General features: G+C 39.6%; 2 protein-coding genes across 5 annotated transcripts; one reads left to right on the forward strand and one right to left on the reverse strand.

Annotated features, from left to right (window-relative positions):
* Positions 1-12,048: 12,048 nt before the first annotated feature.
* On the forward strand, positions 12,049-14,383 carry LOC107819639 (uncharacterized). 4 transcript variants are annotated; one of them, XM_016645770.2, is made up of 6 exons: positions 12,049-12,320; positions 12,438-12,478; positions 12,558-12,747; positions 13,378-13,654; positions 13,763-13,848; positions 14,080-14,383. In XM_016645770.2, exons 3-6 carry the CDS (start codon positions 12,563-12,565, stop codon positions 14,093-14,095), a joined length of 564 nt encoding a protein of 187 aa, XP_016501256.1. In that variant the 5' UTR covers positions 12,049-12,320; positions 12,438-12,478; positions 12,558-12,562; the 3' UTR covers positions 14,096-14,383. The 4 variants fall into 4 exon arrangements, with proteins under 4 accessions (XP_016501256.1, XP_016501254.1, XP_075108382.1 ...); XM_016645768.1 differs by having other exon boundaries at positions 13,763-13,840; XM_075252281.1 differs by having other exon boundaries at positions 12,052-12,320; positions 12,562-12,747.
* A 5,029-nt stretch (positions 14,384-19,412) lies between these two features.
* LOC107819638 (non-canonical heme oxygenase HOZ, chloroplastic) lies at positions 19,413-29,890 on the reverse strand. Its single transcript, XM_016645767.2, has 12 exons — positions 29,535-29,890; positions 29,336-29,392; positions 29,164-29,250; positions 23,521-23,619; positions 23,087-23,182; positions 22,926-22,991; positions 22,736-22,826; positions 22,314-22,381; positions 22,158-22,223; positions 21,510-21,560; positions 21,138-21,202; positions 19,413-19,602 (listed from the first exon to the last, which is right to left on the reverse strand). The coding sequence occupies exons 1-12, from the start codon at positions 29,772-29,774 to the stop codon at positions 19,554-19,556; spliced, it is 1,035 nt and encodes a 344-aa protein (XP_016501253.2). The 5' UTR covers positions 29,775-29,890; the 3' UTR covers positions 19,413-19,553.
* Between the last annotated feature and the right edge of the window lie 42,199 nt (positions 29,891-72,089).

Consider the following 72,089-nt stretch of genomic DNA (forward strand, 5'->3'; position numbering starts at 1 on the left):
CTTGAGGTGTTCTCCTCAGTTCGAAGAGCTTCAGAGTCGGCCCCTTCTGATATACCCACCGATTGATGACTTCAGTGGGAGGCATCCTCGATCTCCAATGACTCGGGGACTTTTTCCGAGTCCTTCTTCGATATCCCCCCAATTCGAGATTGAGCCTCATCAACCGCCATCGACACTACACAAGGCCACAAAATGTGCAATCTGTGCACCAATACGCAACAATTCAAGTGTACTCAAACATAGAAAAAGACTCTAACGAGAGAACCATCATGCAACTTCAACAAGTACCACCACAACCGCAATGCTACAACCCATCATACATAGTAGAACCAAAACACACGAATCTAAAACAAAGGATCATATCCCAACGTATCCTAGTTGTAATGCGTGACCCCATCTAAACACTAGTCCATATGAAATACCTCCAGCTACCATGCTCAAAACCAACAACCGCGCGCAATTTGACATCAAGTACTCAAGGTGCATGACCATAACCACGGAGAAGTAAATAGCACAATATACCACAGTCCGGAGAGAACATAACCAAATGCGCAATCAATCATTCAACACCATAATATCCATCTTGCTCAAATTCCTCTATAAGGCCCAAAGAGGACCGCACTATATGTGCATATAACCAACAAATCGCGACCACTCGTAGCATAGAAGAGTAACTCATAGAATATATCAGAACACGAACAAGCTCAACTCTAACCGACTGACTCACCCCTCGACACTAACCGTGCTGAGTCAACAATCCCAACCAGGGCGAGTACCGCAATATCAATGAAGTATCCGTAAGTCAAAACATAGTGTACCTTCTAAAATGTACACTCTCCCCAGGCAGTACCGAATAGTTATAGCATTCATATAAACCTCGAAAACCGTCCATGCTGCCTAAGAATTCACAACCTCCCCTTCAAAACTGAACCGCAAACTTGCACATACAAATCTCGATCCTACACAACACACCACCGTTATCATGCCATCATATAAAAAGTACGAAAATCTCATAATCAACTCTGAGTCTAGCATAAATACATACTCAATTAGCGAGGAACCTTCTATTTGATCTCATCCAAGAGAAACTCACAACACGCAACACGCTCCCCACGCCAACAGGAACATATACCTCAAACGTGGTAGAAACCATTGAGAATACTTAGAAATCCATTTTCCCATAACCCATCCATTAGAACTAAGTCCCTCTAACTCAACCACGCCACGCAGGTCGCCAAAACCCATGAGCATTGCCACAAAACACCTGTAGAGACTCGTTGCATCATAAGTACCCAAAGAACTAATCATATCCTTTACCGTGCTGATCTAACCTACTACCAGACTATCCTATTTCCCCGAGTTCCTTCCTAATTACCCTCAAGTTGACACTTCTTCTTGCCAGAACACCACGATCCTTACCCAAAGCTCACCACCGAAGATCCTAGCATAAAACCACATTGTCATATGGCCCATAAGCCGTTGTATTCCCTCTCAAGCACTCCAATAGCCCTTTTTCACATCTCAAGCAACCCTTTTCATCACATTCAAACCATCCCAACACATCCCGCAGTCACATCATACTTATCATACAGCCATCCGGCTACTCATCGAGCTACAAATTCTACTCATAGGGACACTACCAGACATATAAGTCCAAAAGCATGTGCTCATCAATGATATGTAACATCCAAAAAATAAAGAAGCAAAATATTATTTTCATCGGGTATAATTGAAATTCGTTAAAAACACATAGACGGGGCAATACAAATGTTTAAGAAATATTGAAAGTGATTTGGGTTTATTTGGAGCCAAAACTCATAACTGAAATAAGTTTGAGAATTTTCTCGACGCCACATGTATTTCATATACAAGCATACGAGGATATACATAGATATTCAGGAAATACACATAGGATACACAGGGGATATACGAAAGATGCACTATGACTAAGGAATACATATCTCATCTTCTTCCATGAAAATCTTTTACTTCGAATTTGACTCAAATTTCAATTCAAATCACCTAACTAAATCATCCCAAATTAAAATTGAAACTCTTTAGATGTACTCAATCTATTCTACCAACACTCTATTTGAAATAAAATCTAATTTTAAAAACCCAAATTTTCAAATTTAGACTTAAGCGAGACTATATGGCTATAGAATTTTAACTCGTCTTCTTCACATATGAGCGTATTATTACTGAATAATGGCAAATTATAACCAAATAATTTGTATGCTATGATAAAGTTTATATGAGGTAACCAAACAATTTATATGTTATAATAGGATTTATACGAAGAGGTAATTCTCGAAATTTTATCAAACAACGGCTACATCTTTAGGGTCCAACTTGTGTTGATAGCAAAACTTGTAAAATGCACTTTATAGACACCATAAAAAATGGGAGTCCGGAACCAAAATGTGGTTCTTTTAGACTCAAAGGATCGAAATGTGTGGAAAAAAGAGATGGTAACCAAAATATATATAACACCTTAACGGGCGTGAATTTGAAAAGACGGGAGGTATAGCGCCCTTTATTACCGCGCTATAATATAGAGCCTTAATAAATGGAGCTATACCCACATAAAAAAATGGCCCCTTCCCTTCCCCACCAAACCATAACTCCCCCCATTAAAACAAAAATATTACAGCGGTCCCCGCCCCCCCCCCCCAATTGTCAACGAAAAAAGCTTGAGTGGAGCCCATCTGTCCCATAAAAAGTAAAGATTCTCGGTCCCACAACCTAGCTAAGGCGTTATCTCGTAGTGGATTGCTCGTTTCGGCTCCAAATCACCAAATCTTCAACTTTTCAAAAACCGTAAATCGAGGTATTCCGACTTAGTTTTTGTTAAAACTCGTATAAAAATGCATATTAGTTATTTTTAATGTGTTCTATGTTGTTTTATGATTGTTTTACGATTTAACTAATTTGTTATTTTTATCCGGACTAGGATATTAGTGTGCTAAAAAAATTAGTAAAAATAGAGAAATTATTATTAGTCATTAAAAAAATATTAATTAGTTACTTTTTACTGTGGTATATGTATTTTCGTGAATGTTTTGTGATTAAATTTATTTATTATTTTTATCCGGTTTAGATTATTTATTTGCTTAAAGACTAGTAAAATAGATAAATTGTTACTTTAGTTCCCTCTAATGGTATCTTGTGGCCTAATGTAGTGCTTGTACTTGTAATGTTGTTCCCTTTTAGCGTAGTAAAATGTAGTGCCCTTTAGCGTAGTGTTCTTGTAGTTATTGAAATTAATCATTTAAGTATCTCTTATATCCAAAAATACGTCAAAAAAGCTGATAGTTCAAACATAAACTCTGTCTAATTCTAGTCAACGATCGTAAGAAAATAATATGAGAAAACAACAATATTTTTCGGATGAAGTATTAGAAAACAACCATATTTTCAAGATACCTTGGTGCTACTGGGCCTCAAATATCGAGTCCGGAACCCATATGTAAATATTTAATAATTAAATCTTGTATAATTATAAAAATTAATTATTTAATTTTAGACGATATGTGGGGCTTTCTCAAGGACCACCCTCTCCATCCCCGTATAGTCAGACGCCTCCAGGATACGGGTTTTTATAGGATTGTGGAGATCGACCGGCTGCAGCTGGATTGGTCGTTGATCACGGCTCTGATAGAGCGGTGGCGACCGGAGACGCACACATTCCATTTGCCCAGTGGCGAGTCCACTATCATGCTTCAGGACGTGGAGGTCCTGTATGGGCTGCCCCGTTGATGGACACCATGTTTCTTTGACGAATTCCATTAGAGAGTATACGGGTTTGCACTACATGGAGATGCTGCAGCGGCTCACCGGTTTCCAGCCACGGATGAGACTGCATTGATTGGGGCTAGTCATTTGCAGTTGACGCCCGTCTGACAACATTTGGAGGCATTGCATGATGACATCACACATGATACACCGGAGCTTCATATTCACCGGTACTAATGAAAATACATGACACGAAAAATATAAAGATAAAATACTAACGTAGTTGGTTGGCACTATAGGTGTTTAAGTATGCAGCAACTTTTCATTGGTAGTGGCATAAATTCAACACCTCTTTCCATCAATAACGATGCAGCTCTAGCCTTTTCAACAAACCTCTCTATCATCTGCTTGAATGACATCTGCACTATGGTAGTGACAGGCAATCCTCGTGCAGACTTTAATAACCCGTTGAAAGACTCTGACACATTTGTAGTCAGAATTCCCCATCTTCTGCCACTATCCGCATGCAATGTCTACTTGTCAAGCTGATGTCGCATCAACCAACGATAGGCTCTCTCGTCTTCCTGCCTGATAGATTCCATGTGCCTCCTGAATTTACACTCTTAGTGTCCTGTTGCAGCCATCCACATTAAATCATGCAAATCTTTGTTGGGATATGCCTTCTGGAAATTGGCCTTCAGGTGCCTCACACAGTAACGGTGGTAGGCATATGGTTCTTTCCATGCAAGCAAATTCTCTACAAAACTTAAAATACCACCATGCCGATCAGATATTAGACAAATACCTGAATGATGTTTGACAACGTGCTCTTTCAAGTGGTTCACAAATAGTGTCTACGTCTCTTGGCTTTCATTGGCACAAATAGCAAAATTTAAGGAAAATATACTTCCATTAGCATCTACTGCAACGGCAATCAACAACTTAATATCATACTTTCCATAGATATGAGTGCTGTCTCTGGATATTATTGGCCGGCAATACAGAAAACCATCAATTGCTGGTTTAAATGCCTAGAACATATATTTGAATATATGTTCTGGTATTTTCGGACTCCGCTCAAGCTTCCATTCAACAACAGTCCCGGGGTTAAAATGTTACAATACAGCCATGTACTTGGGTAGAGATGCAAAGGATTTCAAACGCACGTTTGCGCCCGAGAAATGCCTTTCTTTTGGTAATGGTGACCCATATTCCTGGTGGACGGATGTTATACCCTATTTGCAATGTGTGGATTCAAGACAAGAGAAATCAAGTCAACATTCAAGTTAAAATGATTCCCGTTGAATGTGTCCATTTCACAATTGTGAGTGCCAATGTATTTACCCACAACCCACATATTTGTTTTCTTTTTCCTCGCACGCAGCATCCAATTACAACCCGTAAATAGTATACGACAAATAACCTTGTATATTTCTGGAGATGACTCGCGTACCGTGATCTCACGACACTCTTTTATGATGTACATTAGCACCGCCTTGGCTAAGCGCGCTTTATTGGGAAAAAGCATGCCCTTTGACAGCATCTTTGCTCTAGATTTATCCCATATTGCTGTCTGAATTTTATCAATATCCCTTGTGAGGGCATCCACATCTGGCATACTTGGCAAATGATCAAGGTAGGGAATCTCCCTTGAATGAAACGACACGTGGGACTCGCATACTCTTGGTCTAACGGGGGGTGGAGCATGCTCCCTCGTCAAATCAGGTCCAGCATTCTATTCCTCCTCATCATCACCCTCATCAGGGAAGGGTATATTATCTCCGGACTCATCGGCATTGTTGTCATAATCACTATTCTCTTCCTGACTCTGTGCATCTGTCAGATCCCGATTAAATATGTCATCTTCGGGCAATTGAGTCAGGACATGACGTTCAAGTTGCTCGTTTTCACTGCACATCCAACAAAATAATGAGTTACTTAAATTGATAAATACTTTACATATAGCTATATCACTTCACTTACAAATCGTAATATGTTGACATCCCGTGATGGACATTATCCTATTGGTGATGACTCCCGGATGGACCACCATGATCCAACACACCAGAACTACACATATTCCAACCGAGCATTGGTTCATAACTTGTAAAATTTATATCTGGCCGGTACCCCCTGTGGAATATATGAGTATTAATACAAATTCAATACAGCAAAAATAAACATCGTAACACAAAGAAAAATTGAAGCTTACCACTCGTCTTGTGGATTATGTAAAGTAGGAGAGAAATTATTTTTCCGCTCCTCATTCGCCCGTGGAGATAAGTTTAGATCAGGCCAAACTCTTTCATCCGGAATCTGTTCGGCTAAAACTGCTCGAAAATAACCATCGGATAACTGAGGAATATCCCTGATTTGCGCAACCTTATTATTGTGAACGTCTTCAACCTTGACATACATTTCCAATATTTGTATCACAAGAAATTTTCGGTATTCATCGGGAGTCCTCAAAATAAACTCTCAGAGTTTCATCGTCCTCGATGTTAAACTCAGCATAACAAGCAACCCCTTGCGAAGTGACAGAATACGGATATCTTCAGGTTACTTTAAGGTTCACCGAACGTTTGCTCATACTCATTTTTTTATATAACAACGATACCAACTTATCGTACTCCATTGTAAGTGGCAACTTAATATGACACTGTGGAGATAAACTAATTTATTCGCCACCACAATACCCTCCCCCCTATAATGAAACCCTTACTTTTCACTCTTTAGACATTATGACAAAATGCAAAACAACTTAACGAAGAAATATTTCAGAAGAATTGAGAATATTTATGAATGGATTTTTAGAAAATTCTTAACCTCCTTAAATAGGGAAAAAACCAGTCCGGGGGTACAATTGTTTTAGGTATAGCGCCTTAAATAAGGGCTCTATACCCAGTTGAATTATTATTATGTCAGTTAAGCCCAGAAGAATTATTGGTGGGCCCACAAAATATGTATAGCGCGGTAATAAAAGGTGCTATACCACCCGTCTTTTCAAATTCACATATAATGCCCTTTTAAATGGCGCTATACTTTAACGGGCAAACGACTGTTAAGGTATAGCGCCCTTTAAAAGGGCGTTATATATATTTTGGTTACCATCTTTTTTTCCACACATTACGGTCATTTGAGTCCAAAAGAGCCACATTTTGGTTCCGGACTCTAAAAAATGGCGACTAGATATTTCGCTATTTTGTTCGAAAATATTGACCATCAAATCAAACTGTCAGGAGTTGTTTTATGAGAGTTTTTACTGTATATACCATAAGACAAACTATTTTACCCCGTTTAACTGAAGTTTACTACTTATCAAAGCTAACTAGGATTTTTTTTCAATGTGTATATATTTTTCCCTTAAAAAGCTCTTAAACCTTGATTAGTGCCTTCAATTAAGAGATTCAGTTACACAATTTTTTCTTTTTCCTTTCTCTTTCTCCTCTCTCCCTGTTCCTCTGCACCTCCTATTCCCTAACCCCAGTCATCTTCTTCGCATAAAATCGACTTCAAAATTTCTGACTCAGGCCCTAACAACTCAGATTCAATCGCCTCCAAACTTCAAATTCAACTTTGAATTCGTGTTTCCAACAATAATTTATGTTACCTAGTTAATTTCTCACACAAATGTTAGATCTTGAATGAAATCAAATTTCTCAGTAGTGCGACGATGGCGCTTTCAATGGTGAAACTCAAAATTATTCCACCTCAAATATTTCAATTCCGATTAATATCCAAGTTTTCTGTTTAAAAAAACATGAATCAATGCAAATGAACCGATTTGAAATTCATTCTCTATTCTTCCTTCTTTAGCAAATAGAACAAGAAAAGAAGAATGTATTGTACAACAACGTACAAATTAAATATAAATTTCATAAAATTTTAATGCAATTTGGTACATATACAACAACACCATACAAATTTGATACATTTACAGTAACATACAAATTAAATATAAATTTCATATAATTAATCATATAGTATACAACTTATTTACAACATATATATAACTAATCATAAAATATGCTTACGACTTTAATACAACTACAATAAAATATAACTTAAATATAATTTTTATATATTTTTCATACAATATATCTATGTATGTATTTTGTACGTGATTTGTATATGGTGTGTTCTTCTTCCTCCTTAACTTTTGTTTAGCCTCAAAATCGGATAACAATTGAATTTGTACATGGTTTTAAGGATAAGTGATCTAATTTGATATAAAACGATAAATTAGATTGAATTTGAAATAAGAACTGGGAAAGTAAATGCAAACCATACAAGTTGAATACTCTTAGCCTTGGAAGATTAGCCACCAAGTTGAACAGTCTTAGCCTTGGAAGGTTAACCATCCTTGAGCCGAAAGAGTTTTTATCGATATCAGAATGGAATGACTAGAGACTAATAAGAACTAAAAATAACAATATATTGCTTTTGGATGCGTGTTACCATGCCCTTTACAAGTAATCAGACCCCCTTTATATAGTAGTGGAGTTCTATTTTAGGTACAATTCTATAAAAGGTAAAAATCTCCTGGTTTGCTGATTTGCTAGTTCCCTATCAATACGTGCCGAGATTTCCGCCGTGATATCTGACCGGTTACGGATATTTCGGCCTTCTGTTATTCCAGTCTTCTGTTGATTACATCGACAATATTTTCTTGAGCTTACTCAGGGTCAAGGTCGATTCCGGGATCATGGACTTAATGTTATTGAGGACGGACATTCTGACCTCGTGTTCTGGTTCGACAAGACTCAGGGTCGATCTTCAACCCTTCGTGTTCCGAGTCCGATATGTCATGTGATAATCGAACCCGATTTCGGCCGTATACAACTTTCAATCTGAATGCCAACTAAAACCAACTCTAGTTCATATGTCCTCTCCTCTCTCCCTCTTTCTTTGCTGCCTCCCTTCTATACTTCTAATTCTTTTTTCTATCGCCGACTTAAGCTATGGTGATTAAAGATTTTGGGCCGACTTTTTTAGAATTTGTTGCTGTTTTTTGAATGGTTTTAATGGTGGATTTTTTTATAATTTGGCATGAGATTTGGGGTTCACAGTAGGAAGAGAAGAAATAAGGAAACAAGTTTTTTAAAAAAAGAGAGAAGAAGAACAGAAATCATGTATATCGGAAAAATTGATAGTAAAAGAGGGAAAAGGCGTCGGCGTTGTCGTTGTGGTTGAGGTTGACGATAGGTTTTCTCAAAAAAGGATTTTGGGTCATTGGTTACGTTGGGGGATTGGGATAAGCTACCTATGTGGGGATAACTGATGCGTGTATCAGTTATTCCCTATTAAATGTCTAATATTAAGGTATTTTTATTTATAACTAATTTGTACATATTATTAGTAAATTATATATTAAATTATAATTAAGTTAAAACCTCTAGTGAGAGTAAATAAATTTATAATATAATATAATTAGGTAAAAATTCCTTATTATATTATGCAATTTTTTATGGCGGTGAAAAAACTAAAAGCTTAGCAACTTTATAATAAAAAAAATATTAAGAGCTAATATTTGTTGTATTTTATGAGTTCAGCTAATAGTAACAAAATGTTTTGGGACGCCAAACTGAGTAGTTTTGTCAAGATAATTATGGACAGCTGAAGCCAGTTTTAAAGTTTATTCAAGAATAATTGATCTAAATAGTCATCCACTCAATCATTCTAAATAAAAATAACTGACGATTATACATATACAAAAGATCTTTCTCTATTTCACACATCAAGATAACTGTTATTTCCTTAGTTTTCACACGTAATTAGTCATACGTAATAAGTGGAGAGGGATGAGATTTCATTGAACTATTGTGAAATTCAAATCAGATTCATATTAAATGAACAATAAATAACTTTTTATTTAATTTTCTTTTCTAATAAAATTTCTCACTTGATTTGGTATAAATGTGAATCTCTTACTGCAATGTTTCTTGATTTTATTATATATTCTTATTAAATCTGTTGTATACATATTTAATTTGACAATATATTGTACAGTTAAATTTGAGTTCTTATAAATGCATTTTTTTTGTTTTATGTGTAAATTTGATAGTAGACGGCTATGAACAATGAAACTTTATTTGATTTCTATAGCTACGCTAAATTTTGGTTATTAAATCTTTTTTATTTAAATATGTAGGATTCCTAATTTGCAACTACATTGTACCTTTAACTTATGACAACTTTATTGTTTCCTTATATTCATCTATACCTTTATGTTAAGTTTTATATAATGAAGTTAATTACTTTTTATGCAAGTCAAGGTCTCCTATTCATACTAAGTAGACGTTTGGACATAAGAATTGTAAAATTTTAAAATAGGGGAAAAAAATTTTCAAGTGAAAATGGTATTTGAAATTTAGGGTTATGTTTGGACATAAATATAATTTTGGGTTATTTTTGAAGTTTTGTGAGTGATTTGAGTGAAAATTTTGAAAAATAGTTTTTTGGAGTATTTAAAATTTTCGAAAATTTTCAAAATGCATCTTCAAATGAAAATTGAAAATTTTATGAACAAACGCTGATTTAGAAAAAAAATAAAAAATTTTTGAAAAAAAAAGAAAAATTTCTTATGTCCACACGGGCTCTAAGTTATCTTGCAAAGTAGAAAACCCATTATATGAAGGAGACCTGTTTTCGTTGGCATCGTTTTTTCACATTTCAATGAGTGAAGCCAAGGTAATTTGCTAGAAATTAATTCGTATTACGATCCATGCTACCATTTCATCACTTTCGTTCAACAAATTGTCATTGATATTGCACGTTGTACAACATATGTAGTACATAGTTTTATTCGTTTTCTATTTTTTTGTCTAATTTAATAACTATTTTAATTTTTTTGAACAAGATAAATCCTTAGATAACATAAAAGCAGAAGTGGTGCATGTCAGTTCAACAATAATCGCTAGCTTAATGTCATTACTACTATATACAAATTCTTCAACCATGTCCTATGTCAGTTGGGAATATCCTTTATCATGTTTGGAAAATATCCAAACACCATCGCTGCAAATTTATAAAAAAGTTCACTTTAGCCACATATATGAGCAACGTAACATTTGGTAATTTAAAATCCATTAAAATTTTAATTTTTATTTGAGTAATGTAATTTTATTTTTTCCATGTTATAGAAAAATATTTTACACTTGGGAGGAGTTAATATTAACTATTAAAAATGAATCAACAAAAAATTAAATTGGTTCTTTTAATGTTGAGAATAAATAATTAAATTCTTAAATTAATTATTTATTAATTATTAGCAAAAAACTCAATTCAATTATACTCCAAATTCATCAACTAAGTAAAAATATTTTCAAGTTGACAAAACTCATAAACTACATAAATTTATGTTGATAAGAATAATATGGCGGTAAAAGAAACTAGACAAAAGAGCGAGACTTGAAGCAGTAAGGATGAAACATTGGAAGATGACATATTAATTGTTATTTATTTTTTTCCTTTTCTGCATACATTTCATTATCGTCCACTATACAGAATTACACTGTGTATATTGTTATTATTGTTGTTGCATATATTCCAATGACATTTTCCTATATTTTTTTACATATTAATTTATTTATCTTAAACTATTAACTCAATAATATTAGTCATTTTTAAATCTTATATAGTCAATACTATATTCTCGAATCACTAAAAGACCAAGAAAAAATATTTTAATTTGTGTTATTTGATAAATCTTTGAAAAATTGTGATAATTTTTTTTTGTGACTTTTTACTTTTCTCATAGAAATACTTATAATTTTTATAAGATATTCCCACGGAAGTAGTGAGAATCACCGTATAACTTCTAAGAACTTTTGTAGGACATGATTTTATTCGTTATAGTGCTAGCTAAATGTGATTCATTATTTTCAAGCTTATACTTTTTAAAGTTTTTATTTTATAACTCAAACATATTTTTTAATATATTTTATTTAATTTTATAAAACTATGTATCAATTAATATGGGTACACATGTAAAGCGCGTACCTTAAGACTAGTATAGATATATAATTTATGTAAATTATATATATATTTATATATGATCAATGTCTTATTATCTATATATACTAGCTATGAAAGGTAAATGGTGAATTCGACTAGTTATTTGCGTAAAAATCCTTTTTCAACCAAAAAGAATGGGCTTTTGATGTGGTTTGATTCTGTTTAGGCCTATATCTATATGGGCCTGGAGGGTTTCCACAGTTAAAACTGAATCAAAGCCGTCCGCTAGAGAATCATACGGCTAAAATGCAATCTGCTGCGAGTGCGCTCTTTGGAGTATATATAAATGGAGATAGAGCAGAGAGAAGATGAGGAAAAAGAAGAAACCCCCACCCACTCCACCCTTTCCAATTTCATCATACTCAAAGACAGAGTTTTTTCTTAGAAAGAAACAGTCTCAGGAAAAAACACTTGTTCAAACTCAAGAACTGATCCGAACTTGATAGCCATATAGACCAAGAAAGAGAAGAATTTGGTGCTGGAATTTTCTGATTTTCATAAAAAAGTTTCACTTGTTGGGGAAACCCATTTTCAGATTTTATTTCTGATGAAAAATCTGCAAATTTGAGGTATATTTGTTTTCATCTTTTTCTTATCTTATACCATGTTCAACCCCCCCCCCCCCCCCCTCCAATTCTCTTTTATTTCAGCCCTCAAAACCTCATTTTGTGGTTTGTATTTTCAAGGATTTGGCGGAGGATTTCCTGTATCAAACAGAGATCTTGAGGTAACTAGATGTTTGTTCTGTATCTCTTCCCGTTTACTTTTTGTATCTGAAGAAAGTCTAAATAATGTTTTTTTGAAAGGGAGGATGGAGAAGGAAGAGAAGAATGAGGAAACAGAAGTATTCTGTTTGCAGTGGGGAAGTAGAAAGAGACTCCGATGTGTGAGAGTCAGAGGACCCCAACCTTGCAGATTTCGCCGCAAAATATCATCATCTCATTTCGCCACAACTAAAGACACCCTTTTCCCTCTTACCCCTCTTCGTCTTACCAGGTTTGTCAATTCTCTCTGAGAAAATCTGGAAACAGAGAGAAGGGAAGGGAAATCGTTTTTTTTCACTTTTGGGTACCGGAGAAAATGGAAACTGTTGGTGCCAAAATTTTGTCAACTGGGAAATACAGAAATGTTTCTTTTTTGTATCTATACCAATTGGGAACTCAATTTTAAATATCTGGAAAATTTTCTTCTTCAAGTTCGTAAATTTTCTGAAAATTTTCGAGAAACTGGAAAGAAAATCTATCTTCTCTCCTCATTTTTTCCTTTTGGTTACCCAAAAAGATATAAATATTTGGTGAAAAATTTTCAGTAAATTGGGAAATCTGCACAGTTTTTGCAACTTTTTTCTATCCCAATCTGGAAAATTTCCTGTTTCCTTCACATTTTACTGAAAAAAAACTCTCCGGAGAGAAAGCGCGTAGTACAAACATTTTCAATATTTTTCTTTCCTTATTTGGGTCCCGAGGAATTTTCAAAATCTTGCTGAAAAATGGTCAGTGCGGAATTAAGGAAAGTTTCCTTCTTTTTTAGATCCCAAATAGGAAAATAAAAAACTTTAAGCGGAGGTCTGCAAAATTTTTCGTTCATTTTCCTTAATAACTTTTTGGGATTGTGTTTTGGTAACAGGAATTCAGAATCGGCGATGCTTAGATCGGAGGCAAGAAAATCTTCTTCACCGGAGAAAGAGGAAAGGTGTTACACAACAAGAGGGTCAGCGGAGGAGAACGGCAAAATTCTGGTGGATAGCGCTGCAGTAAGTGGCGGCGAGAATAACATAGTTTGGCCAAAGTTGTATATAAGTTTGTCAAGCAAAGAGAAAGAAGAAGATTTCATGGCTATGAAAGGTTGTAAACTTCCTCAAAGACCTAAGAAGAGGGCTAAACTTATTCAAAGAACTTTACTTGTAAGTCCCCTTCTTTATGAGATTCTTTTTTTCCCTTTATTATATGGGTTGGGTAAAGACTGAATCTTATTGTTTCATCGTCGGCGCCGGCGCCGGAAAATGGAACAGTTGGTGAGTCCGGGAGCATGGTTGTCGGATATGTCTTTAGAGAGGTATGAAGTCAGAGAGAAGAAGACTTCCAAAAAGGTACCAAAGTAGGACTTCTTATTTTCTTCACTTTTGCTTTATCTTCTTCTTTTTTGTGTGTTTTGGGGTTTGCCTCAGTTTTTCCTCTTTTCTTTTCGGTGCTCTTTTACCTCTTTTATTGACGTTTAAAAAAAAAAAACTTTTCCCTTCATTTTGTTAAAACAATTTTTTTTTTTTTTTTTTTTGTGTGTGTGTATGTTTATTGGTATTGGTTTATTTATATGGTGGTTTTGGTGCAGAGACCAAGAGGGTTGAAAGCCATGGGCAGCGTAGAGAGCGATTCCGAATGACGAAGGCTCAATATGAACTGGCTCTAAGCTTTCTTCTCCCTTTTTTTTGGGGTACGTTTTTGTCTTCCATGCCAATTTTAGGGGGCAGACAATTTATTTGGTTGTCTCGACTTTGCTGTTGATGAGAAGATTGTCCATGGGGAATCATGGTTGTATCTATTGGAAATCTATCCACAATTTGTAGTTCTAGTGCCATTCCTTTTTATGTGAAATCAAAGTAATTCCCTCCCCCCTCCCAAATTTCGAGCCTAAATGCAGTAATTTTATGATAAACTGGACTCGTTTAAAAATCACTTAAATGTGGACTTTAAAATACGATGAGCCTACTAGCGAAGGCATGACTCCTATACGGCAGTCTGAAATCAGCAAAGAGATAAGGATATTGCTGCATCAAAATTTTGACCAAAGACTAGCTGCCTCTTTGCGCATGTAATAATGTCCTTTCGTTGTCTTTACTGTTTAGGAGATCTAAAAAGTCATTCTATTACACTACTACCAATTAGATGATTCAAGTTTCTCACTATCAACAAGAGCAAAGAGTCCGTTGACTCATTGATGAAAAGAACTAGGAGTATGAACTATGGTGTCCTTTTCACAAACAATTCTTAACACTAAAAATAATAAATTTTAACGTAAAAATTATTTAACTTTGTGTTATTCTTTTTTCTTTTGTTACACAAAAATTATTTTACTTTGCTTTATTTATCACAAAAGTCACTTTATCCAGATTTTATAATACTTTTACTTGAAAAGTCTATTATGTCATTGTATATTATATAATATATTTTTACCTAGGTATTTTACTTATAATTAAAATAATTTTAAATTATTTTATTTATTATTTTTATAATATATTCATACATTTAATTTTTTCATGGCACTCAATTTGTCTAATCGTATTTAAACATAAACATATTTTAAATATAAAAAATGATAAAAAAAGTATTTAATTTTTACTTTAAAATAATAAAAACAAATTTGTTTAACAAATGATAGTTTTTTATAGTCAACAAAAATTTTAAAAGAAGTTTTAAAGATATTTGTGTTTAATATTAAGTTTTTTAAAGCTTTATATGTTAATATTATTTAATTGAAAGTATTAATCTGATGTGTCATTTTGTTAAATGTGGATATTTTATTTATTAAATTAATGGATATGGTGTGACTGATAAATCAATGAGCTTTGATTTTTTAATTTTCATTAAACATATTTCATTAAACATGATTAAGAACGTATGGGGCTGAGTGTTGGCCCGTTAAGAACTCACATATCCAGAAGATGAAAGTAGCAGAAATGAGGATGTTGCGGTGGATGTGCGAGCATACTAGGATGGATAAGATTAGGAATGATGATATTCGGGAGAAGGTGAATGTGGCTCCTATTGATGACAAGTTGCGGGAAGCGAGGCTTAGATGGTTCGGACATGTTCAGAGGAGAAGCCCAGATGCTCCGGTACGGAGGTGTGAGCAGCTGGTTGTGGAGGGCACGAGAAGAGGTAGAGGGCGGCCTAAAAAGTATTGGGGAGAGGTGATCAGGCAGGATATGGCGATGCTTCAGATTTCCGAGGACATGACACTTGATAGGAAGATGTGGAGGTCGAGTATTAGGGTTGTAGGATAGGAGGCAGTTGAGTCGTGCCTTACTTCGTACCATTGTGGGACTAGCCATGTAGGGTTTTTGGCTAAGATAGCTAGTGGCAATGTTGTGGCTTACTATTTCGCTTTTCAGTGCATGCCCTATTTACTAGCTATCACCTTTGCTTTGCATCTTTCTTCTAGATTTCATGGTGTTCCTATTTTTCATATAATTGTTGTGGTGATACTAATATTTACTAATATTGTCTCCCTTTGCTTTGAATCTTTCTTCTGGATTTTATGGTGTTCCTATTTATCATATGATTGTTGTTGTGATACTAATATTGCTCCCTTTTTGTCCTTTGGTCTTTTTGTCTTTTTTTTTTTTTTAGCTGAGGGTCTTTCGGAAACCTCTCTACTCCTTCGGGATAGGGGTAAGGTCTGCGTACACACTACCCTCCCCAGACCCCATTAGTGGGATTTTACTGGGTTGTTGTTGTTGTTGTTGTTGTTGTTGTTATGATTAAGAACGTGGAATTGATATTTGTTCACGGTAATGTTACTGATAAATTTAATAATGCTACTTATATATCTTGAAAATTAGTATTAAGAAAAAATTAAATGTACGAATATATTATAAAAATAATAATTAAAATAATATTAAATTATTTTAATTATAAGTAAAATATCTGGGTAAAAGTATATTATATAGTATATAATATAAAAGGTATTACATAATGGGAGGATTTATAATGTCAAGGACATAATAGACTTTTTAGGTGAAATGTTTGTAAAATCTGGTCAAAGTGATTATTGTGATAACTAGAGCATAGTAAAATGATTTTTGTGTAACAAAAGAAAGAAAAATGACTTTTAGGTAATGAACACAAAGTTGAATGACGGTAACGTAACAAAAAAAAGTGACTTTTGGATAATGAACACAAAGTTGAATGACCTACCATAAAATTTAATCCTAAAAGAATGATCAAATAAGAATATTCGGTTTCAATAGACACCAACTCTTTTTTAAATAAAATCTATTAGATAATACAAGCACTACGAAAGTGATTAAAAAAGTCAAGGTTAAAATCACAACGAGAGTTGTTAATGCATTTTGAATAATTAATCATATTTTATCCTGGTTTTGCAAACCTACCTTGGTTTGTGCGGGTGAGTTTTTAATATTCAGAACCAAAGTAATGCAAAAAACAACTCGAAGATTCAAATTAATGGGGAAAGAAATAAGAGTAGGTATAGCGCATACAGTGCCTGCGGTATACCCTTATGGCCTAACGTCCAACCTCAATAGGGTTTGGGGTGTATAACGCAGATATTGTATGAGCTATGGTGTCCTTTCCGTAGCTGTGTTTTTGAAAATTTTAAAACGATTCGCCTGATAATTGTATTACCACGTAAGTTTAATGCGCTATATGGTACTAATGTAACGTATCCGATATTTGGCTAATTGTACATGCATCATCTACTTAAATGGAATTTCATTTCATGAAAAATTATCTTCCACTAATCTGATATAAATTTGTCTTTGTTCTTCATCTATCATTTTTCCTAAATCTTTCAACAATGACGGATGAATGCAGAACTAGAGATGCGTTATATACTGGGCCAGTGAGATTGTTTTGAAGAATAATTCAGTGCATAATATCGTTCTCCAGCAACTAGCATTAAGTTGCACCTTATTCGTTTTCCAGCAATTAAGTTGCACCTTCAATGGATACCATACACTGGTCTCTTTATTATGTAAGAAAATGGATGTTAGTAGGCGTGCGATGAATCTTAAAGTGATTGGAAGATTTTTATATTCAATTACTCAAAATTCTCATCAATCATGCCTCGAACTGATCGAGAATCATGCGAGGTTGAGGATAAGAAAAGAGAACAATCGAATGTTAGTAAGATGTGGACGATTCTACATGCTTAAGTTGGGAGAGGAACAAGCAGCATCTACTTGTAGAAATTTTGACATTAGGAGGAAGGAGAAAATGTCCTAACAAACAAAGATTATCTTTCAGGTGAGGATATATTATTGACTGCTCCTATCCTATTAATTGACAAGTGTGGGTTGCTTTAGTGGTGAGCACTCTCCACTTCCAACCAAGAGGTTGTGAGTTCGAATTACTCCAAGAGCAAGGCAGAGAGTTCTTGGAAGGAGGGAGCCGAGGGTCTATCAGAAACCGCGCCTCTTATACTGGGTTGTTGTTGCTCCTATCCTATTAATTAGTGGAATTTCTATGATTTTGTAGTGTATGATGTTTTAATTTAATATGAAAGCTAATAAAATTATCAAAATTAATGTGTACCATATATTCGCATAACACGTCATATTTATTTATAAAATAAAGCCTATTCACAACATATAATATATAATCGATAACTAATAATGGGTGATGATGCATAATACATAACATATCACGGATAGATCTATTCAACAATGCAGTATTTCTAAATAACAAAAATCATTAGTAAATCACATATCAGCTTTAGACGATTACCTTACTTTTCATCTTCATTAAATAGTTCTTTCAGATGATATCTCTCATAGTGTTCTCTATATTATTCCAACTCTTTCAATAGTGTTTTCAGAAAATCTTTGGCTTCTTTGAGGTTAAACTGTAGCGACAACACTGTGGTGTTCGGCTAATTAGTAGCCGGCTCATCGTTCCACCTAAAAATAATCGCAAGCCCCATTATCCTACAACATATAAAATGTAATTATCATTGACTAGTCAATAACACGTATCATAGGTATATATTACTACAGAAAATGTACTTACTTTTGGAAGTTTACAACCCCAAAATTTTTATCAACCGTTGAAGTCTTCAACTTATGGTACTCTTCACAATCGCAAAGATCGTGTTCTATAGAACCGTGTGAATTTTGTGACGCTAGCGACATAGCTAATCTAAAATAGGAAGCTAAAGATGAGAAAAAATGGAAGACAAGTTGAAGAAGATAGGCAAAACGAGGAGTGGAGAGTATTACAACAGCATAGGACACATAGGGCGTATATGCCAGTGCATTATACGCCCCAAACATGACCTAATGCCAATAAGTGTAGGAATCTGTTTGAACACAATGTTACCAATTGAACTTAAAGTATCAAAACAAGGTAAAAGTTTAAAAAGGTTAGATTAGATCATGCTAGCAAAAATAGTATTATCTCGTTCGCGAACATGGCTTCAGATTTTTACGTTTTTTTAACGTAGAAGAACAACATCTACAGTAACCTTTTTTCACATGGAATAATTTTTCTTTTTGACCATTACCTTATTCATATACAAGTGCGGATAGCAAATGCCTGTTCAAAGTTCAAACAGCAAAGAGCACGTACTCGACATTTATCTCTCAATTTCCTGACTTTCTCCCATAAAAGTGAGGGAAGCTATTTCTCTTTTTAGTGGGAAGTGTTTTTCTTATAAAATATTTTCTGGAAAATTACATTTTCATGAAAAGTCGGTCAACATAAATCATATCATGACCAAATGCCTAACTATACATAAGTACTAGTTAGCTTTTCTCAATTCAAAAAGCAAACTATCCTCAATTCAAACAGCAAAGAGCTAAATCTTCTGCTATTTGTGCCAGTGACAGTAGCCAGTTCCTTCTTAAGAAATTGTCACCTTTCCGTAGTGTATAAAGCACGTTCAACTCAGAGGTTATGATATGTATTATGTATATCAGGGAGAAATTTGAGAAACTTATGAATCTTAGAACCTCATTCTAAAACAAGCATTCCACAAAACTCTTTGTATATAATATATACATGATATAGAGTTTTCAACACAAACATGAAGCTGGAATGGGAAATTATAAAGGCAAATCAGTGAGCCTAACTCCTGGCAGCCTGAAGCATTTCAACAATAAGTGTCTTCACATCCCTGCAAATTTGATATAGGGAAGATTTACTTTGGAAACATGGTAGACATGTCAAAAATAATATAGCAGACAAAATTACGCTTTTTTTAGGACCTCAATTTAAGAAAACAGAGTCTATAACAAAAGCAACGAGAGAGAGAGGAGAAACTTGAGAAAATTTCCCAAACAAACTTCCGCCTATGCTCATTTATGCAATTAGAATTGGTCTGCCTAACCTTGAGAACATAAATTCGTAGTTTGTTTAACACTAGCGTAATTACTAATTCGTGATCATTAAACATTATTTCTCTTTCCAATACTGAGATTCTTCATTAAACATTATTTCTCTTTCCGATACTGAAGATTATTTTGGACATTAGTTTCCATCCCAGTAAAAAGTGACCTTTCTTTTTTATCCAACAACTAAAACTAATACTATAAACTAATACAATTATATTCAAACTTCATTGACATCTTACCAACTAATTGTTCTACCTTTCATATTTAAAATTTTCCTATTCAAATACCTTACTCTTGATAATAGGGCATGTCGATTAAGTCTGGTTTATTGGAATGGAGTTTATCTTAAGGATAAATAAACTATCCAAAAAGCTATCAAGCTGACAACCCAATGCCGCAGAACTAAATATAAACAATGTTGTAGCCAATGTTGTCAAAGGCTCATTTAAGGTGCGCTTAAGCCCTGAAACTCAGAAAAGCTCAAGGAGGGCGCTTCGCCTCGCTTTAGTTGCGCTTCAGTGTAAGGCAAGGCACTAAAGCGTGCGCCTCATTGCCCATGAGTTCTCTCTTGAATCAAGCAGCACTAAAAAACAACTATAATCAGAAATAAGTGTATTAGCTGCTAAGGGAAACATTATAAATGAATTTGTTACTTTGTTCTTGAAATACATATAGATTTTTATTTATTTCCTTCATTGCGCCTTTTTTAACTAAAGCTCACACTTTAAGTGCGCTTTGCGCTTAAAGCCCAAATAGACCTAGAGCACTTTTTCGAGCTTTTCGCCTTTGACAACACTGGTTGTAGCTAAAAGAATCCATACAATCAATCAAAAGAATTATCTACAGGAAGAGGAGACTACCATGCCTGGATAATAGATCATTACTTCTTTGTGCTCCTAATGTGAAAGGTTTATTTCACATCCACCAGGACGGTTTTAACGCTCTCATTACCAGGGGTTTTATTAGAAATATCACCGTAGTGGGTCACAAAATCATGGACAAATACTTTTTTTTTTAATAACTTGACATTCTTCAAGAGTGAAATAGCATGTCTTGTGAACAAGCTCAAAGTGGTTCCAACCTTCTGGAGACTAGGACACGATCCTACATGTGTCTACTCAAAGTACTATCAAGAACACACTAGTTAAAACATTAGAACCCAATCCAAAGAAAACAAGAGCAACAAATAAAATTTAATAAATTAGACATATTGCATCAGATAAGGGGAAGAGAAAAGGAAGCAGAAAAGGCGATCTATGTGAATTATACACTCACAGACTCATTACAAAAATTTTGTGATAGAACTTTCTGGACTTACTTTCTGTCTACAGCACGTCTGGGAAATGGAACTCGAAGCTTGAAAGTGTTCTTTTGGTAGCCAGCCTGAAATTAAAAATCAAAGTATAACTATACATTTCAGGCTCATACTTGAACAGCAAAAACCACTTGTATTAGCAAAAGAAAAGAGTCATCTGCACTTCCTCAGATAGGCATTTCTTGATATTTAACAGCCAATTTTCCTAAAAAAAGGATTTGAGATGCAATTTACATATTTTGAAACAGACACAGTCGTAGAATCTCATAAGCGCAGGCTTCTCCACTACTTAAATAAAAGGGAACAAAATATTTATAGAAAAAGTTAAAACAGACCCAACATAAATAACATTGGAGATGGTAATAGAAGCCTCACCTTGACATTAATACCAAGACTGTCTACATCCAACATGTACGCAAAGTCCACCTGAACAACAAACTCAAAAGTTCTTATTTTAGGAGTGAACGCCTTACAACTTATGTCCAGTAAAACTAAATTAATCGTAACTAATTGACAGTAATGTGAAATTTCAATGGTCTGCAAGTGCAACAAAAACCATGCATCACTTCCAGGCACCAAATCCTCAAAGGCCCTACAGCACCTAAAATTTCGATACATGGGCATACCTCATTTTTGGGGCAAGCTAAACGTTATGTTAATCAGATGGAAGACAATCAAGTTATCAGAGCCTTTGTGGAATAATGCATTCCTGCATTTCCAATCCATTTAAAAAACGCGATCTTTTGGGTGTTCGCTCTAGTCATTTGTTAATTAGGCAAACTTAGTTTGGAATCCATAAGCATTTTGGTATTAAAAATTCTCCCAGGCTGTCCAGTGATAAGTGAAATAATGCATCTTTGCATTTCCAAGTGAAAAATCCAATCTTGTGGTGTTGGCTCTGTATTTAATTAACTTTTTTTTTTGTGTGGATTTCATCATAAGTTCCTGGTATAAAAAAGATTCCCAGGTCTCTCGTAGTTGAGCATCATTGGAGAATAAATATAGAAAAGTTCCAAATATTACCGGAACCGATGTTGAGTGCCGCACAATTAGCTTGGTATCCTCAGCATGATCTTTATTCATATGTGACTGACAAGAAAATTAAAGGAATGAAAAGAAATTACCATTTATAAAGAAGAAAGCACATAAAGTAGGCAATGAACATTAGCATTTCTATACCGTGATTGGCTTTGAGAATTGGTATATTGGATCTATTTTTGCTGTTCTAAACTCCTCTTTGCTAAATTCTGAGAGCATTCAAGAGAGACAATTAGTGCAAGAAGGAAAAATAAATATTGCACCCCAAAGCAACAAAAAGAAATGCCAAATATTAGTAGTTCACAATTTTGTCACTGTCTTGCATTTCCTCGAATACTGCGCAGGGGAACATGGAAATCTAATGGGATTTGACAAATTAGCATTAGCAAATCAGATGTATGTTTTACCAGCTCTTCTTCAGCCCATATGGTCGAAGGGATGTAATAAGAGGCCCCAAATCAAATATCAATTGTGGGGCTAGGGGGAGAACGGCAGAATGCTATGTGGAATAAGGGAGAGACAGTAGTAACAAAAAGGAGGCGACATCAGTAGTCAACACAAACCTCCAGATCCCAATATAGCGGTTGCAACTCCTGATACGTAACGTACAATTCTGGGTTCAATGCGCATGAATTGGAAGTCACCGAAGTCAACCTTCACAAAGGTTCAGCTAATTACACGAGATGGACAGAAAAAGGGACATCTATGTGAAATGCGCAACGCCACATTCTAGAAAGAGGTGACTAAAGTTACCCAAAATGCCTCGGGATGCCTAGCCAAATATGCAGCTCGAATACCTTCTTTCTCTGTTTTTGGTACCTATGATATCCATCAAAAGAATAAATTGACATGAATTTCTTGGCATATGAAGAAAGAGCTCATAGAAAGAAATTTCTCTCGAACTAACAGCTTACAGGAACAGCATCACCATGCACTGTTATTACTAAGTCAGTCCTATCTTCAGGATCCCTTGCAACAAGCAATGAGCATTTGGAATTAGCTAATAGGTCCTGCACTAATCACCGAGGTTCAAATCAAAACCACAGTTCTGAAAAGGAGAATGGAAAAGCGTAAAAATATATAAATACAGGAAGAATAGCACATAGAGTCTCAACATTTTCAGGATAATCAGTGATATATGACATAGAAAATAGAATATTGATATCAGCATTTTTGTTTCTTTTTACAAATTCAAATATCTTGAATAGGCGTAGAATTGAAATCCAAACTTAATAAACAAACCAAAATATAAGGAGATCAGACATTTGTAGAATAAAGTTTCTATCATTCCACTTCGGTAGCTGCAGAAATTTAAGCACTTCTAACCACCAGAGATGATAAAATGAACCTTGGTGTGAACTGCCAAGTCGCTAACTGCTAATATTGGAGATCCATCAGCATCACATGCAAAATCAACCATGGAACCTGAAGGATAGCCTTCATACTTCTGCACATGATAGAAGGCATTGTCGGAATAAGGGCGTCTTATAAAGATTCCATTGTTAACTTTGAAACTTTTTCTGAAATGACTGTCAACTGTGAAATTATGGAGCAACAAGTACATAACATTCAGATCACTAATCAAAAAAGAAACATTCGGATAATGACCCAATATGTTCTTCTGTTTCATTTCATGCACTTGCACAGTTTGATAGAAAGAAAGATGATGGAATAGGCCCAAGATGGGGCACTGAACACGGGGATGGATCTATGTAGGGCATTGGGGTGGCACGGCACCAGGACACTCGGATAAATTTTCATGTGTATTGGCATTTCACACAAAAATGTTGATATATTTAAGAAGTGGCACCCAAGTCATAAAATAACCATATTATATTTATCTTTGTCCCTACTTGCTCCCTCATTCTTTTTTCTTTCATTTATTTCTTTTCTCCGCTCCTTTCTTAATTTATTTTATTTTCTCATCTTGATACTTCCTCTCTTCATGCAAACCATTTTTATTACTTATTTAAATTATATATTTTCTTCCTTTTTTCTTTTCATTCAGCCCAACCATTTAAATAATCAAAAAATTCATTTAAATCATGACCCGACCGTTCCATGACCCGACCCATTTTCTCTTATTTTGTTATAAAAAACGTAAATATTACTTTGTTGCAGTGTATTATATTGGTTCTCAATATAGTTATACTGTATGTATACATTGGTTTAAGCAAAATATTAAATAGAGAATAAGGAATTAATCTTAACAAACTAGAGGAATTAAATTTGAAAGTGAAACAAGAAAATTAGCAGCGTTGAAGTGGAAGAAAATATAAAGGAGGAAGGAAAAATGAAAAAAGTATTTATGCTTGAAATTTTGACTGAGAAATATTAATATAAGAGTAAATTAAAAGACAATATCCTCGATGTTTTAGAACAAGAACGCGCATTGCTTATAGTAAAGATAATGTTACTGGACGACCATTTCTAGTCGAACTGATTTAATACTTTGCTTAAACCAGTATGTTGAAAACCAAGATAATTAACAGCAAAGTAATATTTACGTTTTTTGTAACAAAAATAAGAGAAAGTAGGTCGGGGGTCAAAGAGCGGGTTGAGTCACGGTTTAAATGAGTGTTTTTTTATTGTTTAAATGATTGAGTTAAAAAAAATATGAAAAATAATTTTTTTGTTTTTTGATGACCGAGAAATCCGTCTGGGGCCGATCCTTTGGACCAACCGCAGCCTTCGAAACTCGGTGGAAAATAATATTTAATATGGCCTAAATGTGTTGAGTGACTTTTGAGTTACAATGTGCAAAGTATGATGACTTTCCGGTTACAAAACAAAGTAAAGTGATTTTCATAAACAATTTCCATGAGTTCAATGATCTTCTGGGAAATGGACTCCTTGTCTTTGATATGAAGTGATTTCCAATGGTGTATGGACCCCTACTTGTGGGTGATAGTTTGAGAATCTGAGTCTTAATATAAGTTTTAAATAAAGGAAAACAGACTCTTCCTTATGTTCTAATCATGTATTTGGCATCATCAAATGTATTACCATATCTAGAGGACAGCACAGATTCTAAGATCAACCATAATCTGTGACATAGTACTACATGTGATTGACATGAGGGTATATGTGCAATTTTTGTCCCAGCCCCTAAGTACAAATCTGTATTGTATTAAAAGCACGAAACCCCTCAGCAAAATGTTGTTAGCTTTTTTTACCCTTTAAAAATTAATTTCACACTAGACAAAATAGTCATTTAATTATTTTTCTAATATTTATGATTTTGAGGTCGACTACAACAACAACCCAGTAGAATCGCACTAGTGGGGTCTGTGGAGGGTAGAGTGTACGCAGACCTTACCCTACCCCGGAGGGATAGAGAGGCTGTTTCCGAGAGACCCTCGGCTCAGAAACAATAGATCTGTAACAACAACAAAAACCAGAAAAATAATATCAGCATTGTAAGCGACAACAAATAAATGGAAGGGAAATAACACAATGCTATGCAAAAAGAAAAAGAAAAGTGTGAACACAGCATAAACAACTAGCAGTCCTAGACAAAACACTATCAGACTAATCGGTACAAAGAGGAAAGACGCTCGACTACCCCCTAACCCACAACCCTAATGTTCGATCTTCACACCTTCCTATCAAGAGCCATGTCCTCGGAAATCTGAAGTCGAGCCATGTCCTGTCTGATAACCTCGCCCCAATACTTCTTAGGCTGCCCTCTACCTCTTCTCGTATCTGCCAAAGCCCAACCGCTCACACCTCCTAAACGGGACATCTAGGCTTCTCCGCACGTGCCCGAACCATCTAAGGCTCGTTTCCCGCATCTTGTCGTCCATGGGAGCCACGCCCACCCTCTCCCGAATATCTTCATTCCTAATCTTATCCAACCTAGTGTGCCCGCACATCCATCTCAACATCCTCATTACTGCTACTTTCATCTTCTGGATATGTTAATTCTTGACTGGCCAACACTCATCTCCATACAACATGGCCGGTCTAACCACCGCTCTATAGAACTTACCTTTAAGTTTCAGTGGCACATTCTTATCACACAGGACTCCAGATGCTAACTTCCATTTCATCCACCCCACCCCAATACGATACATGACATCCTCATCGATCTCCCATCTCCATGGATAATTGACCCTAGATACTTGAAACTTTCTCTCTTGGGGATGACTTGTGAGTCAAGCTTCACTTCCACGAACACTTCCCCGTCACGTCGATGAACTTACACTCCAGATATTCAGTCTTAGTCCTACTCAACTTGAAACCTTTAGACTCCATGGCCTGCCTCCGTACCTCCAGTCTCTCATTAACACCGCCTCGTGTCTCATCAATCAGAACTATATCATCAGCGAACAACATACACCATTGCACCTTCCCTTGAAGAAGTCGTACCCTCTGGAACATGCAGACAATGCTCGAAGTGTTTCCGCAAATATCATAGGCACCAAGGTGACTTGGAGATTTCCCCGAAATGTTGCCAAGACCACAGCCAGCAAGTTGATGTTGATTCGTTCTCTCCTCTGTGGGAAAACCAGTAATCCTAGCAATGCCAAAGAGAAGCTTAAAGGACGGAGACTTTTCCAGGTTGTTTGATCACACTGAATATGATGTGTAAGTGCGTCTATTGCCAGGGCAAATAAGAACGGGTTGAGCGCAGATCTTTGGTGTAACCCCATAACCACCGGAAAAAGCTCTGAGTCACCTCCCACAGTCTTAACCTAAGTCTTAGCTCCATCATACATATCCTTTATCGCCCTAATATAAGCTACCGACACACCTTTCACCTCTAAGCATCTCCAAAGAACGTCCTTAGGGACCTTGTCATACGTCTTCTCTAGGTCAATAAACACGATGTGCAACTCCCTCTTCCAATCCCTGTACTGTTCCACCAACCTCCTGATAAGGTGGATAGCTTCTATAGCAGAACAACCAGACATGAACCCGAACTGGTTTTCTGATATAGACACCGCCCTCCTTACCATCCCTTCCACGACCCTCTCCCAAACTTTCATCGTATGACTTAGTAAGTTGATACCCCTATAGTTGTTACAATTATGGATATCACCTTTGTTCTTGTACAGCGGAATCATCGTACTCCATCTCCACTCATCTGGCATCCTCTTCGTCCTAAAAATAACATTAAACAGCCCAGTCAGCCACTCCAAGCCTGCTCTACCCACATACCTCCAAAATTCTACTGGAATCTCGTCTGGTCCGGTCGCTTTGCCTCGACTCATCTTTCCATCACTCCCATGACCTCCTCAACCTTAATACGCCTAACAATACCTAAAGTCTTGGAGACTCTCGGAGTGCCCCAATTCCCCTAGCACGATGTTTCTGTCTCCCTCTTCGTTTAGAAGTTTATGAAAGAACGACTGCCATCTTTGCTTAATCTGGGCTTCTTCCATCAATACTCACCTTCTTCGTCTTTGATGCACCTCACTTGATCCAGGTCACGAGCATTCCTCTCTCTCGCTTTGGCCAGCCGAAATAACTTCTTGTCCCCACCTTTGCCCCACAGTTCCTCATGCTGCCGACCAAACGCAGCAGTCTTAGCCTCCGTGACCACTAATTTAGCCTCCTTCCTAGCTTCCTTATATCTTTTTCTGTTCACTGATCAACTAAAGTTTTAATTATTAAATTTTCCTTATTTAAACTATGTATAGATTAGGTCCTATGACTTGGGACTTCAAAACCGAAATTTTTTTACTATTCAAAATAAGGTGTTCTAATTGAATTTGAGACAAATACCAAGACACAACAAATTTTAGACTACTATTGGTGCGTTTTTCAATCTTTAATGTTCCTCTCTCAATTTATGTCTACAACTATGTGCATATTATTTCTTCTTCTACAATCTCCTTCTCCACAAAAATATGGACAAAGCCAAAACTTATTTATTGGGAACAAAATGAGGATTTGTTGTTCTAGATATTTAACCCCCCAAAAAAATTAACTTTCATACATACTGGAGATGTATGTGAAAATTATTAAAAGATTTTATCCACATCAACGCTATAAACCTTTTGAAAGGCGAATTTAATTTGCATTGGAATGGATTGAATAGTATTTATTTTAAATTCTTAAATAAATTTAAATTTATTTTGAAAACATTGTAATTACCAAATTATTCTCAAACGATCTGTTATTTATATTTACTTCTTAATAAGAAATATTCATCTTTTATATATTTAGGAAACCATAATGTGCAAATAATTAGCAAATCCTTATTACATATATATTTTGAAACATTTTGAAATTGCAACACAAAAGTTAAGTAAGAAATTTATACTTATTGTTTTTGCCAAATGTTTGTGAAAAATAACTTTAACTCTACAATTAACAATTTAAGAATATATGTGTTTTATTAAAAGTTAAGAGTTATTATTTCATCTAAGTCACCTTGGTGACATAATAAAGATCTCTTCTCGACGTTTTCAATTTTTTTATTCCAAATGTTTAAATTCGCAATAGAAATGAAACATTCTAAAATACTCAGTTTCTTATTTAAGCAATTTATACTCATAGAGATTGGGTACACACGTAACGCGCGTACCGAAAGACTAGTAATAACTAAAAACAACTTTTCCCTTCAAAGTATCGGATTATGCACTCAATAGAGCTAAGATTTCATCCGTTAAATGAAACAATCTGGCTGAAACATGACACTCTTATTCAAGATAATTTGACACTCAGAATCACAAATGAGAATTATGGGACACAATAAGCATACCTAAGATGTACCTAATACGTATGTTGTGATTGTACTATGTTCTCTTTTTCGTTGTACATACATAATATTAGTTGCTTATCATTTTACGATTGAAAATTTCGTTAAAGGATATTCCAGAAATGGTATTTACACTAAGAGAAGAGAGATATGAAGTCGATCTTCAGGCATTGATAAAACCAATGTTAAATAAAACCATCATTCACCAATAACAGAAGAAAAAAGATTGCACTTTTCCCATGTTAATCTAAAACCAAGAATGATGTGACAAAGAAAGTGAACCTGAGAGAAAGTAGAAAGCACACCGCGGAGGCTGTAATCAAGAACTGTTCTAACTTCTTCAATAGGAGATAGCCTAGCAGCCTTTTCCTGCAACATATATAAAAATTCCCAATTAACCCCTTGATTCCTCTATGCCTAAACATAAAACCTATTAAAAGATAAATCTTGATACCTGATGAGCTTGAATCAACTGAAAAATATTAACTTCATCACCACCAGATGACATACTCTGAACAAAACAAATAAATTCAAAATAGTCTTCAAAGTCAATAAAATTAATCAACAAAATCTTTATAAAAACTGAAAATTGATTTTTAAAAAAAATTAAATCTTGACAAAAACCCAGAGAAGAGAGATAAAAAAAGAAGTACCTGAGAAGGGGTTTGGGTGGAAGAAGACATGGCAAGAAAAGGAAGAAGAGGAACAGTTGAGGTTAGTGAGAAAAAGGGCTTAGATGGAAAACGAAGGGAAGGAGAAAGGTAATTATGGGTACCATTATTTTTGTAATCGTTGTGATTATTACTTGTACTAGAACCAGAATAAAGAAAGCGTGAAAATGGGGAAAGGGAGGAGCAGGTGCGTAGAGGTGGAGCTACTAGAAGAGACTTCATCTTTGACACTCAACTCACTGGCTCGCTCTCCAAACTTTTCGGTTACTTTGGTGCAGTAATGGTGGCTCAGTGCTCACCCGCGAGATATTAGACGTGAGATGCAGGGTGCAGCTGACTTGTGTGCCTAAATAACCTTTTGCACATAAATTTGCTTCAAACTTGAATAAGAATTTTTATGGTTACGTTAAAAAATAAAATTGTATTTGAAAAGCTGAAATTTAATTAAAATTTTATAAGTAGAAGAAAACTTTTACCCAAAAATTATCTCAAACAAATTTTGGAACTTGAAAATTTTTCAAAAAATAATCAAATTCAATAAACAAACAATATTTTTAATTTATTTTTTGAAAAAACGAGCTAAAATTTATGTCCAAACAGAAGCTTACACTACTACTCCTAATTTTTTGGCCAAAATTAACTTTATCCTTTAAATTTGCAAAATTTAAGTACATTTAGCACCCGTTTGACCATATATTTTGGGTATATTTTTTCAAAAAGAATAAAAAAATTAAAAATATTGTTTATTTATGGAACATGATCAGTTTCTAAAAATATTTTAATTTTTTTTCAAGTTGCCAAAAACTAGTTTAGGATAGTTTTGGGGTAAAAAACATTTCTTCCACTCACAAAATTTTATGTATTTTTCAAATGAAATACATATCCAAACACAATTTTAACTTTCAAAAATTATTTTTCTAACATATTTAATTTTTTTTTTGAAGTTTCAACTAAATATATGTTCAAACAATAGTTTAGTCTAATTAACAGAAAAATGCATATCCATCTAAAAACTAATGGCGAAACGTTAAAAAGAAAAACCAAAAGCTATCTACATGGAGCAATCATTGATAAAGATGTTTTTTTAATCATACATGTTGACCTTCCAGTATTTTTTTAAATCATACGTAGTTGAATTTCCCAACTAGGGGTGAATCTGGTGAAAGCAGCAGCACCATGTGAGGGTTGGAAAAATTAAAACCAGAATTGTCGTGAGGCTAGTGTTGTTGTCTTGGAAATGATGAAGATAACTCGCAGATGATAGAGGATTAACTCCTCTGGAAATAGAAATTGACTCCACAGAGATAATCCAGTTACTTGAGCATAATAGCTATCCAGCATATACTAACGCTATCCTTGAATAGGTGCTTATTGAAGAGATTAGGGAATCCAATGGTCTGGAATAATTTTCGCGAAGGCAACAAGGTGGCACACGTTTAGAGTAAAATAGGCTCCAAACAACCAACTCTTATTGCTAGCTCACCCCCAGATCCTGTCAACACAATGGTCCAAGAAGACAAGGATAGACTAGCTACTACTAGACTTATATCAAATTCCATATGCAACAAACTGACAATGTTTGGAAACTTAAGTGTTGTCGCTACTAATAGTACTAGTGATGTAATGCCACCTTAATAGTTTAATATAAATATCTGTTTCTCCCAAAAAAAAAAAGCATCAGTAAATTTGGTTTGTTACTCGCAGGTTTTCGGTCTTTCAACTTGTATACGGGTGAAATCGAGCCCATTTGGACACCTCGGTTCTCGATGAAGAAAACGAAGCAGAGACATGATCGTAAGGAATCGGAATCGGGGCAAGGAGCCCCTCGAGTCGGGGTCCGGGCAAAACACCTTCCCTCGGAAGAATCGGGGCCACGTCCCCCAGGCCCGATTCGAATCCCGAAACTTCAGAGAGCATTACCATATAATCGAGCACGACTAGCAAAGGGATGTGATATCTGCGCCCAGCCGGATGTCACGGCGTGAATCTCGACACGTATCGGCACACAATCTGTAATTAGCAAAACGGGAGATTTTTACCTTTTATGGAATTGTACTTAGGGTAAAACTCCCCTACTATATAAAGGGGAGTGTAACTATTCATTAGACACATTGTAACACGCATATCAAGGCAATATATTCTTATTTTCTCTGTTATTCAAAAATCTTACTTTTGTTCATCAGTTTTTCATTGTTGTGAGCCCGGGATCGAAGGCAGGCATTACATTAAGTTACTAAGTCCGGGATCACTCCCCTTAATTGATTTGGTAATTTATTATATCCTTTATCTGTTTAATCTAACGTTATTTATCATTTGTATTGAATTAATCAGCATATCCTTAAAACCACATATAAATTTAATTGTTATCCATTTTTTAGGGTAAACAGTTTGACGCACATCGTGGGGCTAAGGATAATAGTGGTGAGTTGATACAAATTTCCATAACACACTCTATTTTACACTTGTTTTTGAGCTTTTAATTTCAGGTCAAATATAAAATGTCAAACTCCTAATCTGCCCATTTGAACGTTGATGCTGAGTCCGACCACTATGGCGAGAACAACAACGTGGTGCCTAGCAACGAGGTGCCCTCTGTTGACCCTAATGGAGTCCAGTCGCGGATCCGATCGATGATAACTCACACGTGGCTATCGAAGCAAACTTGCCTACTAACCCCGAAAACAGCATTCGCGTGGGAACCTGATCGATAGCCCAGAGTACACACGACGGCGAAGGTGATGGGATCAACTTGTGGGTGATCTTCGAAATGTTACAGGCTCAACAGGCAGCAATAGCCCAGTTGCAGAACCAAAGCCTCGCCCCCATCAGAGTTGAGCCCGAACCATCCCAGGAAAATGCTCGCATAAATGAACCGGCCACAGAAAGACCGGGTGAAGCAGAACTCGGGACCAACCCCGAGATAATAAAGATGCTTGAGGAACTGACAAAACGGGTGGAATCGGAAGAAAAGAAAATCAAAGCCAATGACAAAAAAGTAGAGACCTATAACTCTAGGGTCGATCAAATCCTAGGAGCGCCACAGATACTGAAGGGCCTGGATTCCAATAAATTTGTCCAAAAGCCTTTCCCTCCGAGCGCAGCTCCGAAGTCGATCCCAAAGAAGTTTCGTATGCCCGAAATTCCGAAGTATAATGGAACAATTAATCTAAATGAACATGTGACCTCCTACACGTGTGCCATCAAGGGGAAAGACTTGGAAGATGACGAAATCGAATATGTTCTGCTGAAAAGGTTCGGAGAGACCTTGTCAAAATGAGCTATGATAAGGTATCACATCTTACCCCCTAATTCTATTGATTCATTTGCTATGCTTGTAGATGCCTTTGTAAAAGCACACGCCGGGCCATCAAGGTCGAGACCAGAAAGTCAGACCTTTTCAAAGTTAAGTAAAGAGATAACGAGATGCTCAGGGAATTCGTGTCGAGGTTTCAAAGGGAACGGATGGATCTGCCTCTGGTCGCGGATGATTGGGCCGTTCAGGCATTCACCCAAGGACTCAACCCCCAAAGCTCATTGGCTTTGAATCAGTTGAAACAAAATTTGATAGAATACCCAGCAGTAACTTGGGCCGATGTCCATAACAGGTACCAATCAAAAATTCGGGTCGAAGACGATTAGCTCGGGGCCCCTTCCGTGTCCGTTTATCCCGTCAGAACTAGTGACAGATCCAAAAGAGCCATGGATCATGAACCAAGATCGAATAGAGATCGGTATCAACCATACAATGGAGATCAAAGGGGTAATGGGTCCGGGCTCAACCCTGCGAGCAGTGAAAGAAGAAGCGATCGAGCTCATAATAATTGGGGACTCATGAGCAAAAATGGTTTCGACAGACCCATCGGGTCTAAGGAGGCACCAAGGTTATCGGAGTACAACTTCAGCGTCGATGAAGCTGGCATCGTATCAGCCATCGGACGCATCAAAGATACTAAGTGTCCTCGACTGTTGCAATCCGATCCTACCCAGAGGGACCCCAACCTAATGTGTAAGTATCATGGAACTCACGGCCATAGAACCGAAGACTGCCGACGACTGAGAGAAGAAGTAGCCCGGTTATTCAATAACGGACACCTCCGAGAATGTTTGAGTGATCGAGCCAAAAATCACTTCAGGAATAGGGACTCCAACTAGCAGATCGATGGGCAGGTCCCTATTGGGCAACCTCTGATCAGATGGTAAGTTATATACCGAGCCTACTGTGGCCGAGCGCCTATGAGCGAGCCTAGAATGGCCGAGATACAGAGCCTAGTATGGCCAGCCTAGTATGGCCGAGCGCCTATAAGCGAGCCTACTATGGAGTTACACATTCTGAGCCTCATAGGGCCACACAACTATTTTACTTACTATATTGAGAGAGTTGAGTCAGTATCAGCAGGTAAGTATATATCCAGATCATCTTTGACTCCCAGTTACTTTCAGTTTTTATATTATCAATTTAGTTTCAACTTTTAGTTATTCTATTGCCTTACATACTCGATACATTATTTCCTACTGACATCCCATTCCTGGGGACGCTACATTTCATGCATGCAGGTTCGAATAAACAGCCTGTAGACCTCCTCTGTAGGTGCTATCCGTGATCATCTTGATTGGTAAGCTCCACGTCCTTCAGAGTTGCCTAGTCTAGGGTTTTGAATACATATTGTGTATATATGTATATATATTATGGGTAGGTTGGGGCCCTGTTCCGACCATAGTACATCCATCAGTAGAGGCTTGTAGACATATCCTGTCAGTTAGTGCAATATATTGGGCTTGTAGGCCTTGTATGTATATTTTGTTGGTTTCTCAGCTGTAGTAGTTATGACTTTATATTGATGTTTAGTCGGAGCTAGTTTCCATTCAGTTTTATATTTTATTTTGCAAATTATCTTGCAATGTGGCACCATAGCCAAAGTATGACATTGTATGTTCAGAGTCCCTTAGTCGCAATTTGGTACGCCAGGTTAGGTGAGGCACCGGGTGCTTGTCTCGCTCCTAGGTTCGGGGCGTGACAAACTTGGTATCAGAGCAGTTCTATCCTAGGGAGTCTACAAGCCGTGTCTAGTAGAGTCTTGTTTATAGATGTGTTGTGCACCACATTATATAAGCACGGCACTACAGGGCATTTAGGAGTTGGTTACCCTTCTTTAAAATCTAAATCGTGCTATAGAACTGAGTTATAGGAAATTTGAATTAAACTTATGTGTTGGTGTTTGCATGCACAGATGACGGTGACTAGGAAGACTACGGCTAGCCAGAGGAGAGATACAGCAGCAGGTGAGGGGACCAGCAGGGTACCCCCAGTAGATGGGGCCCAGTCTGAGGCTCAAGGCGAGACCCCTACTCAGCCATTACCGGCTCCTCCACCAACTACGGAGATTCCTAGGGAAACCGCACATCCAGTTCCCCCTCCACTTCCATCAGATCAGGACTTGAGGAGTGCGGTGCATTTGTTGACACAGTTGGTAGCTACCCAACAACAGGCTATGGCATCAGCTAGTGCAGGATCTTCTGAGGGGTCTGGGAGTTCAAGGGTTCGAGAGTTTATTGCTTTGTGTCCCCTAGAGTTCACGGGGACATATCAGAGGGAGGACCCACAGGATTTTATAGATCAGTTTCACAGGATCTTTTAGGTTATGCATGCCACGGAGATAGAGGCAGTTGAGCTGGCAGCTTTTTGACTCCGAGATATAGTCGTTCTTGGTAGGAGGTATGGGAGAGGTCCAGGGGACGTGATGCACCTCCAGCTATTTGAGAGAATTTTTCAGATGCCTTCCTTGAGTAGTACTTACTGCGGGAGATCCGACAGGCTCGAGTCGATCAGTTTCTAGCCCTCAAGCAGGGCAATATGAGTGTTCGAGAGTATAGTCTCCATTTTGACTCATTGGCTAAATATGCTCCATCCATAGTTGCTACTATGCGGGACAGGATCCACAGGTTTATAGCAGGGTTGGACACAGAGTTGACCGAGGCATGTGCCATTGTTGCATTGCAGGATAGTATGGATATCTCCTGGATTCAGGCATTTGCCAAGAATATAGAAAGGGGTAGGCGTCGGCATCAGGGTACATAGAGGACTGAGCAAGGGCAGCGTAAGAGGATGAGACTTGCCAGGTTTCAAGAGCAGTATCAGGGTAGTTATAGGCCCCAGTACTTCGGACGACCACCTAGGCCTCCACCGCCTCAGTTACAGGGTTACATGTATGATCTCTATACTTAGTCAGGACCAAGTGAGAGCTCACTGACATCGGGTTTGCAGCGACAGTGAGGTGCAGGGAAGACATGGTCATTTCCGCCACGGTGTGACATATGTGGTAGAGGACACTTGTGCCAATGCTGAGCAGGTTCCGATGCTTGTTATACATGTGGGCGTCCGGGGCATATGATGCGAGATTGCCCAAATAAAGATTCTGGGGGTATGGCATAACCAACAAGTTCAACATCAGGATCATCTATGTCTGTGCATCCTTCAGGGCGCGAGTCTCAGTCTTCGGCTGGTAGAGGTCGAGGCAGAGGTAGAGGTTCCAGTTCAGGTGGTAATCAGAACCGAATCTATGCTTTAACGGGTCGACAGGACCAGGAGTCTTCACCAGACATTGTGACAGGTATATTGACCATTTGCTCTCACGATGCTTATGCCTTGATAAATCTAGGATCTACTTTATCGTATATTACCCCATTTGTCGCGGGGAAGTTTGGTATAGTGCTTGAAATACTAAGTGATCCTTTTGTGGTATCTACACCGGTCGGAGAACCGATTATTGCTAGATGGGTTTACTGAGGTTGTACGGTGACAGTTTGTAGTCGTCAGACCTCAGCCGACCTAGTTGAGATAGAGATGATGGATTTTGATGCTATCATAGGCATGGACTGGTTGGCAGCTTACTATGCCATAGTTGATTGCCGAGCAAAGGCACCATAATTCATTTTTTGGGTGAGCCAGTCCTTGAATGGGTAGGTAATACAGCGACACCCAGAGGTAGGATTATTTCCTATCTGAAGGCAAGGAAAATGATCGCAAAAGGGTGTATTTATCATATTGTGGGAGTTAGAGATGCAGATGCTGAGATACCTATGCTTCAGTCTTTTCCAGTAGTCAGAGAGTACGTAGATGTGTTTCTAGATGAGCTTCCAGGTATTCCTCCAGAGCGAGAGATTGATTTTAGCATTGATTTGCTTCCGAGAACTCAACCAATATCCATCCCTCCGTATAGAATGGCACCTGCTGAATTGAATGAGTTGAAGGAGCAGTTAAAAGATTTGCTGGAAAAAGGTTTCATCAGGGCCAGTACCTCACATTGGGGTGCACCAGTACTGTTTGTTCGGAAGAAAGATGACTCGCTGAGGATGTGTATCGATTATAGGCAGCTGAACAAGGTAACTATTAAGAATAAGTATCCACTTCCAAGGATCGATGACTTGTTTGATCAGTTGCAGGGGGCTAGATGCTTTTCAAAGATAGATTTGAGGTCGGGGTACCACCAGGTCAGAGTTCGGGAAAAAGATATTCTGAAGACAGCCTTCAGGACCCGATATGGCCACTTCGAGTTCCTTGTCATGTCCTTCGGGTTGACTAATGCACCCGCTGTATTTATGGACTTGATGAATAGCCTATTCCGGCCATTTTTAGATCTGTTCGTGATAGTATTTATTGATGATATTCTGGTTTATTCCCGTTCAGAGGATGAGCATGTGGACCACCTGCGAGCGGTACTCCAAACCCTCCGTGATCGTAAGTTGTATGCTAAGTTTTCTAAATGTGAGTTCTGGTTGAAGTCTGTAGCATTCTTGGGGCATATTGTATCAGATGAAGGGATAAAGGTAGACACTCAGAAGATTGAGGCCGTGAAATCTTGGCCTAGACCTACCACTCTGACAGAGGTTCGTAGCTTTCTAGGCTTAGCAGGATACTATCGGAGGTTCGTAGAGGGCATTTCTTCCCTTTCGGCACCATTGACAAAGTTGACATAAAAATCAACTAAGTTTCAGTAGACGGAGGCTTGCGAGCGGAGTTTCCAAGAGCTTAAGAACAGGTTGACCTCAGTGCCAGTTCTAACACTTCTAGAGGGTCCAGAGGGTTGTGCCTTGTATTGTGATGCCTCAGGTGTCGGGTTAGGATGTGTCTTGATGCAACATGGGAAGGTAATTGCGTATGCTTCAAGGCAGTTGAGGAAGCACGGGAGGAATTATCCGACCCACGACCTCGAGTTAGCTGCGGCTGTCCATGCACTTAAGATATGGCAGAATTATTTATATGTTGTTCATGTTGATGTATTTACAGATAATAAAACCATGCAATATATCTTCAAGCAAAAAGAGTTGAATTTGCGACAGAGGCGATGTCTAGAGTTATTGAAAGATTATGACGTTAACATTCTCTACCTTCCAGGGAAAGCTAATGTTGTAGTAAATGCCTTAAGTCGCCGATCTATGGGTAGCTTAGCATATGTAGAGGCTGAGAAAATAGAATTAGCTAGAGAGCTTCATTAATTGGATTGTTTGGGGGTTCGGTTAGTAGATTATGACGATGGTGGAGTTGTACTCCAAAACACTGCAAAATCATTTCTCATAGCTGAAGTCAAGGAAAGGCAATACGAAGACCCAGAGTTGGTCGAGTTGAGAGAGCGAGTTCCGCAGCAGAAGAAGTTGTTATTAGATCTCAAGGAAGATGGGGTTCTTGGATACATGGGTCGTTTGTGTGTCCCAGATGTAACAGGGCTACGAGATAGGATTATGTCAGAGGCACATTATTCGTGGTACTCCATTCATCCTGGGTCGACGAAGATGTATCATGATATTAAGGATGTGTACTAGTGGAACGATATGAAGAAGAACATTGCTGCGTTTGTCTCCCAGTGTCCTAGTTGCCAGCAGGTGAAGGTAGAGCACCAGAAGCCCGGAGGGCTAATTCAGACTATAGAGATCCCGACGTGGAAATGGGAGGCGATAAACATGGACTTTGTCACGGGTTTGCCTTGTTCTCATCGTAAGTTCAATTCTTTATGGTGATAGTCGATAGGCTCACAAAATCAACCCATTTCCTACCAGTCAGATCTACATATACAGCCGAAGATTATGCGAAGTTATATATTAAGGAGATAGTGTGGCTACACGGAGTACTAGTGTCTATTATATCGGACTATGAGGCCCAGTTTATAGCACATTTCTGGAGGTCATTTCAGAGAGGTCTAGGGACTCAGGTGAATCTCAGCACAACTTTTAATCTACAGACTGATGGACAAGCCGAGCACACAATTTAGATGCTCGAGGATATGTTACGAGTATGTGTGTTGGATTTTAAAAGAAGTTGGGATGAATATCTACCTCTTATCGAGTTTGCATATAATAACAGTTACCACTCCAATATCCAGATGGCTTCGTACGAGGCTTTGTATGGGCGTAAGTGCAGATCTCCTATAGGGTAGTTTGATGTTGGAGAATTTGGGTTACAGGGGCCAGACCTGGTTCAGCAGGTTGTAGAGAAAGTAAAGCTTATCTAGGAGTGACTGTTGACAACTCAGAGTCGTTAGAAGTCATATTCTGACGTGCGGCGATGCGACTTAGAGTTCGGGGATTAATGACTGGGTATTATTAAAGGTGTCGCCTATGAAGGGCGTGATGAGGTTTGACAAGAAAGGCAAGCTTAGCCCACGGTATATTGGGCCTTATAGGATTATTCGAAGAGTAGGCCGAGTAGCTTATGAGTTAGATTTGCCCTCGGAATTGGAGTCTGTCCATTAGATTTTTCATGTATCTATGTTACAGAAGTGCATTGGGGATCCTACCCGAGCAGTGCCCACTGATGATTTACAGATCACGGAGGACTTATCGTATGAGGAAGTTCTGGTTGCCATCCTAGACCGACAAATCCCCAAACTACGAAATAAGGAGGTTGCCTCCGTGAAAGTTTTATGGAGAAGTAAGAACGTGGAAGAGATGACGTGGGAAGCGGAGGATGAAATGAAATCTAAATATCCCCACCTATTTCAAACTGAAGATATGGCTCGAGATGGGATACTTCAGCACAGCTCTATTCAGGCCAGTAGGTCATTAGGTAAGATCTTATTTTTGAATTTCAGTATTTATAATTGACTGATGTGTGAGGCCACGTGTTGCTATTTATAGACATTGGCCATGTGTGGCATGTATAGTATGTTTTCTGGCTGCGTGCAGGTTGGTTTTAGTCTAGAGTACGGAGGATACTCTGGCAAAAGTTTCCCAAGTCTCTAAGAGTAGACATTCGAGGACGAATGTTCTTAAGAGGGGAATGATGTTACACCCTATATTTTCATATGTAAAAGTGCGTCGTAAGCAAACTAATGTAAGACAAAAAATGAAATCATATTTGGGAGTATATAAAGAATTTATCATGTTACCTCGGAGGTTACAAATATTGAAGATCATGAACAACAAGTATAAAAAGGGTTGGAAGGTTCAGAAGCTAAGGAATTGAAGAAAATAATGTTTCGTCGAAAGTCGACAAGTTAGGAATGTTATAACCCGTACCTTTGGGTGAGACTAGGGTTCTTAACATGATAAGAAGGTTATGTTATGATTTATGTTAGTTGTATGATAGTCGTGTGTTATATTTTGAGGTCAAGCGAGTTGTGGAACAAAAGTCGATGGAAGTCATCACAAGTTACGTTCATAAGTTTTACTGAAATTTGGGGTCAAATGTATCTGCAATTTTCTCCCAATATACTTAGAGTTATGGGGTGTTATATCCATAAAATTGAATATCTATGAGTCTATTTTCTAATGCATTAAACCATTTGTCAATAAGACATCGGAGTAGAGAGATATATATGTTTTTACGAGACTGCGCAGATTGCTAGGTGACAAGTAGGTATGTCACCTACTTGCTTAAATGAGAGGATTATATATGTCCGAAAATGGGCCAGTTTGGGTCGTCCAAAGAGACATTTTAAAGGCCTATTTACTTCATATATTACAATGATAATAGGTCTTAATAACCAGACATAAGCTCCTGCAAAAATCCTCCCAAATATTGCACACAAACCCTAATTGATTTTCACTCCTTTTCAAGTTCTAGTTGGAGGTAAAACCTAGAGTTTGAAGAACCAAGATATGAGCTGAGTTATTCAACTAATAATATAAGTTTACGGCTCTCTTTCATCCATTTTTTCTGCTGGAGATGTATGGAAAATCGTTCTATAATTGTAAGAACTCACGAGACGGTGATCGGAAGTCGTGAGTTCGAGTTATTCACTTGTAGCGGACTGTTTCGTGGATTGTTTTGTGTTGCTGTTGGACTGTGTGTTTTGATACTGTTTTATGGCATTTTAGAGGAGAAAGGGTGTGGATAAATACCACATAAATTCAGGGTGGTGGGCTGGTCATTTGTCGTAACATTTTTGAGATGTTTGACACTACTATCGTGGTCCTTTTGTGTATGAAGAGATTGGGGTGTTTTGGGCTGTTTTGTAGTATTTTGTGGTGTATATAAGGTTGGAAAATAATGTATATATGTTGTTATTGTTGTGTTCTTGTTTTTTTGGTGTTATCTTGAATTTGGAGGGAGTAAGGATTATAGGGGAGATGCTGCCCGTTTTAATACAAAATAAGCTTGTCGTTCATTGTGCGATAGTTGCACCTTTCGTAACTTAATGATAGTATTATTATCGTTGTTGTAGATTAAGGTGCGAATAGGCGCGTTCAACTTGGTGATTGGAAATATTGTGATAAGGTATGTTAAGGCTAAACCTTTCCTTCATTTTGGCATGATCCCGTAACTACATGAGTTTGATAACGAGGCATAAAGAGAAGTTCGTATTCCTGAACTTATGTACATTATCCTAGTCTCATAAGTTACAGTATTCTCCCTTATCGGGACTTTATATTCAGTTAAGTATTGTTTTCTTCCAGTCAAGAGAGCATAGGGTCTATATATATACATTATTATAGTATTTTCACCACCATCGAGCTATAATCGAGCTATAATCGATGAGCAGGCCCCTATTGGGCAACCTCTGATCAGATGGTAAGTTATATACCGAGCATACTGTGGCTGAGAACCTATGAGCGAGCCTAGAATGGCTGAGATACAGAGTCTAGTATGGCCAAGCGCCTATCAGCGAGCCTACTACGGTAGAGCAGTTACACGTTCCGAGCCTTATAGGGCTGGACAACTATTTTACTTACTATATTGAGAGAGTTGAGTCAGTATCAGCAGGTAAGTATATCTCCAGATCATGTTTGACTCCCAGTTACTTACAGTTATTATATTATCAGTTTAGTTTTAGCTTTCAATTATTCTATTGCCGTACATAATCGGTACATTATTTCGTACTGACGTCCCATTCCTAGGGACGCTGCATTTCATGCATGCAGGTTCAGATAAACATCTTGGTAAACCTCCTCCGTAGGTGCTGTCCGTGATCAGCTTGATCAGTAAGCTCCACGTCCTTCGGAATTGTCGGGTCTAGGGTTTTGAATACATATAATGTATATATGTATATATATTATGGGTAGGTCGAGGCCCTATTCTGACCACAATACATCCATCAGTAGAGGCTTGTAGACATATCCTGTCAGTTAGTGTAGTATATTGGACTTGTAGGCCTTTTATGTATATTTTGTTGGTTTGTCAGCTGTAGTAGTTATGATGGACTTGTCGGCGCTTCTTTATATTGATGTTTAGTCAGATCTAATTTTGCATTCAGTTTTATATTTTGTTTCGCAAATTATTTTGCAATGTGGCACCATGGCCAAATTATGACATTGTATGTTCAGAGTCCCTCAGTCGCAATTTGGTACGCTAGGTTAAGTGAGGCACCGGGTGCCGGTCTCGCCCCCCAGGTTCGGGGTGTGACAAGAATAGTGAAATTGACTAACAATGAGGCCGAGTATGAGGCCATGATTGCAGGTCTCGAATTGGCTAAAAGCTTGGGGGCCGAAATGGTCGAAGCTAAATGCGATTCCCTCCTTGTGGTAAATCAAGTCAATGGGACATTTGAAGTGAACGAGGAATGAATGCGAAGATACTTGGATAAATTACAGGTAACACTAATTCGATTCAAGGAATGGACTCTACAACACGTTCCCCGAGATCAGAATAGCGAAGCCGATGCTCTGGCCAACTTGGGGTCATCGATTGAGAACGATGAATTCAGCTTGGGAACGGACGTACAACTCATGAAATCGGTAGTGGAAGAAGGCCATTCCGAGATAAACTCAACAAGTTTAATCAGGGACTGGAGAAACAAGTATATAGATTACTTGAAGATCGGGAAGCTACCTTCGGATCCCAAAGAATCGAGAACTCTGCGCACGAAGGCGGCCAGGTTTAGCTTGTCTGAAGATAATATTTTGTTCAGAAGAACATTTGATGGCCCACTCGCCATATGCTTTGGGCCGGGAGACACTGAATATATTTTAAGGAAAGTTCACGAAGCCACATGCGGAAGCCATTCGGGGGAAGAATTGTTAGTTCGTAAGATAATCAGAGCCGGCTTTTACTGGATCGACATGGATAAAGATGCGAAGGAGTTCATGCGAAAATGTGACAGCTGTCAGAGACACGCACCAATGATCCATCAACCCGGGGAGTTACTACACTCGGTCCTATCGCCTTGTCTGTTCATGAAGTTGGGAATGGACATCGTCGGTGCCCTACCATGGGCACCCGGTAAGGCTCAATTTATACTATTTATGACTGACTATTTCTCTAAATGGGTTAAAGCTCAAGCGTTTGAGAAGGTCCGGGAAAAAGAAATCATCGACTTCATTTGGGACCACATCATATGCCGGTTCGGTATACCGGCTGTGATAGTATGTGATAACAAGAAGAAGTTCATCGACAATAAAGTAAGCAAAGTTTTCGAGGACCATGAGATCAAGAATATATTGTCAACACCCTATCACCCTATTGGGAACGGGCAGGCGGAGTCGACAAATAAAACAATCCTTCAAAACCTTAAGAAAAGGTTGGCTGATGCCAAAGGTAAATGGAATGAAATCCTGCCCGAAGTCTTGTGGGCATATCGCATAAACTCAAAATCCAGTACCGGGGCCACCCCATTTTCGTTGGTCTACGACGCCGAAACACTAATACCGGTCGAGATGGGAGAACCGAGCCTTAGGTTCCGGTATGCAACCGAAGAATCTAACATCGAGGCCATAAGCACGAGCCTAGAACTACTGGATGAGAGATGCGGGGCCACTCTAGTCAGGCTGGCCGCCCCAAAATAGTGGATAGAAAGATATTACAACCGAAGAGCCAACCTCTGACATTTCAACATCGGGGACTTAGTATTAAGAAGAGTGACACAGAACACCCGGAACCCGAACGAAGGGAATCTAGGACCAAACTGGGAAGGTCCGTATCGAGTCATCGGGATTACCGATAAAAGTTAGTACAAACTCGAAGCGGGAAATGAAATACAACTACCAAACTACTGGAACGTGACCCACTTAAAATGATACTACTACTAAGGTACACCATCATTCATTTTATTTTATTTTGGCTAACACTTGCAGGCAACAACCGAAGGAGAATGTAGCCGATTAGGCCTAAAAGCACGTGTTACACTCTTTTTCCCTTGAACTAGTTTTGTCCCAAATGGGTTTTCCGACAAGATTATTAACGAGGCAACAATAAATCATGCTAACTTAGAGTCAAAGACCGATTTTAAATCAAAGTCAATGGTCACATCAACAGTATCCGAGTCCACTCGAAGATCGATCTTGAATATTGGGGCCCATCACCCTCGTGTCATGATTTTTAGCAAGGAAGGAAACTCTATGCTCGGATAGTCTAGGCTCGGTGGTTAGGATTTATTGTAAGGGCCAAACGGTCAAATGAATCATGCCCAAGTAGGTCACACCAGCCACAATACGAGCTTTTATACAATCTTGTACGTTACGCACAGAAATGAAAGAAAGTTTCTACTTTGCTAACAAATAGTTTTTGTTTCTTAAAAGTATCGAGCCTAAGGGATACTCCTACCCGAGAACTATCGAGCCCAAGGGCCACCCCTATCCGGGCCCAAAGGGCTACCCCCACTCGGGAACTGCCGTCCTGGATAAGTTCAGAGGGCTTGGGTTATCGAAACCTGGAGGCACAAAACCTATTAGGCAGTGCCCAAACCTAAAAGGCTACGACCACCCTAAAACAGTTCGGAGACCTCCGAAGCCCGTAATCAAAGCGTAAGGCCTTCAACAAAGTTCCAAACATGTTCAAAGGTCACCCTCAGCAAAATTATAGTCTAAAAACATTTAAACAAACATCTTGGGGAAAGCTTCCGGTCACTCTGATCCCCCATATGTTTCAAATAAAACTTGCATCGAGGACAAGTCTTGTTCGGACCTCCAAAAAGCAACTTATTACTGTGTTTTATTCCATGCTAAGGCATTTCAAATCTTTACAATTGTAAAAGGGATGCTAAAGGTAATAGACTTGAAAATTTCCAAAAGGGAAAAACTTTATATATACATTCCAGAATGTCTTTACAAAGGCCAATAAAAATGGCCTCAAAAAAATAAATGTACAAGGTGCAAAAACAAATACAAATATTCATAAGGAACGTACGCCTGATCTTCACTAGAACCCGCCTCGTCACCAGAGCCGTCGGGGCCTTCTTTATCTTTGGGTTCGTCAGATCCCTCAGAGCCTTCTTCATCCTCGGGTTCAGCTAGTTTCTTGGTGTCGACCTCGAGCCTTTTCGCCTTCTTGATCTCGACAGATAGGTCAAAGACTCGGGCATGGATCTCTTCGAGGGTCTCCCTTCACGAACTTAACAGTGGATTTCAGGCGGGCCTCGGATGCCTCGACATTGGCCCTATACTGGTCCACCATCTCTTCAGTATCAGCGAAGGTTGTGCACATCTGGGCCTTTACAACTTCACATTCACTACTGAGGGCATCCCGCTCTGCCAGGGCTGAGTTTAGTTGAGCTCGGAGTTCCTCGTTCAACTGGGCTCGCTTATCTGCCTTCTCTTTTTCCACTCGGAGTTGACCTTATACCGATGCCAGCTGTGCCTGGGCGGTCTCCTTCTCCTAAGCCAGCCGGTCCAATTTTCCCTTCCAAACATCGGCCATGGCTTGGACCTCTTTCATTTCAGCTTGGAGTTGGTCGATCCGGTCAATATTCTATTAAACCTGTGAGTTTTGGTCGTTATTCGCCATGGCTAAGTCTTCATTGCTAACTTCGAAAACCTTTACCTTTTCGACAAAGTCGGCGTGCTCCTTCTAAGCCGCACCCATCTCACCCCTTCGTGTTGCTCGCTGAGAATCTTATATATGTCTCTTTTCTCGGTAAGCTCCTTGATCTCAGCCTCGAGCTAGTTAACCTCGGCCCGGTACCAAAAAAAGCTTTTGTGATGGTGTACCGAGGCATGCGAATGGGTAAAAGAAAGAAAACATGAGAAATATCAAGGACTAAGTCAAAGGTCGAAAGATCGTAATGATACCATACCCGATTCAGTGCCTGCTACACTTCGTTGAATAGGCACGGTACGTCCACTTCATTCATTTTCGCCCGGTCTTCTTTGGTCACTAGGCATCGAAGGTGGCTCGCTACTCCCATAGGAGCCGAAAGAACCCGGGCATCCTCCGGGATAGTGATGACTTCGACCTCTTACGGTCGGGATCTACACTCGGGGCAGGGAATTGGTTGACTAACTTCGGGCTTGAATTCAGCTCACCGATTTCTGAAGACAACTCCTTTCTCGGCACTTCCAGGTCGGCCAGCCCGGAAAATTCCTCCAAGACGGACGAGTCCATACCATCAAAAAAGGAATTAAGGGGATCATGTATGCTATGAGTCCCTTCGTTAGACCTTTCCTTTCCCCTCGAGCCTCCTCGAGCATGGAATCGGTGTAGGAAGGCGACCCTGGAATATCTATTACATCGGGTGCCTCCTTCGGGGTATGACCGGCATCTCGGGAAGTCTAGGCCCCGGTCTCCTCATCGACCCCCCGGGCCTGAGGGGGATCAGCCTCATGGATCTCCTCTTCAACGGCTTCTTTCTCCTTGGGGGATGTCGACCCGTGGGCCACGAAAAAATTGTCTTCTTCGGGCTCATATCTAAGCCGATAAAACAAATCCGAGTTGGGTGCTCGAGAGCTTAAACTTTCCTTTGGCTTATGTGCCAACCTTTTCTTTGGCTTCTTCTTCTCTGATCTCGGGGAGCCCGGAGCCTTCCTTTTCTTCTTTTCTCCTGCTGCAGCCCCAAGCTGCCCCTAAGCGGAGGGGTCGACGGACGAATCCTTATCCCTACTGAAGGCCTAAGCTCAATGGTCTTAGGCAAACCTGCAAAAGGAAAAGTGAAGAGAAGAGGGTAAGTATGATGTGAATAAGAGAGCTAGATGTCACCTATTCGAGGAAGGGTCTTACCGTGAGAATGGGCCTCCCAGCGGCCCTTCAAGAGTTTGCGCCATGTGCGCTCAGAATAAGGCATCTGTGAACAAATGCCCTCGATCCACTCCTTGAGCCGAGGGATAGTGTTTGGAACTCGAGAGACGGCCGCACCACCACAAATACAAGTAAGAAAAGAGGAGATGAAGTTAAAATGGATTTCAAAGGGAAACCATACTTATGAGATGCGTTCTACTTCTCGAGGAGTGGCATGAGTTCGGAGGGAACCAAGTCTTTGGTCTTCACCCGAACGAAACGTCCCTTCCAGCTCCGGTCTCGATCCTCATCGTTGCTCGAGAATGAGGGTTTGCTGGCCCGGCATGTGAGCTTTATTAGTCTCCCTCGAAAGATTTGGGGACTGTATAGGTGGAGTAAGTGATCGATTGTGAACCGACGGGATTCAGTCTTGTTCATGAAAAAACGAAGGAGGATCACGATCCTCCACAGCGACGGATGGATTTGACCGAGTCATACTTCGTACCTCTTACAGAAATCTAAGATAACCGGGTCCACCGGGCCTAATGTGAAGGGATAAGTGTAAACACTTAGATACCCCTCCACGTGGATAGTGATGGTGTCTGCAGGCCCAGGGACTACTACGTCCTTACCCGCCCAGTTACAGTCCTCTCGGACCGCGGGGAGGATGTCTTCGGTAATGGAGCATATATATCTTGATACTCCTTCACCCCAACCCTGCACAGACGAGGGCTTCTCAACCTAAAGTCATCGGCAATGGAACAACCACTGTGAACGAACATTTTCTAGGGAGGCTCGACAGCCGATTCATCGGTAGCCGCGCCAGGAGTAGACCTCTCGAGGACAACCATATCGGGAGTGATCTCCTCAATTTCAGCGGTTAGTTGCGACCACATTTAATGACCGGAATAAACAAATCCGCATGACAAGAATAAAAGAATGTGTAGTTTTCCTAAAGGTTCGGCAGCCTCTCAGAGATAAGTACAAACGTCTTTGTACCGATCCATAAGACTCTACTAAACCTGCTCATGACTCGTGAGACCTATGTAACCTAGGCTCTGATACCAACTTGTCACGACCCAAAATCCTAACCTGTCGTGATGGCGCCTATCGTGGTACTAGGCAAGCCGACATTTAAAATATTTCCAACACTTTTAATAGAAAAACGAATTAAAGCAGTTTAGACAATAAAAGTTCTCATAAATGGGATAGAAACCCAAAATACAACGCGGAAGTTCCCAACCATCGGGGTGTCACAGAGTACATGAGCATATGTGCACCACAAGTCTAGAAAATACCATCTATGATAGTCTAAAACTAAATACAATAGGTGGAAAGGTAGGGAAGGAGAAACAAGGTCAGCGAAACACCAAGCAGCTACCTCGGTAGTCTCCGAGAATCTGAACTCCACAACTCAGCAACTGCCGTGACCGGAAGCATCTAGATCTGCACACAAGGTGCAGGGTGTAGCATGAGTACAACCAACTCAATAAGTAACAAATCTAACCTTTGGACTGAAAGCAAGTGACGAACTCAACATGTACAATTCAACATAGAAATAACAGTGCAGGAAAATAGGCATGCTTCCAAGTAAACAGTTAAACTCAATTCAAGTAAAATAGATCGAAATCCGAATGATATGAGGAGTATGACCTCTCTACATCTACATGCTAATGCACATGTTGTATGCGATGCACCATACTGAAAGTCTCGTGTACTCACACTCTCAGAGTACTCAATCGCTCAGTACTGTATATGGATAATCCAGTCCAGGGAATATCTATCCCATATATATCTCGACTGACAGTCAGTCACTCAGTACTGTATAAGGCCAATCTAGCCCAGGGAAAGATCCATCCCCAAATATAAATAATTCGGACAAGATCCATGTCCAGGGAAGATCCATCCCTCAAAATAATCAATTGCACTCACTGGGGGTGTGTACAAACTCCGGAGGGGCGCCTTCAGCCCAAGCGCTATAATAAGCCAGATCCAGGCATAAATCAATAAACATGCTACGGAGTCTAGCCCGATCCCATAACTGTCACTCTCAATCAGGCCCTCGACCTTACTCAGTCATCAATCTCTCCATTCTCTCTCTCTCTCTCTCTCGGGCTCACCATGTCATGAAACTAGCCCAAAAATGATAATATGACATAGCAATAAATAGCAACAGAGACTGCTAAATGATATGCAATGAATAAATATGACTGAGTACGAAATATCAATGAAATCAATAAGTCAACAGCAAGGGAATAACCACTATGGGTCTCAACAGTACCGGCAATAGCCTAAACATGATTTCTAGCATGATTGACAGCTCAATTACTTTGTCACATGACGAAAATACGGATAGCAACAAGATAAATACAATGTACATTTTCATGGAATCGACCAGGTCACAGTTTGTATGGTGCACAGCCACACACCCGTCACTTGGCATGTGCGTCACGTCAACACCAATCATATACCACATAACTAAGGGTTTCGAACCTTCAGAGCCAAGTTTAGAAGTGTTACTTACCTCAATCAGAGCAAATCTCTACTCCAACACACCCTTGCCTCACAAGTCAAAATTCGACTCAAAAGCCAGCCCCCAAGCCCACATCTCGAAATTCATTAAAATTCACAAAACCCGAAAGCCCATTCAGCCACGAGTCCAACCATAACAACTTTATCAAAATCCGACACCAAATCGTCACCCAAATCCCCAAATCAACTCTCAAAATCCCTAGCCTCAAACTCCCAATTTACACCTTAAATACACACCATCTAGGTGGGAAAATCCAGGGGGAAGCAAGATTATTGATAAAAAATGAACACAAGGGACATACCTCAAGAAACCCCTCGAACCCTTGTTTTAATAAAATCATGGACCCTTGTTTTAATAATATGCCCAGCCTTTCCGCTTCTGCAGACACTTAACCGCTTCTGTGGCATCGCAGAAGCGACATCACCCACGTATCTGCGGCTCATTCTGCTCCTGCGGTCCCTCACTCCGCTTTTGCGGACTCAGTTATGTAAGCATCCAAGCCACTTCTACGTACCGAGCCCATCTGCCCAGTTTTGCTTCTGTGGTCCCCCTGTCGCATCTGCGGTCACGCAGATGTGGAATTCCCCATCGCACCTGCGTGCCTTCCGCTTCTGCGCACCTCTCACCGCACCTGCAGCCACGCAAGTGCGGAAAACTCCTTGCACCTGCGACCACCGGCAAACTCCCCTCCAATCTCGTACTTGCACAAGCCAGACCACACATGTGAGCTCGCACCTGCGATCAAAGCTCCGCAGGTGCGGTTACACCAGCAGAAGTCCAATTTCAGCAATCACTCAACTTCAACTTTTGATCCGTTAACCATCCGGAATCAACCCGAGGCCCCCGGGACCTCAACCACACATACCAATAAGGCCTAAAACCCTATACGAACTTAAGTCAAGCCCTCAAATCACCTCAAATAACATCAAAAACATGAATCGCACCCCAATTCAAGCCAATTGAAGCTAAGGAATTCCAACATCTACAAATGATGCCGAAACCTATTAAATCACGTCCGATTGACCCCAAATTTTGCACACAAGTCACAAATGACATTATAGACCTACTCCAACTTCCGAAATCAGAATACGACCCCGATATCAAAAAGTCCACTCCCGGTCAAACTTCCCAAAAATTCAACTTACGCCATTTCAAGCCTAATTCCACTACAGATCTCCAAATCACAATCCAGACACGATCCTAAGTCCAAAATCACCTAACGAAGCTAATGGAACCATCAAAACTCCATTCTGGAGTCGTTTACTCATAGGCCAATATCCAGTCAACCATTTCAATTTAAGCTTTCAACGAGGAGACTAAGTGTCTTATTTCATTCTGAATTCACTCCGGACCCGAACCGACTACCCAGGCAAGTCACATAACAGCTATAAAGTACAAAATGAGCAGTAAATAGGGGAAGGAGGCTACGAGTCTCAAAACGACAGGTCGGGTTGTTACATCCTTCCCCTCTTAAACAAATGTTCGTCCTTGAATGGGTCTAGAAACGTACCTGGAGTAATAGGTGTGGATATCTGCTCCGCATCTCCCACTCGGTCTCCCAAGTAGCCTCCTTAACTGGCTGACCTCTCCACTGCACCTTCAATGAAGCTATGTCCTTTGACCTCAACTTTCGAACCTGCCGACCCAAAATGGCCACCGGCTCCACATCATAAGTCAAATCACCATCCAGCTGAACTGTGCTGAAATCCAAAATATGAGACGGATTACCGACATACTTCCGGAGCATAGAAACATGAAACACTGGATGTAAACTCGACAAACTAGGTGGGAAGGCAAGCTTGTAAGCCACCTCCCCAATCTTCTGAAGTACCTCAAACAGCCCAATATACTGAGGGCTCAACTTGCCCCTCTTCCCGAACCTCATAACACCCTTCATGTGTGAAACCTTGAGTAGTACCTTCTCCCCAACCATATAAGCAACATCATGGACCCTCATGTCTATATAAGTCTTCTGTCTAGACTGCATCGTGCGAAGCTGCTCCTGAATCATCTTAACCTTGTCCAAGGCATCCTGGACCAAGTCAGTACCCAATAGTCTAGCCTCACCAGACTCAAACCAACCCACCGGAGATCTACACTGTTTCCCATACAAAGCCTCATATAGAGCCTTCTAAATGCTCGACTAGTAGCTGTTGTTGTAGGCAAACTCCGCGAGTGGAAGAAACTGATCCCATGAACCCCCCAAATCAATGACACTAGCGTGTAGCATGTCCTCCACTATCTGAATAGTGCGCTCGGACTGTCCGTCCATCTGAGGATGAAATACTGTGCTCAACTCAACCTGGGTATCCAACTCTCATTGCACGACCCTCCAAAACTGCGATGTAAACTGCGTGCCCCGATCTGAAATGATGGACACTGGCACGCCGCGGAGGCAAAAAATCTCTCGAATGCAAATCTCAGCCAACTGCTCCGAAGTATAAGTAGTCCCAACTGGTATGAAGTACGCAGACTTGGTCAGCAGATCCACAATCACCCAAATATCATCAAACTTCCTCGAAGTCCGTGGGAGCCTAATTACAAAATCCATGGTGATCCGCTCCCATTTACACTCTAGAATCTCTAGCCTCCCAATCTCTGATGCTTATACTTCACCTGCTGACAGTTAAGGCACCGAGCTACAAACCCCACTATATCCTTATTCATTATCCTCCACCAATAATGCTGCCTGAAGTCCTGATACATCTTCACGGCACCCTGATGGATGGAATACCGCTAACTGTGGGCCTCCTCAAGAATCAACTCGCGTAGCCCATACACATTAGGCACACAAATCCGACCCTACATCCTCAATACCCCATCATCCCCAATATTAACATCTCTGGCATCACCATGCTGAACCGTGTCCTTAAGGACAAGTAAATGAGGATCATTATATTGGCGCTCTCTGATGCGATCATATAAGGAAGATCTAGAAACCACACAAGCTAGAACCCGGTTGGGCTCCGAAATATCTAATCTCACGAACTGGTTGGCCAAGGCCTGAACATCAACTACAAGCAGTCTCTCACCAACAAGAATGAATGCAAGGCTACCCATACTCACTGCCTTTTTACTCAAGGCATCGGCCACCACATTGGCCTTCCCGGGATGATATAGAATAGTGATATCATCGTCCTTTAGCAGCTCCAACGATCTCCGCTGCCTCAAATTTAGATCCTTCTGTTTAAACAAGTGCTAGAGACTCCGATGATATGTAAACACCTCACAAGACACACTATAGAGATAATGCCTCCAAATCTTCAATGCATGAGCGATGGCAGCTAACTCCAAATCATGGACATGGTAGTTCTTCTTATGAGTCTTCAACGGACGCGAAGCATAAGCAATCACTCTACCCTCCTGTATAAAGACACATCTAATACCGCTCCAAGAAGCATCACAATAGACTGTATAAGAACCAGAAGCTAAAGGTAGAACTAGAACTGGAGTTGTGGTCAAGGCGGTCTTGAGCTTCTGAAAGCTCTCCTCACACTCATACGACCACCTGAAAATAGCACCCTTTTGGGTCAATTTGGTCAAAGGTGATGCAATAGATGAGAAACCCTCCACGAAGCGACGATAATAACCGGCCAAGCCTAGAAAGCTCTGAATCTCCGTAGCTGAGGACGGTCTGGGCCAACTCTGAACTACCTCTATCTTCTTCGGATCCACTTGAATCCCCTCACTAGACACCACGTGCCCCAAGAACTCCATTGAACTAAGACAAAACTCATATTTGGAGAACTTTGCATAAAGCTTCTCCTCCCTCAACCGCTGCAACACAATCCCCAAATGTTGGGCATGCTCTTCCTGGCTATGAGAGTACACCAGGATGTCATCAATGAACACTATGACAAACGAGTCAAAATAAGGCTAAAATACACTATTCATCAGATGCATGAATATTGTTGGGGCGTTGGTCAGCCCAAAAGACATCACAAGGAACTCATAATGACCATAACGGGTCTTGAATGCCGTTTTTAGAATATCCGAGTCCCAAATCTTCAACTGATGATACCCATACCTCAAGTCAATCTTAGAGAACACCTTGCTCCCTGAAACTGGTCAAATAGATCATCAATGTGCGATAAAGGATACTTATTCTTGATTGTAACTTTGTTCAACTGCCTGTAATCAATGCACATCCCCATAGTACCATCCTTCTTCTTCACAAACAGTACCGGTTCGACCCAAGGCGACACACTGGTCCTAATAAATCCCTTATCAAGGAGTTCCTGAAGCTGCTCCTTCAATTCCTTCAACTCAGCTGGTCCCATACGATACGGTGGAATAGAAATGGGTTGAGTGCCCGACACCAAGTCAATACCAAAGTTAATATCCCTGTCGAGCGGCATGCCTGGCAGGTCTGCAGAAAACACATCCGAAAAATCTCGCACTACCGGAACAAAATCAATAGAACGAGTATCAGCACTAACATCCCTCACAAAGGCCAAATAAGATAAACAACCCTTCCCAACCATCCGCTGGGCCTTCAAATATGAAATCAATCTGTTGGGAACATAGTCTAGAGAACCTCTCTACTCGATCCTTGGCAATCCCGGCATCACTAGCATCACGGTCTTAGAGTGACAATCTAGAACAACATGACATGGAGACAACCAATCCATACCCAAGATCACGTCGAAATCAACCATACTAAGCAGCAAGAGATCAACTCTAGTCTCCAATCCCCCAATAGTCACTACACACGACCGATATACGCGGTCCATAATAATAGTATCGCCCACTGGCGTAGATACATGAATAGATGAAACTAAGGACACACGGGGCATATATAGATAATGAGCAAAATATGATGATACATACAAATAAGTGGAACCAGGGTCAAATAATACAGAGGTATCCCTATTGCATATTGAGACAATACCTGTGATCACTACATCTGAAGCAATAGCATCTGGTCTGGCAGGAATAACATAGAATCAGGCCTGACTGCCACCTGATCGGCCTCCCCCTCTGGGGCGATCCCTAGCAGACTGAGCCCCACCCCAAGCTGGCTGGGCGGGTGGTGAAGTAACTGGTGCTGAAGTCGTAGTCTGACTCCTCCGCTGAGCTGGACCTCCCGAAAGGCAGGGACAATATCTCTTTATGTGACCCAAATCTCCACACTCAAAACAACCCCTCTCTGAATATGGCGGCAAGTACTGAGGCGGACCCCAAGAGCCAGAAAACCTATTAGAAGCACTCAGTGTAGATGAACCCGAACTGAAGGAGCATGGGACGAACTCTGAGCTGGAAGGGAACTCAGAGATGAGTGGCCCTAATAAGTACTGTATGAACCATGGTTGGATAATGCACTACAGTGAACCAGATGATCCATTTGAGCGTGCCTATAAGGACGACCCCTGCAGTGGTAGAACTGACCCCCAGAAGGGATATCGCTAAAACCACCTGAGCTATGAAGCCTCTTTACCTCCCTCTCTCCGTGCTCCTGACTGCGGACCATCTCTATCTGCCGAGCAATGTTGACCACCTCATCAAAAGTAGCACAGGACACCCTCTCCCGTGTCATAAGCAACCTCAGCTGATACGTGAGGCCATCAATGAACATCCTAATCCTCTGCCTATCAGTGGGAACCAACCAAACTGCGTGATGATCCAACTCAAAAAACCTCATCTCGTACTGCGTCACAGACATGCCCTCCTGTCGTAACTGCTCAATCAATATGCGCAGCTCCTCCCTGCGAGATTATGGCACAAACTTCTATAAGAAGAGAACAGAGAACTCCTGCCATGTAAGTGGTGCTGCACCGACCGGCCTGCGCCTTTCATATGCCTCCCACCATCTGAAGGCAGCCCCAGTGAACTAAAAAGTAGTGAACGAGACCCTACTGGTCTCTAGAATATCAGTCGTGCGAAGAATCTGCTGGAACTTATCCAAGAAACCATGATCATCCTCTGTCTCAGCACGTATTATTAAGGATAATGGGGTCCATATGATGGAGGCTGAAGCCTCCCAAATCTCTCAAGTCTCCTTTGCTCATCATCAGCCATAACGGGGACCACCTAGGCCTGAGAAGCTACAACCGGCTGGGCTGGTAGTACCCCCGGTGTCTGAAGTCCCTGTATCGCCTGCTCTGGAGTACGTGTGGCAGGGGTATGAGTACCTCCCCCGGCTTGAGAAGTGGCTGGTGTGTCTTGAGCCGAAACCACCTGAGCAAGGCCAGTGCAAATAGTCAATATCTAGACCAATGCCTCATGAAGGCCTGAGATCACAATGGGCACAGCTGGTGCCTGAGCTGGCCCCACTGGCTCAACCAAAACCGGAACCTGCTTATGAGCTGGAGCAACTAGTGGACCTGCAGGTGCTGCTCTAGCTGCTGTATGAGCTGCACCTCTGCCCCTACCGCGACCTCGACCTCTTGTGGCCCTAGCTGGTTGTAGTAGTGGCTGTCCATCCTACCCGGTGGCACGCGTCTTCACCATATGTGAGAGAATAGAACAACAAATATTTAGTGACCGGAATCAACAAATCCACATGACAAGAATACAAGAATGTGAAGTTTTCCTAAGGGTTCGGCAACCTCTCAAAGATAAGTACAAACGTCTCCGTACCGATCCACAAGACTTTACTAAACATGCTCATGACTCGTGAGACCTATGTAACCTAGGCTCTGATACCAACTTGTCACGACCCAAAATCCTAACCTGTCGTGATGGCACCTATCGTGGTACTAGGCAAGCCAACATTTAAAATATTTCCAACACTTTTAATAGAAAAACGAATTAAAGCAGTTTAGATAATAAAAGTTCTCATAAATGGGATAAAAACCCAAAATACAACGCGGAAGTTCCCAACCATCGGGGTGTCACAGAGTACATGAGCATCTGTTCATCACAAGTCTAGAAAATACCGTCTATGATAGTCTGAAACTAAATACAATAGGTGGAAAGGTAGGGAAGGAGAAACAAGGTTAGCGAAACGCCAAGCAGCTACCTCGATAGTCTCCGAGAATTTGAACTCCACAACTCAGCAACCGCCGTGACCGGAAGCACCTGGATCTGCACACAAGGTGCAGGGTGTAGCGTGAGTACAACCAACTCAATAAGTAACAAATCTAACCTTTGGACTGAAAGCAAGTGACGAACTCAACATGTACAGTTCAAGATAGAAATAACAGTGCAGGAATATAGGCATGCTTCCAAGTTCAACAGTTAAACTCAATTCAAGTAAAATAGATCAAATTAGAATGATATGAGGAGTATGACCTCTCTAAATCTACATGCAAATGCACATGATGTATGCAATTCACCACACTTAAAGTTTCGTGTACATACACTCTCAGAGTATTCAATCGCTCAGTACTGTATATGACCAATCCATCCGAGGGAAGATCCATCCCATGTATATATATATATCCCGACTGACAGTCAGTCACTCAATACTGTATCAGGACAATCCAGGCCAAGGGAAGATCCATCCCCGAATATAAATGATTCGAACAAGATCCGTGTCCTCGACACTCACACTCAATAGGTACCTATGCTCACTGGGGGTGTGTATAGACTCCGGAGGGGCTCCTTTAGCCCAAGCGCTAAAATAAGCCAGATCCAGGCATAAATCAATAAACATGCTGCAGCGTGCAGCCCGATCCTATAACTGTCACTCTCAATCAGGTCCTCGGCCTCACTCAGCCATCAATCTCTCTAGTCTCTCTCTCTCGGGCTCACCATGTCGTGAAACTAGCCCAAAAATGATAATATGACATAACAATAAATAGCAACAGAGAGTGAGAAATGATATGCAATGAATAAATATGACTGAGTACAAAATATCAATTTAATCAATAAGTCAACAACAAGGGAACAACCACTATGGGTCTCAACAGTACCGGCAATAGCCTAAACATGATATCTAGCATGATTGACAACTCAATTACTTTATCACATGATGAAAATACGGATAGCAACAAGATAAAGCCACTTTACATTTTCATGGAATCGACCAGGTCACAGTTCGTACGGTGCGCACCCACACACCCGTCACTTAGCATGTGCGTCACCTCAACACCAATCATATAGCACGTAACGCAGGGTTTCGAACCCTCAGAGCCAAGTTTAGAAGTGTTACTTACCTCAATCCGAGAAAATCTCTACTCCAACACACCATTGCCTCACGAAACGGCCTCCGAGTGCCTCGAATCTAGCCATAAACAATTCGATATAATTAATACGGGCTAAAGGAATCAATTTCAGAATAAACAAATACTAAGTTATTTAATCACAAGTCAAAAATCGACTCAAAAGTCAGCCCTCGGGCCCACGTCTCGAAATATGATAAAAGTCATAAAACCTGAAAGCCCTTTCATCCACGAGTCAAACCATACCAACTTTATGAAAATCTGACACCAAATCGTCACCCAAATCCCCAAATCAACTCTCCAAACCCCTAGCCTCAAAACCCCAATTTACACCTTAAATACACACCAACTAGGTGGGAAAATCAATGGGAAAGCAAGATTATTGATAAAAAATGAACACAAGGGACTTACCTCAAGAAACCCCTCGAAAATCCTCTCAAGAATCGCCCAAACCGTGCTTGAAATGTTTGAAATGAAGCCAAAATCGCGGTCCCTTGTTTTAATAATCTGCCCTGGCTTTCCGCTTCTGATGACACTTAACCGCTTCTGCAGCATCGCAGAAGCGACATCACACACGCATCTGCGGCTCATTCTGCTCCTGTGGTCCCTCACTCCACTTCTGCGGACTCGTTTCTACGAGCATCCAAGCCGCTTCTACGGACCAAGCTCATCTGCCCAGTTCCGCTTCTGCGGTCCCCATGCCGTATCTGCGGTCACGCAGATGCGGAATTCCCCATCGCACATGTGCGCCTTCCGCTTCTGCACACCTCTCACCGCACCTACGGCCACGCAGGTGTGGAAAACTCCTCGCATCTGCGACCACCTGCACACTCCCCTCCAATCTCGCACCTGCGCAAGCCAGCCCGCACCTGCGAGCTCGCACCTGCGATCAAAGCTCCGCAGGTGCGGTTACACCAACAAAAGTCCAAGTTGAGCAATCACTCAACTTCATATTTTGATCCGTTAACTATCTGGAATCCACCCGAGGCCCCCGGGACCTCAACCAAACATACCAACAAGTCCTAAAATCCCATACGAACTTAGTTGAGCCCTCAAATCATCTGAAACAACATCAAAAACATGAACCGCACCCCAATTCAAGCCTATTGAAGCTAAGGAATTCCAATTTCTACAAACGACGCCGAAACCTATCAAATCACGTCCGATTGACCCCAAAATTTGCACACAAGTCACAAATGACATTACGGACCTACTCTAACTTCCGTAATCGTAATATGACCCCGATATCAAAAAGTCTACTCCCGGTCAAACTTCCCAAAAATTTAACTTTCGCCATTTCAAGCCTAATTCCACTACGGATCTCCAAATCACAATCCGGACATGCTCCTAAGTCCAAAATCACCCAACAGATCTAACGGAACCATCAAAACTCCATTCTAGAGTCATTTACTCATAGGTCAACATCTAGTCAACTATTTCAACTTAAGCTTTCAACCAGGAGACTAAGTGCCTCATTCCATTCTAAATTCACTCCGGACCCGAACCGACTACCCCATCAAGTCACATAACAGCTATAAAGTACAAAATGAGCAATAAATGGGGGAACGGGACTACAACTCTCAAAACGACCGGCCGGGTCGTTACAGTTACGACAAAAAGTGTTACTTTATGTAACCACCGATTTGGTGTGGTCACGCCATTATCTTATTTTTTCCCTTTCATCTTGTCCTTTCTTATTATTATATAATTTCATTTATTCTTTATTCTACATTCTTATATAATAACTCTATCTCGTACCATATTTTCTTTTTGGTAATATTGCAAGTTTGTTCTTCTTATTGTTGGTACATGACATCATGAAATGACGACAAACAATATAATTTATCCAAATATTGTATACACCAAAAGGATACACTACACTACACTACAATACAATACAATACAATCCAACATAATACAATACGATACATTATGAAATGATACATAACAACCATCCAAATGAGCTGTTAGTATTTTGGAAGAATCATTTATTACTTTTTAATTATTTTTTATAAATTTATCCTTATTCTTCTAATTAATAAAACATTAATGAAGTAACATATTAAAAGAAAAGAAGTTATAATATAGACATATATTCGTATAAATAAAGCTATTCAATATCTTATTAAATAGGTGTGCAAAAATCTTAAAACAGATAATATGGACCTAAAGGAGTTCACAAAACTATTACTATCTCATATTCCCTTATCATGACCCAAATTTACATGATCAGCACTTAACAAACTACTTGACTCGAGCGAACCAACCCATATAAAAATCCTCACTTATATGCCTAGCGAACCAACCCATATAAGAATTCTCACTTATATGCCTCTTACATTCATAATTATCTCAAATGATTAAAATTGATACATGTGATAACCTGATAGGTTATTTTGAGCACTAGCTCCTTTTTCTATGTTCCGAGAACTTTAATAGCTTCATTTGATGTTATATGACTTGTCTGCATGGCCAATGTCATTTTTTATAAAGCTTTTATGTGAACTTTTGAAGAAAATATGATTTTTGACTTAAAATAATATTTGAGTTGACCACGGTCAATATTTTTGGTAAACGACCTTGAATTAGTGTTTTGAGAATTTTGGTAGGTTCGTATGATGTTTTGGGACTTGTACACATGTTGGTTGGGAACTCGAGTTACCTGAGGGCGTTTTGGCGCATTTATGTGAAAGATTGTAAGATTTGGTTTTAAACTTGAAATCCTTGAGTTTTGATGATTGATTCTTGATATTTGATGTTCCTTCAATGATTTGAGTAAGCGAGCGAGTTATATGATATTATTAAACTTGTATGCATGTTCGGATTTTATCCCAGGGGTCTCAGGTGGGTTTTAAATGAGTTTTGGTTGATTTTGGAACTGCTGGTGTTAAGCTGTAGGTGTCGCATTTGCAAGAACCTGATCGCAATTGCAAGCCTCACATTTGCGTTGTCAGGCTGGCAAATGCGAATAGGTAATTAGGGGTTGGGTTTTTGATTTTGAGAAGAAAACTTCACATTTGTGGACTGGGAGTGTTTTGCATTTGCGACCCTTTATTCGCTTTTGCGATGACTAGGGGACTTTGGTCAGCTTTACATTTGCGAAGCTTGCACTACATTTGCGAGGGCTAGGGGCTTCGCGAATGCGAGGTATATGTCGCATTTGCGACTATAGATGGGCTAGGACACTGATCGCATTTGCGATTAGTGGTTCTCTTTTGCGATGGTCGTAATTGCAAACAAGAGTTCGCAGTTGCGACATCTGCAGCTGGGTAAAAGTTGAAAAAATGGGACTTAGTTCATTTTACACTATTTCTCAATCCTAGACACTATTGAGGCGATTTATTGAGAGTTGTTTCTTCCCAAATTCATAGGAAAGCAACTATATTTAGTTTTTCATCAAGTATCATTACTTTTCCATGAATTCTTTCATCAAATCTATGAATTTCAAGGTAGAAATTAGGGGTTTTGTGTAGAATTTAAATTTTTTATAAAATTGAGATTTAGACCTCGAATTGAGGTTGAATTTTGAAACAAATCACATAACCGGGCTCGGGGGTAAATGAGTAATCGAGATTTGGTCCGAATCTCGGATTTCGACCACGTGGGCCCGTGGTTGACTTAAGTTGACTTTTTCAATTTATCTAAAGATTGAACTTTTTTCATTCGTGGGTAGTTTCTAAAGGTTGTTTTGGATTGTTTGAATAATATTTGCCTAGATTCAGTTGGTTTGGAGGCCTGCTCTAAAGGAAAGGCCGTAGTTAGTTATTGATTTGATCTCAGAAAGAGATTAGTATCGTCATTAACTTTGACTTGAGGGAGTTAGAACTTGATTGGACTGAGGGAGTTAGAACTTGATTGGACTATGTGCTACGTGATTAATTTGTGGGGACGACGTTTATGCAAGGTAACGAGTGTATATACGATGTCATGGGTTAAGCATGCCGGGATGGCTATTAGTTGTCTATTTCAATTATATCATGCCTTCTTTTGCTCCGTGTTACTATTCATGCCATGCCTTTATTGTTACCTGACTTTAATTGCTAAATACATGTCTTCATTGTTACATGCCTCCATTTGCTACATGTTTCATGCATCCATGTTTTTACTTGTTGTCCGTTCTTACTTGTTACATGCCTTTAATTATCTATTTGCCTTCACTTGCTTTCATATCATTTCGGGTTGTTATATCAGTTTGACTTGGAGTATTTACATATTTTGGATCTTTTTCGTATGATGTGATCTATGACTTAGTTGTTTGTAGTATCACTATATATTTGGGATCGGGTTGCACGCCGCAACGGATATTGATATGATATTTGAGATCAAGTTGCATGCCACAACAAATATTGATATAGTATTTGAGATCGGGTTGCATGCCGCAATAGATATTGATATGATATTTGGGATCATGTTGCATGCCGCATCGAATATTGGTATTGTATATAGGATCGAGTTGCATCCCGTAACGGTATTGGTATATATAAATATGTGGATCGGGTTGCGTGCCGCAACAGAGAAGATATATTATGATTGTTCTTGGTTGTTGGTTCCGTATCCGTATTGAGTTGTGAATTTGAGTATAGATGAAATTTTGGGCCCTCTGTTATGTATTTCCTATTTTGATTTTCATGTTAATCGTTGTTTCTCTATTCTGCGATTACTTTTACTTATACTCGTACAGGTTTATAGTGAGTGCCTTGTTATAGTTGCATCACTACTTCGTCGAGATTAGGCTCGACACTAACAGAGTACATGGGGTCGGTTGTACTCATACTACACTGTTGCACTTTTTGTGCAGATTCTGGTATTGGTTCCAGCGGGGCTTAGTGGAGGTTTGCTCGGATTTTCACTATTTGGAGACTTGAGGTAGTGTTGCACGATGTTCACAAACCCTGAAGTCCCCTTCTTATATTTATTTCTATTTATTTTATTCGGATAGTTGTATTTTCATTTCAGACCTTGTTTGTAGTGCTTTTAGCAGCTCATGTGCTTGTGACACCAGTTTCTAGGTTAGGTTAGACATTGTTGGTTTTAGATTTTTATTATAATGGAATTATTTTAAACTTATATTCTTATCATTTGCTTTAAAATTTTAAAGTTAAATAGCTGACTGACAAGTATCGGCTTGCCTAGCAAGCGATGTTAGGCGCCATCACAGCCATTGTAATGACCTAACCAATTGTTTTGAGCATTTGTGTTCCGTTCAGCTGTTTGAAATCTTGAGTAGCTTCATATGATGTATTATGACTTGTGTAAATCGTCGGTCTTGGTTTTCAGGTGATTCGGAAGAATTATTCTCAACTACGAAGCTTTAAGTTGGAAGAGTTGACCAAGTTTGACTTTTGAGTATTTGACCTCAGATCAGAATTTTGATGGTTCCGTTAGGTCCGAATGGTGATTTTGGACTTGGGCGTATGCCCAGATTTGCGTTTGGATATTTTAGAAAGTTTTAGCGCTTTCTGGCGAAAGTTGGAAATTTGAAGGTTTGGAATGTTCATAAGTTTGACTGAGAGTTGACTTTGATGATATTTGGTTCAGATTGTGGTTCCTGGAATTGGAATAGCTTAGTTATGTCATTTGGGACTTGTATGCAAAATTTGAGGTCATTCCTGGTTGATTTGATATGGTTCGGCACGGGTTAGAAGTTAAAAGTTCAAAAGTTTGATTCGAGGTGTGATTCATGGTTTTGATATTGTTATGAGTGATTTAAGACCTCGAGTAGGCCCGTGTTATGTTTTGGGACTTGTTGGTAAGTTCGGAAGGGGTCTGGAGGGGCTCGGATGAGTTTCAGAGGTGGTTCGGATCATTTGGGATCATGTTTGTTGAAGCTAGTTTTGGCTGGATTCTGATGTGACCGCACCAATAGAAATTTGTGCGCAGGTGAGGAGCCACAAATACAGTCACGAGGTCGCAGAAGCAATATGGGGCTGAGCTTGGAAACTTCACAAATGCGAAAGAGAGGGCGCACCTGCGGTTGCGTAGGAGTGATTGATGGTGCACAAACGCGAGAGGAAGCGCAAAAGCAGGGCAAAGGGGCGCACCTGTGATGCCGTAGAAACATACATTTTTTCGCAGGTGCGACATGTCAGTTGGTAAGTGGAGTCTGCAAAATCGAAGTTTGGTCACAAAAGTGATACCGTAGAAGTGGCCGATATTTTGCAGATGCGAAAATGCTGGGCAGACTGTATATAATTCGAGGGTTGTTCATTTTATCCCCCTTTTGGGATTTGGAGCTCGGTTATGGGAAATGTTGGAGAGGAATTTGACCACATGGATTGGGGTAAGTGTTCTCTACTCAGTTTTGATTATATTTCATGAATCTATCTTCGATTTTGGCATTTGGATTGTGAGTTTTAAAGAGAAATTGGGTTTTTTCTTCTACACTTTCCAAAAGTGAACTTTTGAGTTTTGAACATCGATTCAGAGTCGGATTTGAGTGAAATTAGTTTGGTTGGACTCGTAATTGACTGGGTTTTTGGATTTTGTGAGTTTTGTTGGGTTCCAAGGTGCGGGGTTAGGTTTGACCTTTTGGTTGACTTTGAGTAAATGCGTAAAGTTTCGAACTTTATCATTTGGAATTGTTTTCTTAGGCATTATTTGATGTTTTTGAGTTGCTTTTGGTTAGTATCGAGTTGTTCGAAGGTTGATACGCATGGGATTGTATTTCTAGAGTATTGTTTGGCTTGCTCGGTATTGGATTTGGCTTGTTCGAGGTAAGTAACATATCTAAACTTGGATTTGAGGGTTACTTAACCTTGGGAACTATGTTATAAGAGTTCGTATTGGGGTGACGCACATGATAGGTGACGAGTATGTGGGCGTGCAACGAGGTAATCATGATTTAAGTTGACTATTGGACTATAACCGGACTTGTTTTGCTGTTATATCTTGTTCTATCCATGTAATTCCTGTTTGTTAGAGTAATTGAGCTGTGATTCATGTTATAAATTATGTTTAGGCTATGTGCTTATTCGATTGAGACCTAATGAGGTTATATCTATTGTTTTGAGTTATCTTCTCTAACTGTAATTATATACTCAGTCAAGATTTTTCAGTTTCATATCATATCTCTGTCTTTGTTCATCATTCGTTGTTACATCACATATTGTTATTGTTGGGGTTGAGTGGTACGAGATTGTGTGCCCTCGAGACTTGAGAGATGGATGACTGATGTGGTCTTGAGAGCCGTGTTATGAGTGTTATTGTGGATCGGGTTGCACGTCGCAGCAGGCCATATTAGCTTTATTACTATTATTATTGTGGATCGGGTTGCACGCTGAAGCAGGCCTTATAGGCTTTTGATTAGCGCTTGGGTAGGATCTGCCCCGCCGGAGTTTGACATACCAATAGTGAGCGCAGACACATTGATATATATACACGTGCTTTGGTGAGGGGCTTATGAGCCAGGCACCCGTCCAGTGCTGAATGATTGTGTGTGTGTGTCATGAAGTGGGAAAATGAGTCAGACAACTTGAGTATGTTGAGGGGGAGGGAACCCGGGAATATCACCGTGAAATCATTCATTTGACATGCATAATTGACATGTAGGCATAGAGATGTACTTTCCTCATGCTATCTGATAATGAAATATCTTATATGTTGTTGAAAGTATGGGAAAAATCACAGTTTTTTTATATACTTATATTTTGGTGATTCCGGTGAAAGATTTGGATTTTAACTATATACCTGAAAAGCATATCTATTTTTTCGTATTTGTGAACGAGCTGAGCATAATATCTTTTGAGTTATCACTTGTACTGCTTGCATTATAGTATTACGGGTTGGTTTTGGCTATTGGTGTTGGACTGTGACCATTTTTCGAGATCATCACTGCTTTCAACCTAAGGTTAGGTTTGTTACTTATTGAGTACATGGGGTCGGTTGTACTCATACTACACTTCTGCACCTTGCGTGCAGATTTTGTAGCTGAAGTTGTTGTATATGGCGGGAGCTGGCATTGAAGAGGTACCTGAGTTTTGGATATAGTTGCCTTTTGTTCTTGGTAGATTTAGATTTATAAATCTATTTATGTATAATTAAAATAGATGATGTATTTATTTAGTACCAACTTTGTAAATTCTATGTCTCAGAAGCTCATGACTTGTACTACCAATCCTTGAGATTTTGCATAGAAAACTCAGTTATTTTATTTATTGATTCATGTTATCCTATTTTAGTTGCGTTGTCTATCATTTGGCTTACCTAGAGGGTTAGGTTAGGTGCCCTCATGACTGGCTGGATGTTTGGTCGTGATAAGTTGGTATCAGAGCTCTAGGTTCACAGGTTCTACGAGTCATGAGCAAGTTTCTAGTAGAGTCTTGCGGATCGGTATGATGATGTCCATACCTATCTTTGAGAGGCTACATGGCATTTAGGATAAACTTCCCATCTTTCTTTCCTTATCGTGTGTCATTGATTAAGCTTGAAGCGTATCTCTTTAAATTCCTTCCACTCACTCATATGTGTATGTTAGCGCTTGGTATCAGTTGTGCATCGACTGCTTGTGTTTCCATGGATGAGGTGTGAAACGTGTTTTTTATGTTTTGGAGTTGGGCTAGTCTGGAGGACTTGAGGCCGAGTTTTTACCACAGCTTGGGCTCGATGGTTTTGGTTGTGTGAGTATGTACTTTGGACTCATATGTTCGGTAGTGTCACTAGGAGTGAGACTGATGGCTCAATGAGTGGTTGGATGTTTATATGATGAGTATGATGTGACTTCAGGATATGTTCATATGGCTCAAGTATGACGAGAAGCGTTTGCCTGGGATGTGGAAAGGACTACTGGGTGCTTGACTTTCGTTTTGATGTATTGTTCGGTCTTGAGTTACGAGTGTGTTAAGAATTTTTCAGTCGTTCGTATGTGAAATGAAGTTTGTTCTTATGTCTTGTTCATGAGATCAGACTCGGGTAGATTTAGTGATTGCATGGTGGTTCCGACCAGGATGAGGTCATAACGGGATACCGGTTTGAGGCTGAGCAATGGGTTGTCACCTACGGGGTAGTCTACAGATGTGCCATTTTTATGATGTCTCTACGAAGAGTTTCCTTTTATCAGTAGGTTATGTGTGATGCAATTCGAGTTTGAATCACTTGAGGAAATTGGCTTGACTGTCGCGAGGATGAATGTGAGTTTCGTAGATGATTTGAGGTATTGTATGACTAATGCTACCAGATTTTATGAAGGATTTTGCTGAATTACGGTGTGCGATCTTAGCATTTATGAAGTAAAGCCATTGTGGGTTATCAGGTGTTATGATCTATGGCTTGGAGCCAAGTGGGAGAGTTTGCTATCGACGATTAGATTGTATGGTCATGTGTTATGTTAGTTTTGGTCTAAGGAATATTTGTGGATCGGTTATGGCTTGAAGAGTTTGATTTTGAGGATGGCTTGAGTAAGGAAATTTCTGGATGCATGATGTATTATACTTTATGGGAACATTGGAAATCTTGGAATGATTTGAGTTTGCTATTCATGGTGGAGGTAGTATGCATGGAGTAGGGATTTACTTAGTAGCTTAGGGGTGTGGGTTACTTCCTAAGGTATGTGTGTGCTAATGGATCACAAGTCGATCGGCCCGTTTTGGTGGAACATTAGAGATTTATGTAAAGTGGATGACTCTCAAGAAAGTTCTAATAAGTTCATGATTCACATATAGTATTTGAGGAATTTTCCTGGATTTGTATATAGATAAGATCTGAGATTTGCATTGGATGGTGCCGAGACTTGCGATATTTCTGTATCATTATTGATTCTACATTTCAACATTTGAGAGGTTAAAGAAACAACTTTAGATTCACATAAGGTCTCTTCTGAGTGGGTATTTCGGGTGCAATATTTTGAGTGATTAAAAGGGAATACAATAGTTTATGGGCTTCAGGGTGACGTGGTTTCATGCTAGGATCTCTTGAGGCGAGCTTTGGTTAAAGATCGTTGTGTTATGGCAAATAGAAGTATTAACCTGAAGGCAATTCGAAAGGAACTCGGGGAAATAGGACAACTTGGAGGTAGATCGGATCGGCATGGTAATGGAAATGATCGGTTCTTTTGGTCCTTGAGATATGGTGAGGCTTTACGGGTATTTTATGGAAATACTCTTGGGTTTGGCGACCTACGTGGCTTGGTTGAGATAAAGGGATTCAATTCTGATGGCTTGGTTATGTACAAATGGGTTCCGAAGTTGTCACGACTCAAAAATCCAACTAGTCGTGATGGCACCTAACCCATCCCACTAGGTAAGCAGTTAACAATTAAACAATTCAAATGAGATTTACTCAGAGAAATAATGATAATATAACTAAACTTTTATACAAAGAATTCGCAAGGACTGGTGGTACAAATCATGAGCTTCTAAGATTTAGAGTTTACAAAGTTGGTATGAAATAAATATCTGCTTGAAATATACATGAACAAATTAATAATTCTAAAGTTACCAAGAATAAGAGGCAGCTATGACCGGAACACAGGTATATCTTCAATGCCAGCTCCCGCCATATACAACAATTTCAGCTCCAAAATCTACACGCAAGGTGCAGAAGTGTAGTATGAATACAACCGACCCCATGTACTCAATACGTTACAAACCTAACCTTAGGTTGAAAGTAGTGACGAGCTTGGACAACGATCAAAGTCCAACACCAATAGCCAATGATAGTTCATAACAATATAATAAAAATAGTACAAGAAATAACTCCAAGATATGATGCTCAGCTTGTTCACGGTTACGGAAATAGGCATGCTTTTTAGGTACAATAGTAAAACCCAAATCTTTCACCGAAATCACCAAAATGTGAGTAAGTTAGAAATATGTGATTTTTTCCCCAAAAACTCTCCACAACAGATAAGATGTTTCAATCTCAGATAATATGAGGAAAGTACATCTCTATGCCTACATGTCACTGTGCATGTGAAGTCATAAATGTCACAAAATCGTGTAACATGAGGAAATGCATCTCTATGCATGTATGTCAAGTATGCATGCCAAATGCAATGCGTCATAGTGATGACCTCATGCACTCACACTCTCAGAGTACTCAATATCATTGTCTCACACTCCCACTCATTAAGCTCAATCACTCAGCACACCTAGTCACTCAGTACTGCAAGGTACCTGCAGCGGCGTGCAACCCGATCCCATCATGAATTAATAAATACTACGATCACTGCTAGTATGTCAGACTCCAGATAGGAGTATCCTGCCCAAGCGCTAATAAAACCTGCTGTGGAGCACAACCCGATCCCATCATGAATTAATAATACCTGATGCGGCGTACAGCTCGATCCCATCATGAATCAATAATACCTGTTGCGGCATGCATCCTGATCCCATCATGACTCAATAATACCTACTGCCGCATATAGCCCGATCCCATCAATATCACTCACACTCCGGCCCTCATGCACCACTCAGTCATAAATCTCTCCAGTCTCTCGGGCTCACAAACCTCATGCCAATCAACCCAAAACAATGATTATATGATGTGAAAACAAAGATTGAGATATGATATGCAAATGAATGAATATGACTGAGTATGTAATTGCAATTTAAGCAAATCACTCAACAGCAGAAATGACCTCAGTGGGTCCTAACAGAATATGTATATGACCTAAACATGATTTCTAACATGGATCACAACTCAATTACTCTAAAACGTAGGAATTTCATGGATAAAAACAAGATTAGGTAACTATACAGTACCACATAATCAACCGAGTCATAATTCACATGGTGCACGCCCACACGCCCGTCACCTAGCATGTGCGTCACCTCAACACAAAACACATAGCATATATATTCAGGAGTTCATACCCTCAGCACCAAGTTTAGAAGTATTACTTACCTCGAACAAGTCGAATCTAATACCGATCAAGCTAAACAATACTCTCGAAACACCATCCCATGCGTACCAACCTCCGAACGGCTCAAAACTAGCCAAAAGCAACATAAGAACATCAAATGACAAAGGAAACAAACCGAATCGATAAAGGTGGAATCTTTAATTAATAGCCCAAAGTCAACCAAAAGGTCAAACCCGGACCGCACCTCAGAACCCGTTAAAACTCAAAATATCTGACAACCCATTTAACTACGAGTCCAACCATACTAGTTTCACTCAAATCTAACTCCGAATCGATGCTAAAAACTCGAAAATTCACTTTATGAAATTTAGACAAAAATCCCCCCAATTTCTCTTTTAAAATCATTAACAAAATGCCAAAAATGAGTATGGATTCATGAAATATAATCAAAACAGAGTAGAGAATACTTACCCCAACCCATGTGGTGAAAACCGCCTCAAAAATTACTTCAATCCGAGCTCTATAGCTCCAAATATGTTAAAATGGCTGAAACCCTCGAAAATAGAGTACTTATAATCACTGGACGAATTAATGAATCGCGATCACAGAAATACCATCGCGATCGCGAAGAAGAAAATGCACTGTCCCTGAAAATGCACTACGCGTTCGCGAGCCTACTCATGCCAACACAATGCCCACAGATGCCAACTCTCCATGAATGCGGACTGACCTATGCGAACGCGGAGGAGAACTCACTAATTCCCAGTTCCCCGTCTCTGCTCTACGCGATCGCGGTGCCCTTCATGCGAACGCGAACATTAACTAACACAGCTCTATGCGAACGCAGTAATCCAATCGCGATGAAGAAAGTTCCCACCACCAGATTTTTCCTCTATGCGATAGCATCCCCATATTCGTGATCGCGAAGGAGAATCGAGGCATCAGAAACCGGCAGAAACCAGCAATGAAAACATGAAGAAATATGGTCCGAATCAATCCGAAACACGCCCGAGCCCCCTGGAACCCCATCTGAACATGCCAACAAGTCCTATAATATAACACGGACGTACTCGCAGCCTCGAATCACACATAACAACATCAAAACCATGAATCGTGCCCTAAATCGAACTCAATGAACTTTTGAACTTTCAACTTCCAAAACTCGTGCCGAACTATATCAAATCAACCTGGAATGAACTCAAATTTTGCTCACAAGTCCCGAATAACATAACGAAGCTATTACAATTCCCGGAACCTCAATCTAAACCCGATATCATCAAAGTCAAACTCTCGGTCAAACTTATGAATATTCCAAACCTTCAAATTTTCAACTTTCGCCAATTAGCGCCGAAACCTTCTAGAAATATCCAAATGAAAATCCGGGTATACGTCCAAGTCCAAAATTACCATCCGGACCTAATGGAACCATCAAAACTCTAATCCGAGGTCAAATACTTAAAAGTCAAATTTGATCAACTCTTCCAACTTAAAGCTTCCTAGCTGAGAATCATTCTTCCTAATCAATTCCGAATCACCTGAAAACCAAAACCGACGGTTCACACAAGTCATAAAACATCATACGGAGCTACTAAAGATTTCAAATAGCTAAACGGAATGCAAATTCTTGAAACGACCGGTCGGGTCGTTACATTCTCCCTCACTTAAACATACGTTCATCCTCGAATGTGCCCAGAGTCGTTTTGAAGCCGTCAAATCACTGTGTAACCTTTCCATGCACATACCCGGGGGGTGATCCCCTGTCACCCCAATTCATATAAGCATGAGAACACAACATAACTGAAGATCACTACTTTAACCTTAGTCCCTAAGCCTCAGAACCCAATTTCCAATATTCGAAATTTCTTACAAGACCCGAATCTCGCATTTATATACTGTATAAGTCTGAACAAGCTGTATCAATCCATAACCATAACCTAAGATACAATCACATGACATACCACACAACTCACATACTCGTAGCAACAATTCTCGATCACATTAGCTGCTCAAACAAACCTAATACCGGTATAATGAACCTCATATTAAATAAAACCTCATTCAAGACATTCGTACACTGCCGATGATGAAAGAAACATACAGAAACTCATAACCACTCATCAGATCAACAAGTCATGGAGCTCTCTCTTTCGTCCAACAAGAACCAAAGCCAAATCCTAAGCTGACTTCCGATATTATTCATCCAAATATACCGTAATCAAATCCGATAGTATCCATTCTAAGTCCAATGACCTTATCTCATCAAACACAACTATTCTATTAACATGCCACACCAAAAGACTTAAAGCCACAAACCGTGCAACCAGCAACAATTCAAGTGTACTCAAACATGGAAAATGACTCAAATGAGGGAAACGTCCCGCAAGCTCAACAAGTGCCATCACAACGCAATGCTATGAACCCATCACACATAGTAGAATCGAAACACATGAATCTAACTCAAAAGGTCATATCTCAACATAACTCCGCTGCAATGTGTGACCCCATCCAAACACCGGTCCTATGAAATAACTCAAGCCACAATGCTCAAAATCAACAATCACACGCCATTCGACATCAAGTACACGAAGTGCATGGCCATAACTATGGAGAAGAAAATAACACAATATACCACAGCTTGGAAAAGGCCATAAACAAGGCACAATCAACCATTCCACACCCTAATAACCATCTCGCTCAATTTCCGCTACGAGGCCCAAACAGAACCACATCATGTGTGCATATGACC

Source organism: Nicotiana tabacum, chromosome 4 (genome assembly GCF_000715075.1).
Source record: "Nicotiana tabacum cultivar K326 chromosome 4, ASM71507v2, whole genome shotgun sequence".
NCBI classification, from domain to species: domain Eukaryota; kingdom Viridiplantae; phylum Streptophyta; class Magnoliopsida; order Solanales; family Solanaceae; genus Nicotiana; species Nicotiana tabacum.

What these genes read in the sequence shown, in the direction of transcription:
- LOC107819639 (XM_016645768.1), top strand. Translation starts at nt 12,563, where the DNA reads ATGGAGAAGGAAGAGAAGAATGAGGAAACAGAAGTATTCTGTTTGCAG. An exon ending in ACCCCTCTTCGTCTTACCAG is followed by an intron (nt 12,748 to 13,377) that starts GTTTGTCAATTC and finishes TTTTGGTAACAG; the next exon opens with GAATTCAGAATCGGCGATGC. An exon ending in TTATTCAAAGAACTTTACTT is followed by an intron (nt 13,655 to 13,762) that starts GTAAGTCCCCTT and finishes AAAATGGAACAG; the next exon opens with TTGGTGAGTCCGGGAGCATG.
- LOC107819638 (XM_016645767.2), bottom strand. Translation starts at nt 29,774, where the DNA reads ATGAAGTCTCTTCTAGTAGCTCCACCTCTACGCACCTGCTCCTCCCTT. An exon ending in ACTTGGCAGTTCACACCAAG is followed by an intron (nt 23,183 to 23,520) that starts GTTCATTTTATC and finishes TGATTAGTGCAG; the next exon opens with GACCTATTAGCTAATTCCAA. An exon ending in CGCTATATTGGGATCTGGAG is followed by an intron (nt 22,382 to 22,735) that starts GTTTGTGTTGAC and finishes GAATGCTCTCAG; the next exon opens with AATTTAGCAAAGAGGAGTTT.